This window comes from Coffea arabica, chromosome 11c, assembly GCF_036785885.1.
Source record: "Coffea arabica cultivar ET-39 chromosome 11c, Coffea Arabica ET-39 HiFi, whole genome shotgun sequence".
In the NCBI taxonomy this organism is placed as follows: domain Eukaryota; kingdom Viridiplantae; phylum Streptophyta; class Magnoliopsida; order Gentianales; family Rubiaceae; genus Coffea; species Coffea arabica.
In genome coordinates this window covers 37,999,254-38,069,452 of record NC_092330.1, presented here as the reverse complement: position 1 = coordinate 38,069,452, position 70,199 = coordinate 37,999,254, and the positions used below count along the sequence as shown (strand labels likewise).

The 70,199-nt window shown below is 34.5% G+C and overlaps 7 protein-coding genes and 1 long non-coding RNA gene across 12 annotated transcripts; 5 read left to right on the top strand and 3 right to left on the bottom strand.

The window, feature by feature from the left end:
- Positions 1–1,405: 1,405 nt before the first annotated feature.
- On the bottom strand, positions 1,406–3,740 carry LOC113717156 (uncharacterized). 2 transcript variants are annotated; one of them, XM_027241829.2, is made up of 4 exons: positions 3,073–3,740; positions 2,686–3,000; positions 2,510–2,589; positions 1,406–2,162 (listed from the first exon to the last, which is right to left on the bottom strand). In XM_027241829.2, exons 1-4 carry the CDS (start codon positions 3,260–3,262, stop codon positions 1,737–1,739), a joined length of 1,011 nt encoding a protein of 336 aa, XP_027097630.1. In that variant the 5' UTR covers positions 3,263–3,740; the 3' UTR covers positions 1,406–1,736. The 2 variants fall into 2 exon arrangements, with proteins under 2 accessions (XP_027097630.1, XP_027097629.1); XM_027241828.2 differs by having other exon boundaries at positions 2,686–3,740.
- A 146-nt stretch (positions 3,741–3,886) lies between these two features.
- Positions 3,887–9,947, bottom strand: LOC113717158 (uncharacterized). Of its 2 annotated transcripts, none has more exons than XM_027241831.2 (7): positions 9,793–9,947; positions 8,593–8,860; positions 8,411–8,466; positions 8,223–8,301; positions 7,897–8,035; positions 6,550–6,663; positions 3,887–4,319 (listed from the first exon to the last, which is right to left on the bottom strand). In XM_027241831.2, the coding sequence occupies exons 2-7, from the start codon at positions 8,757–8,759 to the stop codon at positions 4,260–4,262; spliced, it is 615 nt and encodes a 204-aa protein (XP_027097632.1). In that variant the 5' UTR covers positions 8,760–8,860; positions 9,793–9,947; the 3' UTR covers positions 3,887–4,259. The 2 variants fall into 2 exon arrangements, with proteins under 2 accessions (XP_027097632.1, XP_027097631.1); XM_027241830.2 differs by lacking the exon at positions 3,887–4,319 and adding an exon at positions 5,029–5,480.
- Positions 9,948–26,666: 16,719 nt separating this feature from the next.
- Positions 26,667–31,190, top strand: LOC113717130 (uncharacterized). The gene is made up of 7 exons (XM_027241792.2): positions 26,667–27,317; positions 28,198–28,439; positions 28,548–28,670; positions 28,843–28,959; positions 29,058–29,240; positions 30,431–30,572; positions 30,831–31,190. Exons 1-7 carry the CDS (start codon positions 26,933–26,935, stop codon positions 30,998–31,000), a joined length of 1,362 nt encoding a protein of 453 aa, XP_027097593.1. The 5' UTR covers positions 26,667–26,932; the 3' UTR covers positions 31,001–31,190.
- Positions 31,191–35,299: 4,109 nt separating this feature from the next.
- Positions 35,300–40,521, top strand: LOC113717411 (uncharacterized). 3 transcript variants are annotated; one of them, XM_027242251.2, is made up of 8 exons: positions 35,300–35,973; positions 37,005–37,246; positions 37,356–37,478; positions 37,651–37,767; positions 37,866–38,048; positions 39,259–39,400; positions 40,077–40,182; positions 40,286–40,521. In XM_027242251.2, the coding sequence occupies exons 1-8, from the start codon at positions 35,589–35,591 to the stop codon at positions 40,374–40,376; spliced, it is 1,389 nt and encodes a 462-aa protein (XP_027098052.1). In that variant the 5' UTR covers positions 35,300–35,588; the 3' UTR covers positions 40,377–40,521. The 3 variants fall into 3 exon arrangements, with proteins under 3 accessions (XP_027098052.1, XP_071927030.1, XP_071927029.1); XM_072070929.1 differs by having other exon boundaries at positions 35,301–35,973; positions 40,458–40,521; XM_072070928.1 differs by having other exon boundaries at positions 35,301–35,973; positions 40,077–40,521.
- LOC140016863 (uncharacterized) lies at positions 38,280–40,077 on the bottom strand. The gene is made up of 2 exons (XR_011823107.1): positions 39,938–40,077; positions 38,280–39,856 (listed from the first exon to the last, which is right to left on the bottom strand). It is a non-coding gene; the product is annotated as an uncharacterized lncRNA (long non-coding RNA).
- Positions 40,522–42,365: 1,844 nt separating the features above from the next.
- Positions 42,366–44,154, top strand: LOC113716420 (MLP-like protein 423). The gene is made up of 2 exons (XM_027240748.2): positions 42,366–42,797; positions 43,722–44,154. Exons 1-2 carry the CDS (start codon positions 42,611–42,613, stop codon positions 43,994–43,996), a joined length of 462 nt encoding a protein of 153 aa, XP_027096549.1. The 5' UTR covers positions 42,366–42,610; the 3' UTR covers positions 43,997–44,154.
- A 9,047-nt stretch (positions 44,155–53,201) lies between these two features.
- LOC113715773 (MLP-like protein 34) lies at positions 53,202–54,234 on the top strand. The gene is made up of 2 exons (XM_027240070.2): positions 53,202–53,464; positions 53,809–54,234. Exons 1-2 carry the CDS (start codon positions 53,275–53,277, stop codon positions 54,078–54,080), a joined length of 462 nt encoding a protein of 153 aa, XP_027095871.1. The 5' UTR covers positions 53,202–53,274; the 3' UTR covers positions 54,081–54,234.
- A 3,577-nt stretch (positions 54,235–57,811) lies between these two features.
- LOC113715407 (MLP-like protein 31) lies at positions 57,812–58,860 on the top strand. Its single transcript, XM_027239591.2, has 2 exons — positions 57,812–58,043; positions 58,352–58,860. Exons 1-2 carry the CDS (start codon positions 57,851–57,853, stop codon positions 58,615–58,617), a joined length of 459 nt encoding a protein of 152 aa, XP_027095392.1. The 5' UTR covers positions 57,812–57,850; the 3' UTR covers positions 58,618–58,860.
- The last annotated feature ends 11,339 nt before the right edge of the window (positions 58,861–70,199 follow it).

Below are 70,199 nucleotides of genomic sequence, written 5' to 3'. Positions count from 1 at the left end.
CTGATCAACTGTTAAAGGGCCCCTTGATCTCTGAGTCTAGTGTGTAACGTGCATGTCCACAGTCAGTTGCTCATAGTTTGTACAATTGCACAAGCCAGCACACATCATTGTGAATATCATTTGGAGGTTTTGAAATGCAATTTTTTTTTCTTTTTCTTTTTTTTTTTTTTGGTGGGCTTTGTGTTTGTGGACAACTTTAGTTCTCATCGCAGTTGTACTAATATTTTGCGTGCCCTATATACAACGGGAATGACGCTAACACAGAACCTAAGGCCAATGATGCAGCAACAGAACCAGTGGGATTGGTTATGCATTTATTTTGGTAAACATATTTTCTGACTAACTAGCTGTAGAGGGATTGGCCTAATTTCCCTGGAATACAGAAGCAAATGAGAGTTAGCAATACAAAATGTATATTAATGTCTTTTTTATACTCTAATATCTTGGGCATTCTTCCAACCCTTTTTAACTAGTTTTTATGTTATGGTCAGGGTTGAAAGATGAATCAAACTATTCAATACTCAAATTGAATCCGATTTGATAACAGTTGGTTCAAGCTTGATTTGCTAACTAATCGATCCAAACTCGATCAGCATTTTATGTTTGATAGTTTTTAAATTCGATTAAATTCTGCATAGCCAAAGGGTTGACAAGAGTTTTATGTTCACGTTTTAAGGTCTCATATCTTTGAAGTATGAACCACTTACTTTGCAAATACTTGAGTTTTCAATTTTTTTTTTATTGTTTCCTCGATAATGGCTTTGGAGTAAAGTTCATATGGGATGTATACTTGTTAAAGTATTCGAAATTTAGAGTATGTCCACCACCTATATTTACTAGTATTCAAGGAACACAACAATGCGTATGCAATTAATAGAACAATATTTATAAGATTTTTTAAATATATTTGTTGAAATCATTTTCAAGAGAACTGATTTTATATTTGACTATAGATATGTAGAAAATCTATCAAAATAAAATGTATAAACAAATAATTATTTGGTGGTAAGGCATAATTATAGCTAGTAGTTGCTAAAAAACAATATTTATTAAATAAGTTAAGAAATGGAATAATAAGAAATATATGTTACTTGATAGAAGAACATGTTGACAGTGGGTAGTTATTAAGGATAATTTAGAAAGAACACTAGGAGACATAATCTGTATGTAATATAGATATATTTTTTAACACGTTATCCTATTATAGCCAAAATCTCTTAAACTTTAACATTAACTAGATTGGCAAATTAGCTTAACCCATTTTTAGTTACTTCAAAATGTGCATTATGACTTGACCTGTCATAATTGTTTAGCCAGTTAGAACAAAGTCTATATAGGTATTAGAGAAATAAAACACTGTACAACTCAATATCTTAGTCATCTTCTTCTCAGTTTTATATGGATCTGACTGTAAAACGTAAATGCCATATATAAATAGTGAAATTTCCAAAATAATACGCATGGAAAATGTAACATTCTCCCATCCTTGGTACCAGATTACATCACATCAAAGGTATTTCACATCAGTCCAGAGTTTCTGTCGTTTTCCTCTCATATCAATTACTACTCCACAGTCTCCATTGGCTGCTACTGACTAGCTAGCTCTCCATTTTGGATAGCTTGTTAGATTCAATTTTTGGCAAACGCTAAACTATTCAGTGCTGCAATCTTACTAGTAAGAATGCTGAACTTATTCATTCTAAGTAGCACATAAGATAAGCATCCTTATGCTGCTCCTAGAGGAACTCATAGAACTGTTTTGGAGGAAGTTTGGAACTTATCGTTGTCCTAAGCTCTTTAAACTCTGTCTCTGATGCTTTAATGGAGCAATGATCGTCGCTTCGCAGTGGAAATAGCTGAAGTGTGTGATGGTTTCTTCTTCCATCTTCATAGTTGATCATATCTTCACCGCAGGATGGGGAAACTACGCTGGAATTTAATGCAGTTATCTGCTGATTTTCCCCTGAAGATTCAAGTGTGGAAGGTGCAGTTATGGTGTTTAATAGGTCAGAGTTGGGAGCCATACAAGACATATCCATCAGGGAAGTTGCACCCTTTGCTATTTTCCTTTGGCTCCTCTTCTGCAGTTCTCTCTCATCCAAATGAGTCCATCCATCTGTTCCACTTTCTGTTACCATTGATCTTTGCATTGATGCAGACTCCTGAAATGAACAAGTATTTAAGGCACTGTCAATTTGCACTATCCCCAATAATACTAACACCCTTTCAGGAATTAGACCAACAGGCCTAACTACCAGAAAGTATAGAATGCAGCTTTTCCAATTTCAACTCTTATTGTTTTTCCCATCATATAAAAGCTTTCCTCCCTCTTGCATTTGTCACTTTTGCCCTTTTGAAAAATTAATTGACCTACTTTTGTAAAAAGAAAAGAGAGAAGGAAGAAAATGTTCCCTTCATTACCTCATAAAATATCTTCTCTTGTTTTTGTTTTAAGACGAGAAGAAGAAAAAGACACAAAGGCCTATCACTCAAAGGAATGGATACAGACCTTTGAAGTTGAACTGTATGCTGGAATTGTAGTAACCAACTTCTTATTGTGTTCACCTTCCAAAGCTTTGCAGCTAAATCCTGTAAAGAAAATAGTTAAAAGAAGAAAACCCTATTTCATGTCAAGAAAAACTGTTTATTGCATTAGCATCATGGTGCGATACAAACCCTACTTACCTGTCTCTTTTGCATCTAGGGTTTCAACGTCAGTGGCATTTTTGCTAGAATTTGAGTCCGGTTGGCGACGTCTTTTCTGTCGTTCTCTTGCTTTGTGGTTTTGAAACCAATAGAACACATTCTTCCCTTCAATCTTACCAAACTGGCGAAGCTTTGCAGCAATGAGCTTGATCTCTTCAGCTGAGGGAGTTCTTACTCCGCGTCGATACATTTCCTCTAAGGCCATTAGCTGCTCCGGTGTTGGATTCCACCTTGAACTCACTATGGGTTCCATGTGGTTCTCATCTTTAATTTCTTCATCATGATTAACGCAAGCTACAAGACATTCATAACTCATCACACAAATAAGTAAAACAGAAGAAAAACTAACAAAAAATTGTGACATACTTTGATGGTAGTTCATGGGAAATCCAATCCCGTTGCCAATGTGACTGGAGTAATTAGATGGTATCAAGCAACATGGAGCACAATTGCTCATTGAAGCATTAGATTTTGGGAAGATATGGCGAATTCGCTGATTGTATAATGCATCATATCTAGATTCCTTGACACCATCCTCACAATTTTTCAACCACATAATAGGTTGTTCACTAGGTGTCCGAAGAAGGGATTGGAAGGTGAAAGATGGGAGAGATTTATGGAGCAAGTACTAGTTGACAATATGGTCCAGTAGCATGCTGCTGAAATGAAAAGGCAAGCAAGGAGGAAGGGCCAGGGTTGGGGATGGGTGGTCTTATGCAAAAATGCTAACATATGTCATGAATTTAATGCATGTGTTTACATGTACAGATGCAAGATTAGTGCAATTATTGAATGCTCTTTTCTGTGTTTGCTTTTCTTGCTTCTCTCTCTCGTGGGTCGGTTATAAAAGCTTAGGTGAAAAAGGAATTCTGCAGCCCCAAGGTTAATACTGTACTGGAAGGGACATTGAAATTCTTGAGTTTCAGTGATAGAGATGGAACGAGGGGGAAAAAAGGGATGGGGGGCAGTGAAGTAAAGGAGAATGGTTTTTGTTTATAGAAGAAACAACAAGAGATAAGAGTACTTCATCAATAGGTAGACCATGCTATGCAGCTGTGCAGTGTGGTCAGAGAAAAAAGAGAAGGACAAAGCAAACTAGGGAGGATTGAAAAGAAAGCGTGAAATTCTGGGAGATATTGGGGGAAGAGATGTAAAAGCGACATGTCAATGATGAGAGAAGTTTCAAAACTCAATAAGACTTGATTTTTGCATTCCACATTCTACTACTTCAAACCATGCCATCTGCCTCAGCCCCTCATCACACTTCATTTTCTTTTTCCTTCTCGTTTTACTACCTATTCATGCTCCAGTGCCTTTCACACTTCTTATTTCTAAACTGTCTCCCCTTTGTATGTCTTTGATTTTAAAACAGCCTCAATGAGTTCAGTTTATCACTTTCATAAGTGATATACTTATTAGTTAGCAGCAAAGTGATTCACAAGTGATGTACACGTTCATAAGACTTCTTTGCAGCCTTCGTTGGACCAATTATTGCTTCATGTTCAAAATAGAGCACCGAAGACTTTTGAGCAGAGAGCGGTGTGGTTCAATAGTCAACTGCTTGAAATAGTTTTCTGCAGTTCCACAATCGGTGATCCACAACCTGAATAGTGCTGAAATCAAATTGCAAGTCAGATACTCATTCATTGGATTGAAGAAGCTAAATAAAAGAAACAAAACTTTTAGCTTAGTGCATGTCCAATGCAGTACAATCAACAAGATATATTAGTTGATTTACTACTGTCTTTGCTAGCTAGGACCCGAATACTAAATGATGCCTGAAGATCGAGAAACACGTTCATTTGGTTGCTTTTTTCGGCTTGCCACAAATCTTATGTCTAGACTCTAGAATTCCTAGCAAACTAGCTTTCTGTTTTGGCATTGAGGACAGTCCTTCCAACAGTGTTGCATTTGGACATGTTTATCCTTTACCCTCAATTAGGTTTCGTACCCTTATCATGTGAGAGTGAAACAAGGAAAAAAATATACGCAAGAGCAAAGTTTATGCTACTTTTCTTTAATTCTTTAAAGCAACTAATGTGAAAGAGATAAAAGCAATACGGGAAGCTGGTGAAGAACTCTGATTTCAAATCTTCATTTCCTTATTTCTACTTGAATAGCCAAAGAACATAGCCACAGACGCCCAGAAATACCAATTTATTTATATTTTCCTGATTAGTCTCCAAAGGATGGTTCTACATTGAAGACCAAATAGCTGATTTGCCCAAAAGAGTTGGACAATCTTTTCTCAAGCGAAACGTACAGTTAATTGCAGAACATGAGAAATCTTACATGCTTCACCAAAATACAAACAGAAGGGCAAGTACAAATAATTCGTTTCTTCGATGAATCCACTGATTTTGTAAAGTACAAGGCAACGAAGATTGCCACCGTTTTAGACTATAAAGGCATACTACAGAACCCACTGCTGACGGTACCCCTAACCTAATAAATATATTATTACATTTTAATCTGAAGATTATGGGGATATTGAACAAGTTTCAGCTTTCTGATCAATGATAAACTACGCTCTATATCAGGAATTGAAGTATTTTCGACAAATTAATTTATTAATTCTGAAGTTGCTCTAAAAGCTTGTTACAAGTGCCAACTCCAACAGCAGCAGCTAGATGCCAACCAGCATGAAGGAAGGGAGTTTCAGGGAAGACATCATCAGCAATGAAAAGTGCACCACCCAAAAGTGATGACATCTTATGTACATTGTGTGCCATCCTCAGTTCTGGATCTTGAAATGCTCTTTTTGCAAAAGCAACCTGGACAGATGCATGGGGAATAAAAAAGGTAACGTTACCAATTTGTCTCGGCTACTTGAGTATTTGAGATTGGACTGTTTGGATAAAAATGGAAGGGTGGCTAGGCATCTTTAGTTACAGCAAGTTTCGAAACTAAGGTAGGATAAATGAGACCTCTCAAAAATGGATGAAGAAGTTCAAGTGTTGTGTATTACATATAGTAAACCAGTGCATGCTTTTCTCAATGTTCTCTTTGGTGTGTTTTAACTCGCATGTTGCAAGCTATGGAATCTCAATGGATCCAGGACAGCGTGTGCAGCAACTGAGAAGGCCCAAGGAAGGTCAATTGTGGACAATATTTTATACTTCTCAGGTATTATGATGGTAGGACTAGGAAACACATTTGACAGATCACTTGGGCAGCTAACTTGGCTTCATCTTTTTGGGTTCTAAAAAGGATGCGGAGGTCATTGATGATGTAAAGACAAATTCATGAATCAATAATCAGTAGCATATGGATCTATTGTCTACTAATCAATTACAATCCGACCAAATGCTAAAATAACCTACTTTGGACAATATTAGATTTCAAACAAGTGAGAGACACTTTAGGTCAAGCCAAGGCATGAGCAACATTCCCTTTGCCTCCTCTCTCCTCCTATCACCAGAAGAACAACAAATCTTCAATGTGTCTCATGCTAGATGAGGACATGAGCATAAACAACCAAGAAAATTAAAGCACTACAAGCTATGTAGTAAACTGTGTTTCAGCTTCCACTAATTCCAGCTCTATAATTATGTTAACCAGAATGATTCCCTACTCCAAGGAACTACAACTTCAATCTTGCATACCTAACTGGCAATAGTAAGCTACATATGTATATTATGCCAGTCAAGTAATAAGTATAAAGATAAGACTTGGAACACAGAATGCACGCCACAACGGAGAGGATTGGGTCTGAACTCTTTTAGCTCGTTCCTGAGGCCTCCCAGACCTCAGTTACACTTAAGAGAGTCAAAAGACAAGACTTAGAACAGACTGCATTCTGGCTTATGAATCAACTCATAGATATGCATGTACGTCTATTACCTCCATCATCCCAGTATGTACTGCAGAAACCATCAAAGGCTGGATTGGCAGGAATACAGCAGAGGCTGCCATGAGCAACTTTGGGTTCTCAGTGCGCAGTGCGCTTGACAAACACTACAAAGGAATCAGTAATAAATGTCAATTAGAAAACTAAAAGAGTAAAATGTAATCCAGATCTAGGTTATTCAATGAAGGTTTACTGGTTAGCTAGCATCTAGAAAATGCTTGGGATAAATACTATTGAGAAATTCTTACAGGTATTGAATCAACCTAACTGAACTTGTAGCAGAAAAAATACAAACTGCAATCGAACGCTACTTTTTATACAACAGGAATATCCTAATCTTTCCATTTCCTCTGTTCCTCATGCTAGAGATAAAGTGAAAAGCAACAAATCAAACAATGCATGGTGAGCTGCATTAAACCAATATGCTGTATGAGTGGACATATCTAAGCACAAGAGTTCTCTTTTCCTTTGAGTAACTTGTCAGCAAAAAGGCAAAGGTCCATAAAATCAATGATTAGATTTTTTTTAGTTTTTAATATCTTTCCCTTTCCCTTTGTGAAGCAAGTTGCTCACCCTATTTAGCTGCTAGACGAGTGCAGAATACCTGAGTCAAAAGCTTCTTTTCCAAATAGACACACAAGAAAGTCATTGTTACATATAACGTAATCTGATAATTTCTGTTATCAGCCTTACTTAGTCAAGTCATCATTGCAGGATACAAGCTTGTCATTATATGTTAAGACATTCAGCAAGGTATTATAGTACAAAAATAAGAGATGAAAATCCAGGATAAATTAGAGCATACATGTTCTGAATTCACAGACATCCAGTGATGCATATTTAGAAAGTAAACTTTTTTAAACTGGAGACACAGACAGGCTGAGCAGATACACTCAATCAAAAGGACAAATTACAATAAGTAGAAGAAATGGTCATGTTGATGCTGTTGCAAGCCACTAATTCTTAAAATTAAAGAAAAAAGACAGAACAATTTAAAGGCATGTAACTTAAGGGGGGGAATAACAGAGGGATGCTGTGAATGTCAAAAAATTAGTCTGTCAGAATTTTTGATGCCCCTGACAAAGGCAATGGCACATAGAAAATATCCAAGGACACTCCAAAGGTTTCAAAACATCCACTTATTACTTTCTGATGGATTAGAAAACCAATCTGCCACAATTTGCATGTACTTGTCCACTATGTTTCTATGCCAAGAAAATTTTCTTAGATGGAAGTATTGATACTGAAGGCTGAACAAATTTATTCTACTCGATTCAACTTACGGAACTCTAGCAAATATAATGCATACATCCAAAGACAACTATATAGTCATGGCATACCACTGTTGTTGTGGCTATCATTGTGTAGTCAGCCCATCTCAGATATTTCCTTAGTTTTCCTCTCGAAGCATGGTACAAGCTGGAGGCAAGCCCTACTCCAATTAAGGAATTGGCATAAAGTTTACAGTTTAGATTCTTCCTGCATCATCAGCAAAAAGCATTTAGGTCTCAACCATTATCTTCAACCTCCCAGACCCCTCACTGTTTCTGTTCTGTTCATTTGGGGGATGGATTTTGTTGTAACATCCCAAAAGCCGAATTACTCACATAATATAGTATACACATTTATCCACCAAACACATGCAGGATTAAGGGAAAGCCTCTACCTTGGTGCCTGAAGCCCAAGAGCAATAAAAGGAAGTGATGTAAGCACATTAGCTATCCTCTCTACAATAGTCTTATCACCTAAAATACAGAAATAAAAGTTTTAGAAAAGAAAAAAAAAATCAAAGTTCAAGGAAGCATGCACCGCAATACCATTGATTAAAAAATACACATGAAGTTCTAAAATTACCAGATGCGCAAGAGTGAATAGGCCTAAGACAAGGAGGCCTTTGCTGCCATGCTCTCCTGATAAATAGATTGCTGTTGTCAGCTATATAATGCTTGTCAAAAACAATTATCAGCTCAGCATTTTAAGTTGAATTGAAAACAGAAGCATATATTGATAGAGAACACGAATTCTTCTCGACTTACTGCAATATTAGCTGTTGGCTAGTCCCAACAGTCAAACTTTCGCAGGTTGACTGCTGTAAATCCTCATGTTTTATCACTTCAAATGTAAATGGTGAATTAGGAACCAGTTGTACTCCGTGTATACCCTCCAAGGCTTTGATAGGCATTAATGCACTTTGGTCACTCATGTGCTCTGTTGGCAATCAGTCAACTGACTGACTGCCAGCAGGACATGAATGCCCTGGTAAAGAAAGAGCTCAGGATGCAGCAGAAAACCTATTCCCAATCCCTGTAACAAATGTAATATCCATTATGTTCAAGAATGTCTAAATGTAAAGAATAAAGATCCAACAGAAACAACTTAGAAAACAGAATTAAAAAATCCTAAAGTCATTAGAAATTATGTCACTAAATCATCACAATAAGAGTTCAAAACACCAGTGCTGATCTTATACATATGTAAAGCATACAAAAGGCTTCAGGACCAGCAGCACTGCATGTAAGCTTTCACCAATTCATTTCCATCTCAAGAAAAAGGAGAAAATAAAAAGAAACTCATATCCTTAAGTATTACCTTGTATTTTATTTCTTTATTAATTCCATTTTTCAGTTACTGCTACAAATTCTTTTTTTTTTTTTTTAAGGTTACTGCTACAAGATTTTAATCTAATTAGCGAGAACGAACAATAAAAAGCAGTCTCTAAATCCAGCCAAAAATTACCAAACTAAAACTAGACTAAATTTTACCACCTGATCAGATATATCTATGCAAAATCAACTATTGCATAAAATATCCCGTAGAAAAAACTTAAATCCTAGATATCCTTCTGCACATTGCATTAAAGATTTTCTGAGCTACTTCCTGCATGGTACTAAAAACTCTTAAATAAAACTGATTCTTTCGTTTGATGATAATAAATATAAAAAGGTAAACTTCATATCCATCAAGAACTTCAGGCAAGCAATGAAATCCCTTCAACAAACCAGTCTTGCAATCGATTAAAGTCTTCAACTTTTTAAAAAATGCGCCCATGATCAACACACAGAAAGGAATGAAAAGATGCAAAATCCCATCAGGGTTCTCAATTGAAAACAAAACCAAGCAACACAAAATGAAGAAATCACCAGAAAACATTAACGGAACAACAATCAAGAAAATCAGCTACTTAAATGAAAAAAGGAGATTGCTTAAAAAGCTACAAATAGGTAAAATTAAAGAACCTGGAGAAAAGGGATTGCAGCAATCTATCTGAAGTCAGCTGGGATTTTTCTTTTTTTCTTCTTTTTGCTGTTTTTCTTTGAAGCTGCAGATTATGGTTTGAAAAAATACAAGGCGAAAAGGTAAGGGTATTTATGGAAAAAGGATATGCGAATGAGGGGGGGAATCTTCCTCAAAAAAACAGGCACTTACTTACAAAAAGTATCAGCATATTCGGGGTGTTTTTTCCAAGCATACGCAAGTCTACTTTCCTACAAAATCCGTTGATTGTGTTTTGTTTCTGATTTTGGCTTTTGACGGCTTAGGTGTTTTGTTGCCTTTTGTCTTTTCGTGTAATTTTAGAAGGGTAATGTGTTATTTTTTGAACTCTCCTGTGTTATTTGCATTTTTACTATCCTATTTATTTTGACAAGATACTCTAATTTTTACTCTTGTCCTATATTGCGTTCACATTATCTATATGCTGTTCACATATTACCCTTACTCTAATTTGTGCTCTATCACTTATAGACAACTTTGGAGCAGCAAACATCAACTTCACTTTCTTTTCTTTTAAAAGAAATTTTAAACTCCACTTTTTTTCTCTTTCATAAAAAATTTTAGGGCTTTCAAACTATGGAAAACAATTCTCCAGAAGAGATTGATGAAATATACCAGAAAACTTCACTTCCTTTATTGTGGTCATATGAGATATTCTTAACAGATTTTTTGAAATATTAGTATCCTATTTATGAGACATTATAGTTGTACTCAATTTTTTGTCATCTTTGAAGTTTGGGATTTATTTATTTATTTATTTTGGTCTTGAAGTTTGGAATCTGTTCATATTATATTGTTAGATTGATCTTTGGCATCATATAATTTCGTGAAATTTTGTAGAAAAATACATAATACATATTAGCGACAATTTTAAATTAGCCATTTTAATGTGTAATGGAATAATTAATTGGTTTTAGAATGTAAGAGAAAATTTGGTAAAATTAGCTCATGGACAAGGAAAAGAGATTAGGACAGCAATAATATGATTTCATCAAAATGAAAATAGAGTAATGAGAATGCAAATAACATTTTATCCTTTTAGAATTTCAAGTTGGACTCTTTTGTCTGACAATTTCAGCTTGTGGAACCAACTAGAGAATTTTAAATTTAGTCCTATTTTGGCTAATTATGAGATGATGATATATTTCTCTTGAACCCTGAAGGGGCCAAAATCCATATTTATTAACGTTTAGGCAATCTAAAACATTCGTGGTAGAGTGAATACAGGAGTTTTCATATTTAGATTAATTTTTTGTTGAATTTAGAAACATGCCTACCATTTTTTTTTTACTATTCTTTATAGATTTGTATGTTGTTAATGATTTCTTTTTTTTTTGTTTTTTGCACTACCAATAAAATGTTGAAAACAAAATCTCAAATTTCAATGAAGTTTATGTATCATGCATCCAAACTCATTAACGTAAAAAAAATTTTATACCAGAAATGTAGTAACAATTAATCAATAGTTTATTACGAACTTTTCATAGTAAAGTATTTTAGATTAATCGTTCTTACATTGTTAGTATAAATTTTTTTAAAAAAAAACTAGCACATGGAATGCATGAGACATAACTTCTATTTAGTTTTGAAAATTTTCTTTGCACGTATTTCATGTATTTATATTTATTAGTGTAAAAAAATTCCTAGACTAATTGTGTTAAAAAAGCTTAATCCGAGTGTTTTATAAGTTTAAACTCAATAATATGTAGAGTGAAGTTTCTTTTATCTCATTTTGATTTTGTATTTGAATGGTATTCTTGAATATGGACTTTCCTGGGCCCAAAAGGCATCCGCTCTATATACGGTTTCTTCCAAGCCCAAAGTAGAAGATTAAGACCAAGCCCACTACAATGGATTGTCATGAAGTACGGTTTTTATTAGACCTTTTTTTTATAATAATTATTAGACCTTATTTTTTTTGTATTAATTTTTTATACACTAACTAACAAAATACATACTAATAGATATGAATGCATGGCACATTTGCAAGAATTAAAATTCAAATTAGATAGTATGAACCTATATCCACTAGTGTATATATAGATTGTCAGCGTATACAAAATTTACCTCTATTTTTCATCCTATTAAATTCATCTTAGGCATGCTTCAAATTCTCACTTTGGTTTTTATGCTAACAAATTAATGTTGATTGTTCAAAACTTATTTTGAGAGCAAAAGATGGGAACAGTGCAAATATCCCATTACCCGTATCATATAGAATTTGGTAATCAAATAAGTACCAAAGCGAAAAGCTCAAACAATTCAACTTTGCGTGAAATAGTTCCGAAGAGTTTTTCATTTCCAATAACACCACAGTGCAAAGCTCGTCTCAGACCATTTCGTTTTTGAAAATAAGTGAATTGCAGTTGTAATTGCACGTACACACAACAATGCAGCTTCACTTATTGCCAAAAGATTCATAGCTGATTAATTGAATACAATGATCTGGTCGATGGCAGTTCGAATAGCTAGCTCTCCTTAGCCATGTCCATTGCCAAGCAAGCAATTATAAAGTCCCCGTATTTACTTATTTAAAAATTTTTCAAGGCCTAGATAAGAGAATACTAGCTAGGGAATGACACAAAAAAGGAAAAAAAAATAATCAAAGGAGGACCCTTTTGTAAATTCCTGTAGTGTACCAAATGAGCAAGGTGATGGAGTAAAAAAAAAAAAACATGCATGATGGAGTAATATATATTTGACTGCATTAATTCATCGACGAAATTTTAGCTGTCATTCTCAATTCATTCGTCTGAACAACACTGTTCTAACAGTGATCTCAAGAATATGATGTCGGTACTTTGTAATTTTGCATAGGGACAAATATTGCTGTTATGGAAATGCATGACAGTCGGAGGAAGACTTTATGATGTTTTAACGTAGACAAGTTCTGAGTTTTGGCATGGTCGAATCAATGATTTCTCAGTACTTTTCTACTAAGGGCTAGCTAGGGTGGTGTTCACAAGCTGGTTCACGAAACCATTTTTAGTTACCATTGCCTGTTCTTTCTAGGGCTAATTTTAGTTAGTATGGCCAATTCTGAAGCAAAAACTTGTTCCTTTTTTCAACTTGGGATCCACTGAGTAGTCAGAATCAGATCAGGGAAAGTTGGTTTTATATTAGACAAACTGGAAAATTATCCTATAAAGAAGTCGAAGTAAAACTGGCAAAAATTTGTGCAAGCATAAGCCAGATAGCCGTCTAGGTATATGTTCTGGACTTGGTAAAGGCTGCTTCATATTTGCACCATCAGACTCTGACCAACCAAGTTTTCCATGAGAAGTAAATATAGGTTTGGGCGTATTCTTTTTGTTCTGGATGAAGCCAAGCATTAATAGATCTCTAGAAAAATCTCCTCAGCGAATGGCAAAGATGTTGCTATTTAGTTCAATAATTCGATGGATTAATTCATGGAAGTAATTGTTGATTAGGCGATTACATGATAGTTCAAGGGCGTGAAGTGTATTTTTCCCTGAGAAAAGAGTGTTAAACTAGGCATGAGTGACAAAAGTTGAGAGATTGGTCAACTTCAAAGCTTTCGATCCTAGCTACACACTCCAATAAACCCATTCAGGACGCTAGTATCATTGTGTTATGGAATAATTGCAAGGTTTGGACTTGAATTTTATATTAGAAGTATGAGATTCTAGTTTGTGATGAATATGATTTTGGTTTCTCCCACTTCAATGTTTAGCTTTTGAAGTAGGTTTGATTCAATGTTCATACAGGTATAGATTAGTGTTAGAACCATCCATCCCTCTCAGTTGCAATTGGTCGCCCTTTTTTGGATTACCATTTTTCCCGTCAACATTTTTATGTTTTCCGTGAGCATATTTTTATTTCGTAGACATCAAATTGCTTTAATATATTTTTTTCTGTAAAAACTCCAGAAAATAGTAATTCAAACGGAATTGTGGTGAGAAGTTCTAATTTAACGACTAGCTTTTGAGGTGGATTTTCTTAATAGTCATGTCCCGTTTCGAGCAAGAGGATAAGAAAAGAAAAAAATTGGATGTAGAAGGTGAATAAATTGAACAAGGAAAGATGATGTGCAAAGTTTACCTCTCCTTTGGCAAAATCTACCACGGACTTCCATTTTTGAAGTCTTAATTACCTGCACTTTCCTTTCTCTTCTTTTCTGGTTCTCGTCGCATCTATTTAGCTCCAATGTAAAAATTTCTGTGAACCACGTAAGATAATATATGGGGATCGACTATGAAATATGGTAAAACTTTTCCTTTCCTCTTTTCCTAGGCTAGCTTTTTTGTGAATATCAAAAATTGCATTGTGAGGAATTTACTCCATGTTTGCTAATGACAAAGACTATACATTTGTATATCAATATCTCTTACTATATCTCCTTTATAGCAGGTTCTCAAGTCAAGTCAAAAGTCAGAACTAAATTATTGTGAAATTATGCATTTTCATTAGCAGTGCCAGTACAAATCAGTGGAGCAATTAACTGACTATTACAGAAGAGCACATGATAATCTGTGACTGCATTAATTTGTCAACGCATCTCAAGCTGCCATTCTTCAATTCATTGGTCATCCTAAGTAACTCTACTATTCCATATCTGTTCTTCTGCTAGGAAGCTCTATTTTGCTAGTAGTATTTTGTTTGTATCTAAATGTCGTTCACTCATAAAAGTGGGACAGTTCTGGCAAAACCTCTGTCTGTAATTCATGACGAGGCAACTCCAGCTAACAGAACAAGCCCTTAATTAGAGGAGGAGAGAAATAATATCGATAATAAGGCTTCCAAACTTTCACTCTTCTCAACTTTCAAATATCCTGTATATAGTCTATATGATGAGGTAAATGGGAAACAAATACAATAGGAACTTGCCTAAAAGGCTAAAACAATAAGAAAATTGACCCCAAAAAAAAATGCTAAATAATCATATAGGAAACTTCTAAAAGCATTACGGCTGACTTAATATGCCAATAAAATATCTCCATTACTCCACCGATTTTGAACTATAATTGTTGGAGGGAAGTTCAATTCTGATTTTAAATTTCCGCAACCATATTAGTTGATTGTTTTTAATCCAGGAACATCTTTCATTTAATTCCACATTGTACTAGGTACTATGTAATCCATGTAATCTTTTATCTCTTCATGAGATTGTACCTTGTGCAACAGTTATTGCACAGACAGGCTTTAAATGTGAGCTACACATGAATTTTTACCGGTTATATATATCACATATGTGATTCGTACGCAATGAATAAGTTCTGATATACTTTTTTTTTTTTCGATACGATAGCTTTCTATACTATGGGGAGGGGGAGGACCTGAAGAGATTTTGGGGTAATCCGAAGGGGACTGAATCACCACCGGATCAGACGAGTGCACTACGCATCCGTCTAAATTTTTAAACCAAGACCACATTTAATTAAACCCTTGCCTCCCACTCCCACCACGTCTTAATGCACTGGTGATAGCCACCAGCTCAAAGGCTGGTGGTTGAATAAGTTCTGATATACACATTCTAACTCCATGGATGTGCTTTTGCATTTATAAGTGTTCAAAGCTTTTGCACCATATGCAAAGCTTGAGGCTGAAACCTAGCTAGACAACATATCCCAGAAATCCACATTTTTGTTGATTAACTCCAACTAATTGTGTAAACTGCAGTGCACATGAACTCTTATCTAAATTGAAAACAAAAGGAAAAAAAAAAAAGAATTTAGAGTCTATTTTATTTTGTTTTTATCCCCCCTATATAGAGTCCTAGACCTGGTTTAATTACTCTTCTACTATGTTTTAAGTCATTGGACCAGAGAACTTTTAGATGGTTACTATAAATCACCTAATAGAATAGGTATCTAAGAATTGCCAGCTTCAAACCTCCTACTACTAGTTGTATCTAAGAAGTAAGTAATCTATACTATGAATGAAGATAAATTAAACTCGAAACTACACGTAGGTCACTTCTTGAATTAGTCAAACCAGAGTTTTGTGGATTGACAGATTAAGTTATGATAGTTTTAGATGCAAATTAGCTCACTAGTGACTATATGTTAGGCTCACTGAAAACAAAAATTAATTTAGCAAGACCAGAAGCCAACACAATTCCACACTCACATATGCGCAGAAAGCATAGATTACCTTAATTAATTATGAGATAACGTTATACTAAACTAAAGATGAAAGACCAAGATGTCTATAACATTAACTTAAGAACAACAATCAAACATCTAAATCTCTGTTTGACATAGGCAGCCCACCCTTTTCATAGATTTAAAAGTTGCAATAGTCCGCAGACAACGGCTATTAATACTGGACAGTCCCATCACCCTCCACAACTTCCAAGCACAAACATATGCATTTCCATCAAGAAATCACCACATAAGCACCAAAACCCTTTGCACTTTAGTGTTTAACTAAGAGGGTTCAGAGTTCGAAGATTCAGAATTCAGAAGAGAAAATATAAGAAGGTTCCAGGAATCAAGGGTCAAGATCATGTGACTAAACGCACAAGATAAGGAAGCATAGAACTCTCTCACCTTGTCTTTTTCCTCTCTTTTTCTTCTCCCCCAAACACGCACACCACGCACTAAAAAGGGTCAAAAGTTTCTAAATTCTTCCATAATACTACCAAATTTCAGTCAGAGATCTCTCAAGTCTCAACAACTTTCAAATGGTCATATTCACCTAGAAAAACATCCAAATTCCCAGGTGAAAAATCCCACTGCAGGCTATCCAATGAAACTTCCAAACATTGAAGCAGAAACAGCAAGAACAACAAGAAGAAGACAGAGATATGATTCGTCTAAAGCAGCAGCTTTCTTTCTTGGATTACTCCTAATTTTTCCTCAGTTTTGTTTATCTTCTTCAGCTGAGAATAATGATGACATTGCTCCGTCGCATTGGTCACCAGCAAGAAAGGCACGTTTTTTCCATAAGGTATCTTCATCATTCCATGCAGCTTCAAGAACAAATAATGTAAATCTTGGAAGATATCATCAGAACACCAGCTCTGATATCATATACGGAGATGATGAGAGAATAGTGCATACTGGTCCGAACCCTCTTCACAATTAGTGACCAAAAAAAAAAAAAGCGAGAGCTTTGCTACAATTGATTCTAAGGGTTAGTTTTTCATTAATATTCAGTCAAGAAATAATTGTAAAAGTTTCAGTCTATTATTGTCATTATTTAGTTTCCTGAATTAGAATTAATGGTAGCAAAGCTTTTAGCTTTTTCAGTCATGTGTTAAGGGGGTAGTGGGGAAAGTCCGGCAAGTTTTGAGAAAAAAGAGCTGATAAGCAAGAGGGCTAGGCTGGCAATGGTATCAATGCTCTTGTTTACTTCTCGGTATTTCTCCTTCTGTACCTTCTGCTGAAACTTCTGTCCGTTGTATTAATTGTTGTAGTTACTTTTGTTCATCTACTTCATATTCTTTTGGATCTTTTCAATTTCTTTTGCCAGCAATATTCATGGTTCATGATCAGTCAGTCATCATGAAACATGCTAGTGACCAGTGACTAATTGAGAAAACCCTCAGCAAGCCAACGGCAGTACTGCAAACCTTCGAATGCTAATAAGACCTTAAGTACTAAAGAACTGATGAACACAGTTATATTTTTGTGGAGCATGGAATGAGGGATCATTCTGATTCTTCTCCATTTATAGTCACGATGTTTGATATTAGTTAAACTTCAGGACTAAACGGCCCAGGTATCTGAATAATTTCAGCTCTGAACAGTTTCACTGCTACCCCTTTTATTAGGTTCAGTCATCAGTTCTCAGAACCAGAAAGGGTAGACAGGGATGATGAAACAAAACATGGAAAAAGTTCAGGCAGGCACATGCATGGATATTCATTTGACATCATGTTTTTTCAATAGGTTCACTTCCCAAAAAGGAAAAGGAAACCAAAGCTACATCTGTTGTAATTTGGGCAAAGTATGTTTCTTGGGAATTAGGGGTATACTTAACTAATAACAATGTACTCATGCCGCACCACTATTATTGTATTGAGGTAGTTTCGTTGCGCCTACACTGGGAGTGAAACCTAAAGATCCCAAGTCAGTTTATCATGTTATAGCTCCATCATAATACTACTCGATGATTTTCTTGAATGACGATTGACATAAATTTCATAACGAATTGAGGAAAGTGATTTTGACCATAGCATCACCTAGCATGTTCTCGAGTCAACCACAAGAATTAGAGATGTCCTAAGGGCTAAGAGAGAGTAAGTGTGTAGTAAGTGCCTAGTTTGGATCTGTGTCCAGAGCCTTTATTATGAGCTGGGGTGGGGGCTCCTGATTGATTATTCCTAGAAGTCCCTATCTGTTTTATTTCACTTAAATGCTCCGTTTTTATCAATGGGGATGCCTGTCCTTGCTGGGCCAACACGCATTCTCAAGCCTTAGAACGCTGTACCACAACGTCTATTAATTGCTTCCAGCTTCATTATTATTTTATAATGATTCTTGCTTACTCAAATATTAGTACTACAATGTTATTTGATTAATAATCACGTATGAATATTTTGATTCAACTATAGGCAACAAATCTCTCAATAATGTGGCTTATGTGATTCAAATCTTAAGAATGTGGTACATATAATCCATGTCAAATTCAATATTTAACCCAAATTTCGTATTGAATGGAGGAGCTTGGCAGTCGAAACTTTGGTCATATGTTCTGTTAGAAATTCACTATCATTTGGGATCATCGATAATTTGCCAGGCATTCTAGAGTTGATTCAAGAAAATGCAGACTCCAGTATTCCCCGGATTTACAGCAACCTTTCAATTTCTTTTTTAAACTATTTTTTCACTCAGAGCAGTTGGTGTACTTATTTCTCAAAAACGTTGCATTAAAATACTAAATCTACGTCTTCATCTGTGTATGTGAACATTGATATGCATGCTGTCTCCAAAAAGCGAAACAGGTAAAATACTTAGTTTTGTTCTTCCAATGTTACAACTTTTTATATTTTTCAACAATTTCCATGTTCTCAAGGTGGGATCTAAAATGCAGACAGGAAACTTCTTTGGAATGAGTTTTTTTCAGCCAAAATCATCTAAAAATCCCCAGAAACAGTTAGAGAAGTGAAAGTTTTTTTCTCGATACAAAAAGTTTTACATAGTTCAAAAGATTCTAGGAGCGAGAGAATTCATAGATGCTGTGTAGGGCATCTCTTGTTTTGTGCCAGGGCCAAGAAAATGGTTTCTCCCACGAAATGAATGTTTGCTTGAAGACGATGGCAAGGCAGAGTGTACAAATGCGAGTAAATTAGACTGTGATATTGGCCCAACAGCCTCATCCTTCCATTTGCCAGCTTACATGAAACAAATCTTTATTGCAGCCACCCACCCAAGTCATTGCCATCTTTGCTGGCTAGCTGGCTCACAATTTATTGGCATGACATTCAAATCCAGCAACATCTTCATTGTATATTCATTGACGTTCATATCACCAATTGAGAAAGCCATAATGGCCACGAAAAGGTCCAGTCCATACAAATTCATCCTACTTCGCCATAAGTTCACTTAAATTTTTATCAACTACACAAGATAACGTGGTGTCAATGTAATATCTTGAATAAATGACAAAAAAAAAGGTGATGCAATTATTTAAAATTGTACTGTTCAATCGCCAAACGTTTTTTTAGCTGAAAAATTCACTGAACTCATAAATGTATATGTTTTTTGATTACTCCATCGAATTTCAGTGTTAAGACGGCTAGAAATGTAATCACAGCTGGAGCAGTATGCTTAGGTTTTCAATGATAAAAATATCTCACAAATTATAGCGTGCATTAAAAAACGATAAAGGGCCTTCTCAATTTTTAAATTTTACTAATTTTCTCTAGATTATGATTGTAATAGTTAACAATGCTTAGGAATTTTGGTCAATATCTAGAGAAAATTAGTAAAGTTTGAAAACTCAAGAGGTCCTTAATCTTTTTTAATACGTGCCAAATTGTGAGACATTTTTATTCTTGAAAATTTTGAAGGTACTGCTCTCATGGATATATTTCCAACCATCTTAGCACTAGAATCCAATAAAATGACCAAAAAAATGTACGTACACTTCTAAGAATTTGGTGACCTTTTTGACAAAAAAAAAAAAGGTGACCAAAATATGTAATTTTAAATAGTTGAGTGATGGTTTTGCCATTTACTCTAATGTCTTTAATTAGATACCTCCCTCTTTCTATTAAAACAAGCCATGCATTAATTGAGAAGATATTTAGAAGGCTAACTTTATCACGCCAAGGACAACTAGCTAAAGAGAAGAGGCTTCCATGGATTTGTCTTAATGAATGTGGTCACGGTTGCCCTCATTGTTTTGGTTCAACTATGCTTAAAGCTGGCAATGCCATACCGGGAGAATGTTTCATGGTCCTCTGGGGAAGTTAATTGACGGATGATATTAGGACTCCCCTAGGATCCGTCTGGCTAACTTGACCTTATCCCTACGCTTTTTCCTAGTTCTGATATTGGCCCTTTGTTATTTTATTATTTTGCTGAATATAATTTGCTCCGTAACAAAAAGAAAATAATTGATTCCATTGGCGAACTAAATTAAGTGTGCAAAATAATGATGCCAATGACGAACTGATTTGAATTTACGATTCCAATAGAGAAATAATCTTACGTGAAAGATGAAAATTAACCTTGATTTTTAAGTTTAGCAAGCAGGAGTAAATGTGTTTGGTTATCCTGAGATTCATATTCATGGAACTAGACTTCTTATGTGAATGTGCAATACCATAGATGTGGTTAATTTTTTTTTTTTTTTTGATAAAACATCATAATTTCATTAAAATTTGCATTAATTAGTGGCAGAAGTTGCATCATCATTCGTATACAATCATTTATAGATGTCAAAAAAAAAAAAAGATATGATAATACATGGATATCAAAGAATAGATTTGAAAAGAATGGATATTACAAATTTGAAGAACAAATAAAAATTAAGATAAAATAATAGTAGCCCCATCAACAATTGTCCATGTTTTTAATCGTCAAATCTACTGATTAGTTATTTCAAATTCAGATATTATGGTGAGATCTATCAAATAGACCTAAGAAATTTTAGATTTGACAATCAAAATCTAAAAAAAGAAAAAAAAAAGTACATAACTTATAAGAGAATAAACTTCTTACTGAAAAAGTTTAGGAGAGTAAAAACTCTCACTCACTAACCCTAAGAGAGAATAAACTCTCAGTAGAAAATCTTAGGAGAGACTTTATTGACACAAACAAAAACAAACTAGAGAGAGATTCCTCTCAAGGGGAAATATCAGAAGAAAGATCGGATTTCTCTCCCATAAAAGGGTTGGAAGACGTTTTGGCTAGATTTTTCTTCATGGAGAGCTGGAGAACATTTTGGCTAGAGAGGTTTTTCAAGAGAGAAGGAAGAGAGTCTTTGCAACTCCTGTTGTTAAGTAGAATAAATGTTGTTACATTACTCAGTTTTGTAGGATGAGAATGTAAACAACGGGCAAACCAGAAAATAAATAACGAATTTTCGTTGTCCACCCAACGATCATTTCAGCAACCACGGATTTAAGGGGGGGCTGGTGGGGGCTTAAGCCCCCCCCAAGCCGCCGGAAAACCCCCTATATATAGGGACTTCCACTGATTTTTATGTCTTATCAAAGTAGAAGTATAAGAATAGTAAAGCTCTGTGGTAATATGTATACTTATTATCAAAATCTTTTATACGTCTTGATTTCTCTTTTAGTTTGTCCAAAAAAATATTATTCATGGTTTAGAAATGGAAATTGATTAGTTAATGTAATAACTAATAAATGGGTTATTTGATAAATATTTTAACTTGTGAAATGGTGATTTTATGGATTTATAATTTATTTTTTATTTTCCTTGATTAGTTTCTTATATTGGAGTTAATGTAATGATGAATAGAGGACCATTTGACATATATTTTAACTTTGAAATTATTCTTGTATGGATCCTTTTGTCTAATACATATGTTGTGATTAATGATTTGATATGGTAATGAATAAATAAGTCATTTAATAAATAACTTTAACTTGTAAAATAGTTCTTGTAATTATTATTACATTAATAATTTTGAGTTTGTCTTTTTATGTTTTTCATGGAATATACATATCATTTGTACTTGTTGGTGAATTTTTTTTTTTTTGCTTAAAAATTAAAAAAAGAGTAGATAAAAAATTTTAGTGTTATTTTTGCCCCCACTAAGATTTTTTTCTGGCTCTGCCACTGCATATCATTTGTACTTGTTGGTGAATTTTATTTTTTTTTGCTTAAAAATTAAAAAAAGAGTAGATAAAAAATTTTAGTGTTATTTTTGCCCCCACTAAGATTTTTTTCTGGCTCCGCCACTGCATTTCAGTATCCTTGCTTCTCCTCGTCCATGAAATCATTGTACCTCAAATGCATGAATTGGACTTCGAGTGCAATTATTCGCATGCTAAGCCTGAAGTCTGTCGCCTCTACAAACCTTAAGTCGAATTATTCTCATGCTTTGACTGACGTGAACAGGTTAGAAAAGGCTAATTAGTGTAAAGAAGTGAGAGCATATAAGACTCAAAATTATGATTCCTAAATTACTCCACAATTGTTGCATGGACTTCTTTACAGCGGATTTAATCTAGCGAGCGAACTGGTTTTCATAACAGCTATGACTTATGAGACACGACCAGAAGAAGCTAGATTGAGGGGGAAAAAAAACAAAGATGAAGTTAGATTGATGATCTTAGCAATCGAATTGTGATAGATATTATTAAAACTAGTGGGTGAGGCACACCCTACAGCTGTGCATATTATTGGGGAAAACAAATAATGGAAAAAAAAATATATTATGAAAATTTTTTTATTTAAGTTGGTAGGAAGACATTGAGATAAATATAGTAATAGTAGATAGGTATAGGAGTAGTGGTTATGTAAACGCAGTAGTAGATAAGAATCGTAGTAGAGCGGTAATGCGGTATAGCAGTTATATAAACATGAACTTGAAATATGAAGTTGTCGTTCGTATATTATTCTATCATGTAAGGGTAAAATTAGAATAACAAATAACGATAGATTTTTTTTAACACTAAATCCATTACTCATGCATTATATAGGAAGATGTGAAGTTCGAAGAAATTTTTTCTTTTTTCTTTTATTTTTGGAAGGAATTGTCAAAAATGATTTAACCCATTTATTAATAGGGGAAGCATTTGTTGATAAAGAAAATTAGGGGAAACTTATTGATGAGGGAAGTAAATGAGATGGTTCAAAATTTGTGATAAATGGGCCCAAAAACAACACTTAGATGTCAATTGGGCAATAATGGACAACATTATAAACTCAAGAAAACAGGTAAGAAGAGACTTGAGCCCAGTGTTTACTGACTTACAACTTCCACATACCTTACCATATCAGGGTGTTTGGCCCGACCCAAGTTCAAATTGGACATCATACAAACCAAAATCATCTCTCTCTCTCTCCCTTTTTTTTTGTTTTTTCTTTTTTTTGGGGGGCGGGAAGGGGGGTTGTTGTAAAAAACCAATCTCATGTTGAATCCCTTTAAAGCATTTTTTCTTGCAGTAGAGGAATTGTAAATTTAAATCCTTCAGTATTAATAAATCTGGTTTAATTAAAAAAAAGAAAAAAGAAATTAATCAATCCAAGAAAAAAAAACACTTCTTCTATGGTGAGAATGTAAAATTTTTCTTACATGAGTAGTTTAAAATGTAATATTAGCTCTATTGAAATACAATAGAGCAAATTGCGCGAAATATCACTAAAGTATTGCAAGGTGACGATTTTGGTTATTAAATTATTTTATTAGCAAAAAATATCACTGAACTAGTAAATCTATACCGTTTTGGTCACTCCATGTACTTATGCCTTTAGGAGAGACAGAAAGTAACTTTTTGAGGGACAATTTCATCTACACAACCTTTTCCTTGAAGCTCTCCAACATAAATTCTCTCAAATGTATCTGACAACTCACAAGTTCAATATGAGGTGTAAGTTCAATATGAGGTGTTGTAGTCTGTTGTGTAAAAATTTCACCATCATCCGAGATCTTCTATATTACAACTGAACTCTTTCTCTGTGAGGACTCTTCCAGTTGTTTATTCTTCTGCAAGTTATATATTTCCTCAACCGTTATATGATGACAGTATACTTCCATCAACTTGTACTCATAAATCCAACTACAAAATTGTCTAATATTTCCATCCGTTTGAAGTTCTACCAGTCCATGGTTCAAATCCCCTCTAGGGTCAATGTAATAATAAAGAAACCTTGCAAGCAGTCACCATTTTCGGCTTCTTTACGCACGACGTTGAGAATGGCATTGATCAAGTCAGCACCCTCAGTGTAATGTCCCTTAGTCCAGTTGTTATCGGCACCAGACTGACCAAAGACGAAGTTGTTGGGGCCGAAGATCTGGCCATAAGGGCCAAATCTGATGCTGTTCATGGTGCCGGCTCGAGATCCATGAGGACAGCCCAAGGAGCATAACGGCCACCGGAAGCCTCATTGAAATAGACATTGATGCGTTCCAGTTGAAGAACATTGGAGCCATATCCCCTGTAATGGCCGATTGGATCAACCTCGTGCTCGTCGCAGATTACTTCCCAGAATTTGGAACCAATTTGATTCTCACATTGACCTCCTTGAATGTGCAAGATTTCCCTCATTTTTTGTTTTTTTTTTTTTTAACTTTTGGATGGGAGTAAATTGAAAATGTAGTAGGAGGAGGGAGAAGTTTTTTCCCCCCTTTTCTCCGGGGACGAGAAGGGGGAAGATGAGGGGGGAAGATTTTCGTAGCAGCAATAGTAGTAGAATAGAAATTTATATAATAGTATAATGTTGGGATGGGGGAAAAGGGAGATGGAGCCAGGAGGTGAGAGACCGACAGAATTGGAGGGAGAGGATTTAAGTTAGAGAGGTTCAAGGAAAAGGTTGTGCAGACGAAATTGCCTCTCAACAAAAAGTTACTTTCCATCTCTTCCAACGGCATTAGTACGTAGAGTGATCAAAACGACACATATTTATTAGTTCAGTGACATTTTTGACTAATAAAAAAGTTTAGTGGCCAAAATCGACACCTCGCAATAATTTAGCAGCATTTCCCGCAATTTGCTCAGTACAATATGTACCTAGCATCACAAATATATAGAGAAGTTGAATATGGGCGTGCAAAATGTAGTTGATGATTACCACTTGGGAAATTTGCCAAATTGGTCCCTAACATTTACCAAAAACACTTTTTTAGTCCTTTACATATAAAATCAGCCAAAATGGTCCTTCACATTTAAATTGTGAGCCAATGTGGTCCTATTGCTCGTTTTTGCTCATTTCTCCGGCTAAAAATAGCACGCCTCTCTCACGTGGTCATATTTTTAGGGGCAAAACCGGAAACACATTTCATTACCTGTTAAAAGTAAAAGGTGTGGACAACCACCAAAATACACATTTCACCTTTGGCCCTCAAAGTTTCAAGAAACCCTAAATTGCATCCCACCGCCACGCCCTCAACTGACTCAGCCACCTCCTCCCTCGCTATCCCTTCTCCTCTCTCCATTGTCCGTCCTCCCCCTCCCCCTCCTCATCGCCAACATTTCTCCAACCTCCGGCGAGCTCTCTCCTTCGACGATGATATTGATGCGAGGGACTCGCAAGACGAGGGAGAGGATGAGGAAGAGCACCAGGAAGATGAGGAGGAGCTTCTCGAGCTGGAGCCCCGAATCGGATCTTGCCGGGTCCGGGAAGCTGCCGATGAGTTGTCTGTGGGAGGTGTTGAGGAGGCTCCCGCCTCCAACACTGTTGTCGGCGGCCAGGGTTTGCAAAGGATGGAGGGACACAAGTAAGCGGCTTTGGCGGGCGGCGGAGGAGCTGAGGCTTAGGGTTCCAGCTAAGGCCCAAATTGGATTCGTGGGATCGATGTTGCACAAATGTCCTGGACTTGTTAGACTCTCACTTAGAATGGAAAGGTTAGGACTTTCGGATATAAATAAACAAGAACCAGATCTATGGATTCATCAAGCACATCACTTATACAGGAGAATTACAAAATAATTTTCGCCACCATTCGGGGATGCAATTTAGGGTTTCTTGAAACTTTGAGGGCCAAAGGTGAAATGTGTATTTTGGTGGTTGTCTACACCTTTTACTTTTAACAGGTAATGAAATGTGTTTCCGGTTTTGCCCCTAAAAATATGATCACGTGAGAGAGGCGTGCTATTTTTAGCCGGAAAAATGAGCAAAAACGAGCAATAGGACCACATTGGCTCACAATTTAAATGTGAAGGACCATTTTGGCTGATTTTATATGTAAATGACTAAAAAAGTGTTTTTGGTAAATGTTAGGGACCAATTTGACAAATTTCCCTTACCACTTTATATCGAAATTTCATATATTATCACAATTTTTACTTCAATTCCCTTTACCCTAGTTTATCTCAAAAGAATACAGTCATATACTAAACTTGTTTTACTTCGAGATTAATTTGAGAGCTCCGACAGCATTTGTTATTAAACACAATTTGATATTTTTAATTATACAATATACGCGCTCACGTTTATTAACTTATTTAGTTTGATGCGATTTCTTATGATTATTTCGCATTTCCAAATATCACACAAACAATAATATATAAGCAGTTAAGAGGCCGTTTTGATTGTTATTTTCTGAAGCCTTTTTATTTTGATAAAAAAATATAATATAATGATATACGAAGAAAAGATAATAAGAAAGAAATGTGCTTATGGAAGTTCAAACAAAGATATCCTAATCTTGAGGTTCAACGTCCTGTACGTGGACAGCGTTGTGATACTAACTACTAAGGAGAACGAAGCCACTCAATCTTTTAGATTGACGCAGGCTTCTTTGATCTCTGTCCAACCATTTTCTTCTTCTTCTGTACCTACGCCGGAGCACAGAACCAGCCAATCAACAACCGACACGTAATGCAGACGGCTCTATTTTCATTCCACCCTCCCCATCCCAGTCCAAAAATCGTACACGCGTCAGTAAACCACTTGTCCAATTTCCTCCCCAGTTCCCCAAATTTAAATATACAAAAAAATTAGACAAGGAGAAATCTGTCTGTGTTCGGCTGCGGCTGCGGCTGCACCCCATTGTACCATGGCTGCACCTTCATCTCCGTTTCGCTGCAGCTCTGCCGCAGCAATCACGCTCGCTCACTACTATTTCCCCAACCGGCGTCGTTTTCACCTCTCTTCTTCTTTCACTTGCCACCATAGTAGTTCCGGTCCGACGAATAACAAACTTGCTTCGACGTCGCATGGAACAAACATTAAGCAGAAACAATCACGCGAGCCGAAATTCTTAGTTAAATTTCGAGATAGCGATTCCTCAAATAGTGAAAAGGCGCCCGACTTATCTGAAAAAAGCGTTGGTTTACCGGAAAGTCGAAGCTTTGAACGGAAAGCGCTATGGAGAAAGATTTTATTCGCATCGAAGAAAGTGAGGGGCATTCTCTTGCTCAATGTCGTCACAATAATTTACGGTCAGTTTGTTATTGAAAACTTTTCTGAAAATCTTTTCTAGTTTTAACGATTAATTTTTAAGGTAATGAATTAACTACTATGATGCAAAAATGTGATATCGTGCTTATTAGTCAGGAGAAATTGGTAGGTTGTGTCGGTTCAAGGAAAAATACTAGTAAAAGAAAAAAGGAAAAATGTAATCTTGATTATCTATGAGGTGGATGTTGTCGGAGAAAGGATGACTGATCTCCATACACAGAGTGATAGGCCAAGATTCCTAGTCGTTATTATGCTTTTCTTGAAGTAATTCTAGATTCTTATTTGAACTTGTTAAAGGAAGAATGTATAAAACGTAGGATGGAAATCTTTGAGTGGAGCTCATTTTTTAGCTCATGATGACATTTGAGAGCATCAAGAGGAGTCACATCGAGATATTTCAGAAAATCACGGGACATGTTGAATCAAACTTTGGTTGAGAAAGAATGTTTTTCTAGTTGAGCTTTCATTTTGGCTGTTTACCATGTCACTTTGAGATCTTCAATTGTATCATTTGGCGTAACAGAAAGCTAATTACATAAACATATCTTCATTTATGTAATCTTTCCCGAATTTTGTGTCACTTGTATATGGTAAATACACTGTAGAGATTCTCTTCAATCCTATGTGATGGGAAAGAGCTCTAACTGGTCTAGAAACTTTTCTTAATGGCTTGCGAATGGCTGGGATCATAGTATGCATATGCATTCTCTAATTCTTTGCAAGCCTTATGAATCTATGATGCTTGCTTTTTCATAGTTTTTCTGAGGCTGACATATGAGGCCAAAATTTGTTGTGTAGCAACATAGTTCTTTTGTGGCCTTCGGTATTGTGCTTAACTAATATCATCATTTCTTTTTGCAGCTAGCAATATTCCTATAGTGAAAGAAGTGGAAGCATTTATTGATCCTGAAGCATTCACTATTGTCAGATTTGTTTTGTCTGCAATCGCATTTTCGCCATTTGTTTTGAAAGCAAGAGATGATGTTCAAACTCGGAATGCTGGGATAGAATTGGGATTTTGGGTCAGCCTCGCCTACCTTATGCAAGCACTTGGATTGCAGACGTCCGATGCAGGACGGGCATCTTTTCTCACAATGTTCACTGTAAGAAAATATGCAAGGATCTCGTTCAATTCACAAATTTTTTGCCATTTTATTTTACACTGATACACATATAAGCCAGCATTCCAAAATTTTGGTACAATTCTTCAGGTGATTGTGGTTCCTTTGCTTGCTGGTATCCTAGGATCGAAGATCCCTGCACGTACTTGGTTTGGAGCCCTCATGTCTATAGTAGGAGTTGGAATGCTAGAATCCAGTGGCTCACCTCCTTGTGTAAGTGTCTTCTACATTTCCTGGTTTATTTGCTTCCTCAAAATTATTACATGCGAGTGTGAAGAGGTTAACTTTGACTTCTCAAGTGAATATGTTTACTGGAAACCATTGTTTGTCATTCAACAGAAGACAGACATGCAAGAGTACTCACTAGTTTAGTGTGACCTTTCAGGTTGGGGACTTGTTGAATTTCTTAAGTGCCGTATTTTTTGGGGTTCACATGCTAAGAACAGAACATATTTCTAGAGCTACTACCAAAGAGAACCTCTTACCTCTCCTCGGATATGAGGTTAGTTTAGAAGGAATTGAATTACTCTCAGTGCCACCTCAATCTGTTGGCTTTGTATTTTCAGTTTACATGAATTATTGGGACATTTTTTCCTTTAGGTATGTGTGGTTGCTTTTTTATCAACACTCTGGTATGTCCTTGGAGTTTGTTCTGGTGGCACTCAAGCATTAAATCCATCATCCTGGACATGGGCAAAATTTGCGGATTGGATGGTAGAATTCCCATGGGTACCTGCAATTTATACTGGTGTGGTCTCCACAGGATTATGTCTATGGGTAGAGGTATGGCCACCTTAAAGTATTGGTTTTCTACCTTGAGTGTTTACTTGTGAAAGTTCTTCTTTTGAATGCCTTTGTGCTCATATCTTGAGCAACTTTCCATATGGTTCCATCTATGCAATCCTGTTCTGTTGATTGAATTGAATTGCGCGTACTCATCTATTTGTTGTAGTCTAAAGTTTGTCTGTTAAACTGAAATATAAATTCTCTCCTTAAGTATTTAAAGGAAGGCTAGATGGAAATAAAGGTTTACTGCTAATCTGATAAGAATAGAAGAGGCAATGGTATTTTTCCTTGTATTCATAAAAGAACCAAAAGTATTTTAGTATATGCATTATGTTAAAACTTTTTTTAATCAGATAAAATTACTTGTTATGTTGCAGTTAGAAATATTTTTAGCTCCTGCACTTTATTATGTTACTCTGGTCACATAAATATACAAGGGAGTTTCCTGCAAATTTTCAAAATTTAGGAACTAGATGTTTACCTCAGATGATGATTTTGTGAGAAGGGGAAGTTAACTGCTGAAATGACTGACAAGAAAACTAAGACCAAAACCAAGGTTTACCTATATAAAAGCTGAATTGGAGAGTGCAGAATCAGAGGCTTGGGCTATTCCAGGGCATGCCAAGTTACTGGTCGTTCTTGAGCATCTTGCCCTGGAATGTTAAAAAAGGTTGGTAACTTGTTCGGTTTGTTATGTCTTGTCTTTTCAGTCTGTGATGGGGATGGCATCCTATTCCTTCTCTTTCTTACTTCATCAATCATATCTGTTGTCTCGCCAATGAAAACAAGTGCTCTCTGTTTCAGTCCAAGAGTAGATGATTCAAACTACCTGGCTAATAAGATGTTACTTCCCATGATGAGAAACTAGTGATTCTCTTCTAGCACTTCCATTCCACAATTCGTGTTACAATTCTAATTGTTAGACATCAGAATAATTCGCTACATGATTTCTGCTGCAATATTAGATAATACTAATAGGTACGGAATTTAGTTTGACTGTCTGAAGTGTTTGAGATGCATTTCATTTTAAAGAATAGACCTTGATCATGACCTACAGTTGGAAAATTTAGCTTTTTATTCATTTCAATAAATAAGTACTTGAAACCAAGACTTAACCAATATATGCTTATTCTCTAAGCAGGTTTTGCTAGCAAGTCTTGATCTAATCACCTAGTATTATAATACAGATAGCGGCCATGCGAGATGTTTCAGCCACAGAAACCGCAATAATCTATGGGTTGCAGCCGGTCTGGGGTGCTGCATTTGCATGGTTTTTTCTTGGAGAGAGATGGGGTGTCAATGGATGGATTGGAGCTGCTCTTGTTCTAGGTATGAGACATCTTCAATCTGTTATATGATTTCTAAAATCCAACCGTGCATGGTAGAAACATGTAGTCAATTGACTTAATTAATTGACTTCTAGCCAAATAACTACTTGATGAAAGGAGGACAAGTTTTTAACAATGTTTCAACCTGCATATTACATTATAACTTAGGCTGTCTAGCCATCAAGGTATCTGTGCTGCTATAGTGCTCCAAAACATTTGCTGCGAAGATGCTTACCATATCTATACCGTTCAATTTTAGGTGGAAGCTTAACAGTACAGATACAAGGAGCATCGTCTTCCACTACATCGCAAAAAGATGAAAGAAGCATCGAGAAAAGCGGCGATGCACCAGATAAGGAAAACAAGTTGTCTACCCGTCCAGTTCTTGTCAATTCTAGAAATGATTCCCGTACCTTATTAAAGAAGTGAGGCTTGTGGCTTGAGCTTGTATTATCACACCTGACCCAGGATGCACAACAGTTTTGTTGCTGCATGCGCAAGAGAATGTTTTAGTATAGCCGCACTAGATGGAGATATGACCATTCAACTAACTATGTAACACAAATAGACAAATACAGGCATCAACAAATTGGAATATATGTACTTTCGATCTGATCAACTGATGTTCCGCTCTGCGTAGATGATGGCCATGCTATGAAATGGCATACTTGCCATTGAATTGAACAGTTGCGCTCTACGTAGGATCCGTCTAGCTAACTTAACCTTATCCCTACGCTTTTTCCTAGTTCTGATGTCGGCCCTTTATAATATTATTTTGCTGAATATAATTTGCTTCATAACAAAAGGAAAATAAGTGATTCCATTGGCGAACTAAATTAATTGTGCAAAATAATGATGCCAATGACGAACAGATTTGAATGTACAATTCTAATAGTGAAATAATTTTACGTGAAAGATAAAAATTAACCTTGATTTTTAAGTTTAGCAAGCAGGAGTAAATGTGTTTGGTTATCCTGAGATTCATATTCATGGAACCAGACTTTCTCATTTGAATGTGCAATTCCATAGATGTGTTTAATTTTTTTTTTTTTTTTGATAAAACATTATAATTTCATTAAAATTTGGATTAATTAGTGGCAGAAGTTGCATCATCAATCGTATACAATCATATATAGATGTCAAAAAAACAGATATGATAATACATGGATATCAAAGAATAGATTTGAAAAGAATGGATATTACAAATATGAAAAACAAATAAAAATTAAGATAAAATAATTGTGGCCCCATGAACAAGTGTGTATGTTTTTAATCGTCAAATCTACTGATTAGCTATTTCAAATTCAAATATTATGGTGAGATTTGCCGAATAGACCTAAGAAATTTTAGATTTGACAATCAAAATCTAAAAAAAAAAAACGTCAAATCTAACAATAGAAAAAAAAAAATGAAAAACTACCTAACTTAAAAGAGAATAAAATTCTTACTAAAAAAGTTTAGGAGAGAAGAGAACTCTCACTCGCTAACCCTAAGGCTTAGTTTGGGAGTTTAGGATAGAAAAGAAAAGAAGGGAAAACTAAGTTATGAGAGAAGAGAAGAAAAGAGATTGTTATGTTGTTTAGGAGTTTTGAGAATTAGTAGAAAGATTTTGGATATGAAAGTCATTAAAAATTTGTTGAAGACCTTTTTAAGGACAAAATAGGCATTTTAAAAAAATTGACAAGGATCATCAAACTTTCTTCCCATTTATTTTCCAATTTGGGAGGAAAAATTTTGGCTACCATTCATTCTTTTAAATCCTTCCATTTTCTTTCTTTTCTTTCCTACTAAAAACCAACAAATGAACGAAAACTTAACTTTCTCTTTTTTCCCTTTCTTTTTTGTCCAAATCCTCCACTCCCAAACGAAGTCCAAGAGAGAAGAAACTCTTGGTAAAAAATCTTAGGAGAGACTTTATTGACACAAACAAAAATAAAACTAGAGAGAGGCTCCTTTCATGGGGAAATATCAGAAGAAAGATCTAATCTCTCTCCCATGAAAGGGTTGGAAGACGTTTTGGCTAGATTTTTCTTCATGGGAAAGCTGGAGAATATTTTGGCTAGAGAGTTTTTTTAAGAGAGAAGGAAGAGAGTTTTTGCAACTCAAAGTAGTATAAATGTTGTTACATTAAACAGTTTTGCGGGATGAGAAAGTAAATAATGGGCAAACCAGAAAATGAATAACGAATTTCGATGTCCACCCAACGATCATTTCAGTATCCTTGTTTCTCCTCGTCCATAAAATCATTGTACCTCAAATGCATGAATTGGACATTGAGTGCAAATAGTCCCATGCTAAGCCTGATGTCTATCGTCTGTACGAACCTTAAATGGAATTATTCTCATGCTTTGATTGACGTGAACAGGTTAGAAAAGGCTAATTAGCGTAAAGAAGTGAGAGCATAAGACTCGAAATTATGACTCCTAAATTGCTCCACAATTTTCGTATGGACTTCCTTGCAGCGGATTTAATCTTAGCCAGCGACTTGGTTTTCATAACAGCTACGACTAATGAGACACGACTAAGAAGAAGAAGTTAGATTGATGATCTTAGCAATTGAATTGTGATAAGATAACCACGGAGCTTAGCTCAGTGGCCACCAGGAAGGGATTTAAGTCCTCTTTGGTCTGTATGTGGGGGGTTCACTACAACAAAAAAAATTCATGGATGGTCTTATAGCACTCCTTTGGTATAGTTAGCTTTGCATATCTATTAGTCTCTAATACACAAGTCTCCTTACACTTCCCCTCCCTATAGATTAGGATAGAATAGATTATCCAGTTGTTATCGTTGCCGAAAAAAAAAATTGTGATAAGATATTATTAATCCTAGTGGGCGAGGCATACCTACGGCTGTGCATGATACAAGGGAAAACAAATAATGGAAAAAATATATTATGAGATTTTTTCTACTTTTTTTTTTCAATGAAGTTGGGAGGAAGACTTTGGGATAAATATGTAAACATGAATTTGAAACATGAGGTGGTCGTATATTATTCTATTATGTAAGGGTAAAATTGGAATAACAAATAATGACAGATTTTTTTAACACCAATTTCATTGCTCATGCATTATATAGAGAGATGTGAAGTTCCAAGAAAAATTTTCTTGGAACTTTTATTTTTGGAAGGAATTGTCAAAGGTAATTTAACCCATTTATTAATAGGGGAAGCATTTATTGATAAGGGAAGTAAATGAAATGGTTCAAAATATGCGATAAATGGGCCCAAAAACAACACTTAGATGTCAATTGGGCACCAATGGACAACGTTACAAACTCAAGAGAACGGGTAAGAAGAGACTTAAGCCCAGATTGAATGCCATATGGTTAGGGCTGTCAACGGGTCGGGTCCGGGTCGAAATTCATTATTCCGAACCCGGACCTGAATTACTCTGCCGGACCCGATCCGATCCGTTTACCCGACGGGTCTTTTATTCTACGTTTCGGATCTGGATCCGGCGGTCCCGAATCCGGATCCGGGTCTACCCGAACAAATTTACCAAATTTTTAAATTTCTAATAAAAATGAGAAAAAAATATACTAGTAAACTAATTTCTAACTAATGCAAAGAAAAAATCAAATAAGAAAAGAAATCAAATTAACTTTATTAAAATACATCACCCTAATCAAATTATATTGATAAATATATATTTTTTAAATTATTAATTCATTTATATCCGGATCCGGGTCTAATACGGGCCGGAATACTATATTCCGTATCCGACCCGTTTTTTTATTTGACAAAACGGACCCGAATTCGGATTCGAGAAACGGAATTAAATCTCTACCCATACCCGCAATAATTTCACGGATCCGGTTCGGATCCGGGTCTAGACCCGACCCGTTGACAGGCCTGATATGGTTTAATGAGTTACAACTTCCATAAGCGTTGCTATATCAGGGTGTGTCGCCCGAACCACGTTCAAGTTGGACATTCCACAAACCAAACTCATGCCTCTCTCTCTCTCCCTTTTTTGGTTTTTTTTTTGTTTTTTTTTTTTGGGAGGTAACAAACCAATCTCATGTTGAATCCCTTTAAAGCATTTTTTCTTGCAATAGAGGAATTGTGAACTTAGTATTAATCAATCCGGTTTAATTAAAAAAAGAAAAAAGAAATTACTCACTCCAAAAAAAACTTCTTATACGGTGAGAATGTAAAATTTTTGTTACACGAGTAGTTTAAAATGTAATATCAACTCTATCGAAATACAATATGTACCTAGCGTGACAGATACATAGAGAGCAATAGAATATGGGTGTGCAAAATGTGGCTTATGATTACCACTTTACATCGAAATTTCATACATAATTGCAATTTTTACTTCATTTCCCCTCACCCTAATTTATCTCAAAAGAATAAAGTCATATGCTAAATTTTTTTTTTTCCACTTCGAGATTATTTTGAGAGCTCCGATAGCATTTGTTAATAACACACAATTTGATATTTTTAATTATACAATATACACGCTCACGTTTATTTACTTATTTAGTTTGATGCTATTCCTTATGATTAGTTTGCATTTCTAAATATCACACAGACAATATATAAGAAATTAAGAGTCCGCTTGAATTGGTATTTTCATAAGCTTTTTTTTCTAAAAAAAAAAATATAATATAACGATTTGATATATAAAAAAAATTAAGGAAAAAATGTGTTTACGGAAAATTAATCTTGAAGTACAAACAAAGATATCCTGATCTTGAAGTTCAACGTCATGCGCTTGGACAACGTTGAGACACTAAGGAGAACGAAACCTCTCAATCTTTAGATTGACACAGGCTTCTTTGACGTCTATCCTACCATTTCCGTCTTCTTCTGTACCTACTGCCGACCCTACAACAAGCCAATCAACACTCGCCACGTAAAGTTCCACACTCTGCATCCCAAAACAAATGTACACGCGTCAGTACATCACTGGTCCAATTTCCCCTCAAGTTCTCCAAATTTAAGTATACAAAAAAAATAAGACATGGAGAAATCTGTCTGTGTTCACCTGCGGCTGCACCCCATTCTACCATGGCTGCACCTTCATGTCCGTTTCACTGCACCTCTGCTGCAGCAATCAAGCTCGGTCACTACTATTCCCCGATCCGACGTCGTTTTCACCTCTTTTCTTCTTTCACTTGCCACCGTAGTAGTTCCGGTCCGACGGATAACAAACTTACTACGACGTCGCATGGAACAAGCGTTAAACAGAAACAATCACGCGAGCCGAAATTCTTAGTTAAATTACGAGATGGCGATTTCTCAAATAGTGAAAAGGAGCCCGACTTATCTAAAAAAGGCGTTAGTTTGCCGGAAAGTCGAAGCTTTGAACGGAAAGCGCTATGGAGAAAGATTTTATTCGCATCGGAGAAAGTGAGGAGCATTCTCTTGCTCAATGCCATCACAATAATTTACGGTCAGTTTTTTCTTCAAAACTTTTCTGAAAATCTTTTCTAGTTTTAACGGTTAATTTTTAGAATTAATCTTTAGTATATACATTATCAGCATTATTATTAGATGAATTTAAATTTAAAATTTAATTTTTAGCCACATGTCATGAATGCAAAGATGATAGTATATACACTATCCATAGGAAAGGTTTACTCTAATTTTTAAGGTAATGAATTAACTACTATGATGCAAAAATATGATATTGTGCTTATGAGTCAGGAGAAATTGGTAGGTTGTGTCGGTTCAAGGAAAAATACTAGTAAAAGAAAAAAGGAAAAATGTAATCTTGATTTGAGTTTGATGATCTATGAGGTGGATGTAGTCGTAGAAAGGATGACTGATCTCCATACACAGAGTGATAGGCCAAGATTCCTAGTCGTTATTATGCTTTTCTTGAAGTAATTCTAGATTCTTATTTGAACTTGTTAAAGGGAGAATGTATATAACGTAGGATGGAAATCTTTAAGTGGAGCTCATTTTTGAGCTAATGATGACATTTGAGAGCATCAAGAGGAGTCACATCGAGATATTTCAGAAAATCACGGGACATGTTGAATCAAACTTTGGTTGAGAAAGAATTTTTTTTCTAGTTGAGTTTTCATTTCGACTGTTTACCATGTTACTTTGAGATCTTCAATTGTATCATTTCGCGTTACAGAAAGCTAATTACATAAACATGTCTTCATTTATGTAAACTTTCCTGAATTTCGCGTCACTTGTATATGATAAATACACTGTAGAGATTCTCTTCAATCCTATGTGATGAGAAAGAGCTCTGACTGTTCTAGAAACATTTCTTAATGGCTTGCGAATGGCTGGGATCATAGTATGCAAATGCATTCTCTAATTCTTTGCAAGCCTTATGAATCTATGATGCTTGCTTTTTCATAGTTTTTCTGAGGCTGACAAATGAGGCCAAAATTTGTTGTGTAGCAAATAGTTCTTTTGTGGCCTTTGGTATTGTGCTTAACTAATATCATCATTTCTTTTGTGCAGCTAGCAATATTCCTATAGTGAAAGAAGTGGAAGCATTTATTGATCCTGGCACATTCACTATTGTCAGATTTGTTTTGTCTGCAATTGCATTTTCGCCATTTGTTTTGAAAGCAAGAGATGATGTTCAAACCCGGAATGCTGGGATAGAATTGGGATTTTGGGTCAGCCTTGGCTACCTTATGCAAGCCCTTGGATTGCAGACATCGGGTGCAGGACGGGCATCTTTCCTCACAATGTTCACTGTAAGAAAATATGCAAGGATCTCATTCAATTCACAAATTTTTTGCCATTTTATTTTGACACTGATAGATATATAAGCCAGCATTCCAAAATTTTGGTACAATTCTTCAGGTGATTGTGGTTCCTTTGCTTGATGGTATCCTAGGATCGAAGATCCCTGCACGTACTTGGTTTGGAGCCCTCATGTCTATAGTAGGAGTTGGAATGCTAGAATCCAGTGGCTCACCTCCTTGTGTAAGTGTCTTCTACATTTCCTGGTTTATTTGCTTCCTCAAAATTTTTACATGCAAGTGTGAAGAGGTTAACTTTGACTTCTCAAGTGAATATGTTTACTGGAAACCATTATTTGTCATTCGACAGAAGACAGACATGCAAGAGTACTCACCAGTTTGGTGTGACCTTTCAGGTTGGGGACTTGTTGAATTTCTTAAGTGCCGTATTTTTTGGGGTTCACATGCTAAGAACAGAACATATTTCTAGAGCTACTACCAAAGAGAACCTCTTACCTCTCCTCGGATATGAGGTTAGTTTAGAAGGAATTGAATTACTCTCAGTGCCACCTCAATCCGTTGGCTTTGTATTTTCAGTTTACATGAATTATTGGGACATTTTTTCCTTTAGGTATGTGTGGTTGCTTTTTTATCAACACTCTGGTATGTCCTTGGAGTTTGTTCTGGTGGCACTCAAGCATTAAACCCATCATCCTGGACATGGGCAAAATTTGCGGATTGGATGGTAGCATTCCCATGGGTACCTGCAATTTATACTGGTGTTGTCTCCACAGGATTATGTCTATGGGTAGAGGTATGGCCACCTTAAAGTATTGGTTTTCTACGTTGAGTGTTTACTTGTGAAAGTTCTTCTTTTGCATGCCTTTGTGCTCATATCTTGAGCAACTTTCCATATGGTTCCATCTATGCAATCCTGTTCTGTTGATTGAATTGAATTGCGCGTACTCATCTATTTGTTGTAGTCTAAAGTTTGTCTGTTAAACTGAAATATAAATTCTCTCCTTAAGTATTTAAAGGAAGGCTAGATGGAAATAAAGGTTTACTGCTAATCTGATAAGAATAGAAGAGGCAATGGTATTTTTCCTTGTATTCATAAAAGAACCAAAAGTATTTTAGTATATGCATTATGTTAAACCTTTTTTTAATCAGAAAAAATTACTTGTTATTTTGCAGTTAGAAATATTTTTAGCTCCTGCATTTTATTATGTTACTCTGGTCACATAAATATACAAAGGAGTTTCCTACATATTTTCAAAATTTAGGAACTAGATGTTTACCTCAGATGATAACTTTGTGAGAAGGGAAAGTTAACTGCTGAAATGACTGACAAGAAAACTAAGACCAAAACCAAGGTTTACCTAAATAAAAGCTGAATTGGAGAATGCAGAATCAGAGGCTTGGGCTATTCCAGGGCGTGCCAGGTACTGGTTGTTCTTGAGCATCTTGCCTTGGAATGTTTTGGTTTGTTATGTCTTGTCTTTTCAGTCTGTGATGGTAATGGTATCCAATTCCTTCTCTTTCTTACTGCATCAATCATATCTGTTGTCTCGTCTATCAAAACAAGTGCTCTCTATCTCAGTCCAAGAGTAGATGATTCAAACTACCTGTCTAATAAGATGTTACTTCCCATGATGAGAAACTATTGATTTTCTTCTACCACTTCCATACCACAATTCTTGTTACAATTTCTAATTGGTAGAAATCAGAATAATTCACTACATGATTTCTGCTGCAATATTAGATAATACTAATAGGTATGGAATTTGGTTTGACTGTCTGAAGTGTTTTAGATGAATTTTATTTTAAAGAAAAGACCTTGATTGTGAACTATAGTTGCAAAATTTAGCTTTTTATTTTTTTCAATAAATAAATCGTTGAAACCAAGACAACCAATATATGCTTATTCGGTATTGGTGATTCTTAAACAAAGATCATTGTTCTTCTCTACTTTAAGCAGGTTTTGCTAGCTAGTCTTGATCTAATCACCTAGCATTATAATACAGATTGCGGCCATGCGAGATGTTTCAGCCACAGAAACTGCAATAATCTATGGGTTGGAGCCGCTCTGGGGTGCTGCATTTGCATGGTTTCTTCTTGGAGAGAGATGGGGTGTCAATGGATGGATTGGAGCTGCTCTTGTTCTAGGTATAAGACATCTTCCATCTGCTATATGATTTCTAAAATCCAACCGTGCATGGTAGAAACATGTAGTCAATTGACTCAATTAATTGACTTCTAGCAAAATAACTACTTGATGAAAGAAGGACAAGTTTTTAACAATGTTACAACTCAGGCTGTCTTGCCATCAAGGTATCTGTGATGCTATAGTGCTTCAGGGACATTTTGTTGACCCCTTGGAGTTTTCCAAGTGAATCGCTTTTTGTTTTGCTAATCTTCACAATTATTATTTCTGACGTGGCCTATATTGTAGTGTGATTGTCCATTTGTAGCAATACATGCCAGAATAAATTACTGGTGACTGATTATTTCGCAATGGTAACTTTAAAACTGATGCTTTTGGCAAGTTGATCCTCTTCAGATTTGCTTTCCGTACCTGGTGTGTCTATTCCTCATCTCCTTTCTGGCTATTGTCTGTGCCATCTATTTCATTTTAACTACTTAAATGGACAGGTTAATTGACTAAGAAAATCAACTGGTTCTTAAAATGACTATAGCACTTACAGTTTGTGAGCATCAGAGTAACATCTTTTTTGCCCCGCAGAAACTTGAGTTTGCCTGTGCTTTTGCTCTCCCCTAACCCCACATGCTCCAAAACACTTGTTGCGAAGATGCTTACCATATCTATACCGTTCAATTTTAGGTGGAAGCTTAACAGTACAGATACAAGGAGCATCGTCTTCCACTACATCGCAAAAAGATGAAAGAAGCATCGAGAAAGGCGGCGATCCACCAGATAAGGAAAACATGTTGTCTACCCCTTCAGTTCTTGTCAATTCTAGAAATGATTCACGTACCTTATTAAAGAAGTGAGACTTGTAGCTTGAGCTTGTATTTTCACACCTGACCCAGGATACACAACAGTTTTGTTGCCGCATGCGCAAGAGAGAGTTTTAGTATGGCCGCACTAGATGGAGATATGACCATTCAACTAATTATGTGACATAAATAGACAAATACAGGCATCAACAAATTGGAATATTTATATTTTAGATCTGATCAACTGATGTTCCTCTTTATGTAGATGATGGCCATGCAATGAAATGGCATACTTGCCATTGAATTGAACAGTTTGGTTTTGAGCTTCATGTCATCTGTAGTTCGCCACTGCGCTGATGTTTTGTTGAACCTAAACGCCGCCAAACCACAACCCCAATTTGTGCTAACCTTCACCCAGTCTCCTTACCTTTACAGTGGGTCCACACTATTTTTGTTAAATTGGTATTTACTCTTATTTTGTTGATAACTGGAGGCATCCAATGTGGGAGGGAATGGGTTGTGCTTCTTTTTTCAGTACTGTACAAAACACAACCTGTATTTCATTTTAAGTTTGGTCCTTCAAAGTTGTAAAGCATGTATTTAAAGTTCAAAATGAAGTAGAGTTCAAGTGTTTTGATACGTCTCCAAAAAGCGTTGAAGTGATCAGCCGGTTTATGAAGAGACGCCACCACAATTTTCCACTTGCCTGGAGGATCAGTTCTGAAAATGATTCTTGCAATTGAAGTTATTTTATCAAGCAGACCAAGAAATGAATAGTGAGTATGCATAACTAAGTCTAACCTAGCTTAGTTCTACTCCTATTGGGGGAGCTTATTCTAAAGGAGTGATTCAACTAAGTCGAGGGAACCTGACAGGGAATAAATTACTATAAGATCATATGGGTTTGAATCCTTGATCTCCCGCCACACAATTAATGTGGTGGTCAACTCCTTCCAGAGGGAGTTGGTTAACCCCCAATTGTTCAAACTTACTAAAGTTACACAATTATGGAATAGCTTTTGCAGTATAAAAAGAAAACTTTATGGAACTTGTTTGTTGATTGAAACCCTCAAATATTCCCATGTGCCAGGTTATATTCATTGCAGCTCCTTTAAACTTGATTCCATCAATTTTTTTTTTTTTTACCTGTAGGAAAATGCGTTTTGTCGTTTTCATCATCCGGAAAGATATCTAGAATTGTGCTCCATTAATGGCCAACTAGCTTCTAATCCAATTCCCTTCTGGCCATACTGTTGGGAGAAAACATTAGGTACCTTGACGTATTGGTTATGTTTTCAGTTACCATAATTTTCGTTGTCCATTGGTACTAAATGACGGAGTAGAAGGGCAGAAAAGAATGAGCAGAAAAGATCCTCAATTTTGTTCTGTGGAAAGATAGTTGTAGGGATGGCAACGGAGGCATCGCTCTGCTGGAAGCAGCTGGGTAGGGAAGGGGGCGAGGTCGGGAGAATTTTCTCCCCCTACTTTAATTACAGGTTGCGAGAGGATACTCCTGCTTTAGCCCCCACTTATGATTTGATAATTGTGTAATATATTTATATATGTATAATATGAAATAAATACTATGATATTATCATATATAATATATAATATGATATATGATGGACATGATATTTTTTTTTTGTGATAAAATGATGCAATTTTTATTATCAATTTATTGTCGTAAAATGATCATTTTATTATCTTAGTTTATTTTTCTTTTTTTTTTCCACATATTGCAGGTTTATTAAAAGAAATAGTAGCAATTAGTTTAAATTCTATATTGTATCAAATATGAAGAAATAAATTAAAAAGATCAAAGTGATATTTAAACTTTACTTTACCTTCAATTTTTTTGGCTAAAATTTCAAAAAAGAAATTATTAGTAAAATTATTATTAGTGTTATATATATTGAAAAATAAGTTCAAATAAAAAATAAAAATAATAGCGGGGATGAGGAGAATATATATATTTTTTTGGTAGAACAGGGTCTCTCCTACCCCAGATCCGACTACTTACCATCTCTAGATATTTCAGAATCAAGAACAGGTTAACCATTTGATTGGTGACTGGTAAATATGAAAATATAAATGAGTTTAGTGTTGCTAATGTCATTCGATTACTAGGGATTCTGTTGTACCAAATGCGGTACCATTATGATAAGCCATGGTGCGTTTTTTAAAATCAGAAATTAGTCTGTACCTTGTGGCTTCTTCCGGAACCCAAAAGCAGCAAGGAATGATTCATCTAAATCATTGCCTGAGCCAAAGCTATGCAAATGCACGAGAATCTGATAAAACACACACTCTTCTTTTGACGTTATAAATAGGCCACGTTCTAGACGTCTTGATATCAAGTTAGCAAAATTATTTCCCTTTTCCGTAGCCCAAAAAAGTCAAGAAAATAGTAGTAGAACTATGGCTCAACTTTGTAAGCTTGAGCTCCAAACAGAGATGAAATCATCTCCTGATAGGGTATTTGATGTTTACAAGAACAAAACCAGCCTCATGCCCAAGATTAGTCCTGACAAACTGCAAAGCATTCAAGTGCTCGAGGGGGATGGCAAGAGTGTTGGCTCTATCAGACTTTGGACCTATTTCATGGGTAAGTACTATATTACAATAGTATTGCCTTTTTTTTTTTTGGTTAAAAAAAAAACCAATATATGATTGATCAGCTCCTCATATTGTCCAAGTGCTTGGATTTTTTGATGTACAAATTTCTGGATAAAATTAATCAAAAACTTGTCCTGGGCAGTGTGCTTTAATATACCACAGGTTTTGATAGATGCAATACAACAACCACCGCGATTAAGAACAATTTAATGTCTTGTCTGTTTAGACAAGCGGTAGGATTTCAACCAGACAATTGTTTGGAGGTGTTTTGTACATTGGCAGAAGTTAAAACATCGTGTGTATTCATATGGCCAGAAAATGACAACTGGTATTGTACAACAACTGTGGTATTTCTTCCAATACTGGCAAGCAAATAGTTCTACTGTCTTGGGTGAAGAAAGTAATTACTCAGTAGTAGAAAAAGCAGACAAATGTATGACAGCATTTATGAAGACTCTGTTTTTGTTTTGAGAAAAATTTGTAGGCAAACAATTTTACAGCAAAGGAAACTTTGATGACTTAAAAGTTACTATCATTATATTGTCTCTTCAGAAATGACTCCAGTCAATGGCATTTTAAGAAAAGAGAAAAAACAAAAAATCATTTCATCAGTTTTCGTGGTAACGAAACGATACCCATAAAACTAATTAAGTAATGACGGTTTACTGAGAAATATATCGAGTTATGCTGGACTATCTTGGACTCCAAATGATTAATGGCCAGACTCTAGGATGAACATAGTTTTATAGCCTTGTAAATTACTATTTGCCCTTAACAAATTAACCGGTTTATTCATTTTTTTTATAAAAATTTTGTGGTCGAATTCCGGCTTATGGTTGCTTGTTTTAATTCCACCATTTTGATATTTACTTTTATTTTCAATTAAAGTTAGACCTATGTTTTGGTAAAACAGAGACACCTGTGGTTGCAAAAGATAAGATTGATGCTATTGACATGGAAAACAAAACCATCACATTTGAGCTTATAGGAGGTGAAGTTACAAGCTATTTCAAGAGCTTCAAAGCCACTCTCCAGGCAATTGCCCAAGGCGATGTAAACATGGTGAAATGGACTCTAGAGTACGAGAAAGCAAGAGAAGATATCCCAACCCCACATTCCCATCTTGATTTTCTGATAAGTTGCTCTAGAGACGTGGATGCTTACCTTCTCAAAGCACAGAAAAATTAATTGAGATCATCGGCAGTGATTTTGATTTTGTGTATATTTCGATAACTGCTTAACAGCATGCCTCTTCGTCCATGTGTTTCATTCTTGCTTGCAGTGTTGTTGTGAAGTATGGTTTTGTTGGTTTGGGCTTGTAATTATGAAAGTCTTTATTTTTCTTTGGTTTGGTTTCGTCTGTGCAAATTGGTGGAGGTACTTGATATACGATAAAAAAAATTAACAAAGATGGGGTAAGTTTGAAAAACTAATAGGGAAAATCCGACTTTAAGCCATTAAATGACTTATACGACAGAAACAAAATAAATGATGATCCACCTCTTTGATTTTGGGAATTTACATATTTATATATCTATCGCGTGGGCATGTCATAATTTTTTTAATCGCTTTTTGTTGGTAAACTCAACTAATAAATCCCCGGGATTCAAATGCTTTTAAGCTCAAATCATGAGTGATGCATTGCTTAATTAATTGATATCATTTTACACATTTCAGTAGAAAATTTGTTGCTTAAACTTTTCAGTCCTTCTTATGTTAGACTGAACATATTTTGGTTCACTCCAAGGGTTTGGAATGACAAAGTTGTTCATGGGATAAAAATGAAGGAGTTTTTTCTTCATTTTTCAATAAAATTTCATTGTATAAATTTTCTACTATACGAATAACTCCTTTGGGTTTCCCGCAAGCGTAATTTATGATACTTCAGTTGTTTGTATGGGCAAACTAAGCGATGTAGCTCGCCAATTTGGTTCAAGTAAACATATGTTTTTTTTTTTTTAATTTTATAGAAATAGTACTCGAAAAAGTAACGTTCTATTATCAAGAGGATTAGATACTAATTATATCCTTAGTAACAACAGACAAAGCACTTCCTACTGCTTTTTTTTTTTCCTTTCTCCATTTTTAACATCAAAAAAGGACCGAGAAATTTGTACTTACTTAGAACGTCTAGTAAACAACTAGTGAGAAATAGCAGCACATAGTGCCAATCTTGTAGAACTAACTTTGTTTTCAGATTCATGAAAAAATTTATTCCCATTCTTTAAACAAGGAAACGATATTATTATTTCCATTCAAAACATTTTATAGGACCGAATTGATAAAAATATCTAAGCACGTAAACCAGTTAACCTTTATAAATGTTGCCATGATTTAACTTCTTGTCTATTTATCAGAAAAAGGGATACTTCATAGATTAAAAAAACAAAGAACTCAATTTGGGAGTTACAGATGCTTTTTGGTGCTGGAGAAAAACATTGTAGCCAAGAAATTTTGGTAAACCTTTTAATTGGCAATATTGCGAAGAATTGGACAAATATTTATTTTCAGATGGTGGATGGATTGGCCTTGATGAAGAAGAAGGTGTGATGTGGTTATTTTCAGAGGCTGATTGATGTTACTCCAGCAATTTTCTTGACCAAAACTTTACATCAAGGATGAGATGAACTGGGCACCTACTGCTTTCTTTTGTGGATAAAATTATTGTATTCGATGAACTTCAAGCAGATGGCCATGAGGTTGTGTGGCATAATCAGTTTGGAATTGGAAAATCGTACCAAGGTTTGCTCCTATGTCATGGTTGGTCTGAAAAAGGAGACTTGTGACTGAAAGATTGATTGATGAAATGGGATCTAATTGCTGAAAATAGGTGACATCAAATCATTAATACTTTCATTTTGCAAATAAATGGAGACAGGTGGAAGGATAGAATCTCTGGTCTATTAAAAAGTATATGGTACAATGAGTTTTCTTCGATTGCTGTGACACTTTATCTGCCCCTTAATTTGAATCTGTGACTAGTTGTCTCCTATATTTACATCAAAGATAATTGACCACATCTCATTAAAAGCTGGTACTTTTTTTTTTTTTTTCAGATTTTTGAAATTGATTAGTTAAATTTAATCTCAAATTTAATCTCAAAAGACGACAACTCTTGAGATAAATTTGAGAATTTAACTACCCAGCTCCTAACCTCATAGATTAGTTAACTACCCAACTCTTGAAATTAGTTAAAAGCTGGTACTTATGACACACAATTTTCTCTTGACTAAAGCAAAGGATAGCAAGACGAATTCAAGCGCAATAAACCTAATCAAATTTAAGTCTAATCAATGTTGAAAATTTGGGGTATGATGGTACAGCTGCATAAATTTAAAACATAATTGACAAAGATTGAAGATATTAGTCCAACTATCACAAATGCACAGAAAATTGGAACTGATCCTATATGAATGTCGGTCGATGGTTAAGGTCCATATACATGTTAATACTAGGGGAAAAAAAAGATATGTAATACAATATATGATAATCACTAAAGGTATTCCATTGTCTGGGCTTAGTGAAGCCTCTAAAAATAAGCTCTCCTGCCAGTGCATCGTTGTAATTTATATCAATTCTACGTGTAATGATAAAATCTAAAATGAATGTTTTGTGTGGCTTTATATCTATTAGTGTTTTTTTGGCTTGATGAAGATATAAATGCTCACTGCACTGGTTCGCCATATTGAACCTTCAAAGTTCAGGGATGTCATTAGTTTTCTCTATTTAAACGCCTCGTGCTTTTTAGGATCTGTAAATTGTATGAGCAATCTTTTGATAACAAACACGTTAATTGATCATGTACAGAAAGGAACATGAGCAAAACTTTAGTTAGCTCACAATTTCGTCAAGTAATATGATAAAAATTTGCTTTATCTCCTGAGATTTATCGTAGAAATTTGGTGAGGAAAAAAAAAAAAAATTTGGTGAGATGGACTTTGGTAGGGGCCATGGCAAATTATGATTGTGTCCCTGCTCAGTTGTCATACCTTCTTGGTCGGCGGACTAATGGCCCCGATGGTTGTTAATAACAATCGTTCTGAATGAAATAATATTTTTGAATAAGGCGTAATTCTACATGAACTAGTTATAAAATTTAACACCAAACACACAATTATTACATATGAGACTCACATAAATAGTAACAAAATATCACACCTCTATTGTAAGGATGTATAAGAAGTTTATATAGAATTATAAAACGTTCAAAAAATATTACACTGTTCAGATCAATTGTCCCTGCTCTACTCTGCTCGAGTTATCCTGTCTTGACTTCCTGCTAAATGTCGCCAGAGAGGCGAACTAAGCGAGGAGAAAGACAATACTGGGGTGAATTATCTCCACAACGTTAGTTATATTGTAGTTTACAACTAGGGCTGCAAACGAATCAAAATGAATTAAGATTTGATCAAATCGAATCGAGCATTGACTTAGTTTTATCGAACTCTAACTCGAGTTCGAGATCGATAAGTTGATAATTTTGAAACTTGAGCTCGGCTTGAATAGCTCGAAAAATAAAAAATAAAAAATATTACTATACGAGCTCAATATTTTAAAATATATATATATATATATATATATATATATATATAATAGCTCGAAAAATATATATCTACTCAATCTCGAGAACTAACGAGCTCAATATTTTAAACTTGAGTTCGAGTTCGAATTCGACTCGACCAGCTTGAATTCGACTCGAGCCGCTCGCGAGCGGTTCGATTTATCTACAACACATATATATGGGAAAAATAAATATGCTCACTTGCATGACAAATATACACAGTTTACCAACTTGTCAAAATCATCACAATATCTTATACTGTAGAGAGATTCTAAATGGGAGGTATAAATAAGAAACTTTGAATTTAAGACCTCTCACTTAAGAAAGAAAAAAGGCAGCCGACATGTTGGTACCCGTGTCGTTGTATCAAGGATTTTTATAGATCTGCCTTAATTTCTTGGTAATTAACAAATAAAACTAACAAGAGATGAGTCAATTGCTAAGCAGGTTTTTCAAAACGAGATAAAAGTCAAATGGTGCTCCCACTCAACATTTTGGTAACCAAAAAATAAGGTTTGAAGAATTCTTTCTTATTGTTTGTTTACGCAAAAATTAAATTTTGATTAGGACAGAAGATAATATTTTCAAAATGGTGGAACTGCTTACAATAAAGAGAGAACTTTACCGAACTTGTTTGTTGATTGAACCCTCAATATTCCCAATACAGAAGAGAAAACTTTTACTCTTATCATATAACTTTCATATGGTTTAAAAATCTATATGTAACTCCTTCGTGGATTGAGTTAAAGTATCATCATTAATATTTCTATTAAAACTAATGATCAATAATAAAAAGTCAAAGTCAAAGTCAAATTAATAGATTGATAAAATTACACTTTCATTACTTCTTTTTTCCTCCAAACATAAAAAAGCAGAAACTGAAATAAAAAATAAATAAATAAGAACTAGTAAATACCATTAAGATTTCGTTTAAAAACCTATAATGATATTTGTAGTAAAAAAAGCATTTGATATTTTTTGTTTCTTATTTATTTGTTTTATATTTTCCTTCCATCTTTTTTTGTTTATTTATTTATTTACTTTTTATTTCTCTTCTATCTCTTTTGTATTTGAAGAAAATTAAGATTTTGTAGGCCAAAATATAAGTTTTCAAAATCATCTCGTCTCTTGACGAGAGAGAGAGAGAGAGAGAGAGAGAGAGAGAGAGAGAGAGAGAAGGAAAAAAGAAAAAAGAAAAAAAAAGTGACGAAATGGTGAATTTGTCAATTTATTAGTTTAATGATGGCACTTTAACGTATATCATGAGAGAGTTATATATAGATTTCTAAATCATAAAAGAGCTACGTGATAAAACACCAAATCATATCGAGATAAAAGGTAATTTATCAAAATAAAATTAATAGTGGGATAGGGCAGGGCGTGCGGGGGATGGGGCAGAGAGCGAGGAGAATTTTTGTAAAAAGGGTCATCTCCCACCCCAAACCTGATCTTTTGCCATCTCTAGATATTTCTACATCAAGAACCAGGTTAACCATTTGATTATTGACCGGTAAATATGAAAATATAAATGAGTTTAGTGTTATTAATGTCATTCGATTATTAGGGATTCTGTTGTACCGCATGCGGTACCATTATTATAAGCTAAGGTGCGTTTTTTGAATCTGAAATTATTTTGTACTTTATAGCTTCTTTTGGAACCCAAAACCAGTATGGAATGATTCATCTAATAAAGCAGGCAATCTTCTTTTGACATTACTAATAGGCCACATTCTAGACGTCTTGATATCAAGTTAGCAAAGTTATTCCTTTTTACATAGCCCAAAAAAGTCAAGAAAATAGTAGTACAACAATGGCTCAACTTCGTAAGCTTGAGCTCCAGACAGAAATAAAATCTTCTCCCGAGAGGGTATTTGATGTTTGCCAGAACAAAACCAGCCGCGTGCCCAAGATTAGTCCTGACAAACTGCAAAGCATTCAAGTGCTCGAAGGACCGAAGGTGATGGAAACAGTGTTGGCTCTATCAGATTTTGGAGTTGTGTCATGGGTAAGTACTATTATTATTAACTAAATCACCTTGCCTTGCCATAGTATTGCCTTTTTTTTTTTAATTTTATTTTTCGCTCAGTTGATCTAGACTGGTTGTATGAAATATGTGTTTATTGCGATATTCAAATATTTTTTTTATAGGATAATCACTCTTTCTAAATATCTTTTTTTTTTAAAAAAATTCGAGTGGCCACTCTAATTTTGTAAGAAGAAGGAAACTTTCTGGGGGGTAAAAAACCTTCCTCCAATTACAATTGCATTTCATAAATTTAGAAACAAAAACTGAGAACATTAACAAAGAGGCTAAAAATGACATAAAGCGATTGATCAGTTCCTCATATTCTCCAAGTGCTTGGATTTTTTGATATACAAATTTCTGGATACAATTTCTCCAAGTGTGCTTTAATATACCACAGTTTTTGATAGATGCAATACAACAACCACCGCAATTAAGAACAATTTAATGTCTTGTCTGTTTAGACAAGCGTTAGGATTTCAACCATACAATTGTTAGTTCAGCTATTGAAGGTGTTCTGTACATTGGCAGAAGTTAAAACATCATGTGTATTCATATGGCCAGAAAATGACTACTGGTATTATACAACAACTGTGGTATTTCTTCCAATACTGGCAACTGCCAAGCAAACACTTCTAATGTCTTGGGTGAAGAAAGTAATTACTGAGTAACTTATCTTTAGGGAAAAAACTGAAAAAAAAAAAAAGGATACATGTGATAGCATTTGGGAATACTGTGTTCAAATTTGAGAAAAGTTTTGGGAGCAACTATTTGTACCTGAAATTAATGTCCTGGACTTTTACTTATTAAGTAACTCACTAAATTCTTAGTTAGACAATGAAAATTCCAAGTCATTTCAGAAGAGACAATGAAAAACATTATCTCTTCTCGTGAAATGACTCAAGCCCTTGACTTAAAAAAAAAAAAAAATGGGGGTCTTTTCATCTATTTTCGTCGTAAGAGGAGATGCCCCTAAAAATTTGATGATAACAGTTCACTGAAAAATATGAGGATGAATAATTGACTCTAGGATGAACACAGTTTTATTATCTTGTAATAATTTCCCTTAACAAATTAAACTCTTTATTCACTTATTTTTATTTTGTGGACTGATTCAAGCTTATGTATGTTTGTTTTAATTCCACCATTTTGATATCTACATTTTTTTCCAATTAAAATTAGACCTATCTTTTGCTAAAACAGGCGGTCCTGTGATTGCAAAAGACAAGATTGATGCTACTGACATGGAAAACAAAACGATCATAATCGAGCTTATAGAGGTGAAGTCACAATCAATTCAAGAGTTTCAAAGCAACACTTGACGCAAATCCCCAAGATGATAGAAACATTGTGAAATGGACTCTAGAGCGCGAGAAAGCAGATGATGATGTCCCAACCCCCGCATTCTCATCTTGATTTTTTGATAAGTTTCTCTAGAGACGTGGATGCATACCTTCCCAGATCACACAAAAAGGACTAAGATCAACAGCACTGATTTTAAGGATTAACTTTTATGTTCTAATAGTGTATTGATTTTTTTATAGTAACAGTTTCGAATGAATACCACATGTGTATAATTTAAATTTCAAATTTGAATTCATGTTATGTGGCAATAATTTAAACTTGTTACTGTAAAAAAAATTATACGCTGATTGTATATTAAAAAGTTATCCGTGATTTTAATTGTGTGTTATTTTAGCAAGGGTCCTTTTTTTTTTTGAGGAAAGAAAACTTTCATTGATGCATGTCACTTTTAGTAGTTTTTACAATGGTGGTGGAAAATTATCCCACCGTACAACTCTCATTTTTTTTTTTAAATTTTAGAGAAATAGAAGATTGCAAGAGTAGTCTGTTGTTGATAAACTTAACCTACGTTGGACGTTCATATATACTGGAAAAAGTTAAATTTTACTATCAAGAAGATTAGATAATAACTGGAATTTTACGTACATTAATAGTGCATACACTATCATAATTTGATGTATAATACATATACAAATTTGAATCTTAAATTCAAATTTAAATTATGTGTAACATATTTAATGATGAAAGTGAATATATTATATATAAAAGATATATCCTTAATCTTACATATATAACAAAAAGGACTTTGATTTCACCCTTGGGAAGTTTTCCGTCCGTTTCCTAAAGGGCCTTTTTTGTACTTTGGCATGCCATGTAAATCATTCATGGAGCTTGGGTACAACACCTAAAGCGGGGTTTGTTACTTTAGGTTACTGATTTATCATTTTCCAACTCATTGCATCTATTCAGTCCTATGGACTTTGGTTTTGGACTATTTCCGATCAAATTTGTGTGGGTGTTTGGTTGCACTTCCTACTCTTTTTTTTTTTTTTCCCATAACATAAAAAGGTTCGAGAAATTCGTACTTACTTAGAATGTCGGCTAACAACTACAGAGAAATAGTAGTACATGGTACCAATCCTGCAGAACAAAATTTGTTTTCTGAATCATGCAAAATTTATTCCCATTCTTTAATCATGGAAACGATATTATTATTGTTTCCATTCAAAACATTTTATAGAACCGAATTGATAAAATGATCTAAGTATGTAAACCAGTTAATTAACCTTTATAAATGCCGACTTAAGTTAAGAAGTTTAAACACTTGTTGTTAACCTTTACAGTTGCTTTTTGGCGCAGGAGGTACCTAAGAAATTTTGCTAAACCTTTTAATTAGCAAAATTGCGAAGAACTGGACAAATAGATATTCCTAGAATTGGGAGCTCATGATTATCAGCAGATTAAGGCCTCATTCAGATGGTGGATGGTTTGGCATTGATGAAGAAGGAGGTCCGATGAGGTAAACAGCTTGATTGATGTTACTCCAGCTTTTTTCTTGACCAAAGCTTTATGATGGATGAGGTGAAGTGGCCAGCGGGTACCTACTGCTTCCTTTGTTGTTAAAACTGTGATTGATGAACTTTTGGAGCAAAGGGTCATGAGGTTGTGTGGCATAATTAGTATGGAGTGAGAAAATTGTACCAAGGTTTGATTTTATCTCATGGTTGGTCTTTAAAAGGAGACTTGTGAGCTGTGACTAAAGATTGATTAATGGAATGGGGCCTATTTGCTGAAAAAAAAAATTGGTGTGATCAAATAATTAAGCCAATAGATCACATTTTCTTTTCTCTTTTTTTTTTTTTTTGTTTTTTGAGTGCTTTCATTCTGCAAATATGTGAAGACAGGTGCAAAGATAGAATTTGGTCTATAAAGAAGTGTACGGTGCAATGAATTTTCTTCAATTACTATATGACACTTTACCTCCTATTATTTTTTATTTTTATTTTTTTTTTGTAACCCAGAACATACCCGACTCGAACCCTTAGGATTCGAGCCGGCACATCAAACCAGAGGAGTGCGCCACCACCCCACGCAGCGATCCCGGGCGAGTCACAGGGGTTTAAGTCCAGGGTAAGATTAGAATCCAGGAGCTCAAGAATCCTTAAAAGCCCGCTTACCGCTGGACCACCCCTATGAGGGCTACCTCCTATTATTATTATATCAAAGATAATTAATCTAATCTTATTTAAAGTTGTTACCGATGACATAAAATTTTCTCTTGACCATCAAAAAGAAGAATATAGCAAGACAAATTTAAGCGCGGTAAGCGCATTCAAATTTAAGCATCTAAAATTGAAAATACGGGGTATGATGGTATAACTACATAAATTTTAAACATAATTGACAGGGATTGAAGGTATTAATTAGCCCAGCTATCACAAATGTATGGGAACTGATCCTATATGAATGTTGGTCCACTGGTTAAGGTCCATATACATTAGCATTTCCATTCTACTAGATCAAGGTCCTATATATAAATGTCGGTGGTTTTGAGACTACCTAGGGCTGGAAACAACTATGGCTGACACAGCAGAAAAGTTGGAGGCTGAGATAAATATCAAGTCTGATCCTGATGAATTCTTCCATAGCTTTGGTGGTAAAGCACACCAGCTTCCAAATCTTTGCTCTGAGAAATTGCATGCTATTGATCTTCATGAAGGTGATTGGAAGACTGAGGGCTCTGTCAAGCATTGGACTTATGTAATTGGTAAGCAACAAAGGCCAACCCTGTACTCGATCTTGAAGTTTCAATTGTTATGATTTTGTAACACACACACACACACATATATGTATGTATGTATGTATGTATGTATATGTATATATAATATTATTGCTCGATTTTAGGGTGTCATCCTTGCGAAGGGACATTTTTTTTAATTTGTATAAATCATTTTCTAGGAAAATCATTAATGCATATGCATCGTTCGGGCGTATTACTTTGTTTGTCTTTAGTGATCGACAAATAATTTTAGTACCGGAGAAGATCCAAAAAGTGCTTTTGACTTTGCTGGATTATTTGTTTAATTTCTACTTTGGTGAAAATTCACACAGATGGGAAAGTTGAAACTGCGAAAGAGAGATTTAAAGTGGACGAGGAGAACAGGATAGTAACTCTGGAAGCAATTGAAGGAGACATTAAGGAACAATACAAGAGCTATAAGGTTGAGTTGCAGGTTATTTCAAAAGGTGTCTCAAACTTTGCCCACTGGAGCATTGAGTATGAGACCGTCAAGGAGAATGATCCTGCTCCAACTAAGTACCTTCACTGGCTAATTCATGCTGCAAAAGATGTGGATGCTTCACTTCTCAAAGCACGAAAATAAATATATCTATAGATACCATATGATTGCCATCTTGGCTCGGGTTACCGGGGAAAAAAAGAAAAGAAAAAGAAACAAAGAATGTTATACAATATAAGTTAATGTAAGAGAATCTCTAAATATACCCCATTGTCTGGGGTTAGTGAAGCCTCTAAAATGTCCTTCAAAAAAAAAAAAAAGCCTCTAAAATGGAGCTATCCTGTCAAGGCTTGGTTGTACTTCATATGAGTGTTAACCGTTGTACGTTTGCTGATAAAAAAAATAAATAAAACGAAGGTTTCGTGTGGCTTTTTATCTGTCTTAGTTTTTTTTTTTTTTTGGGCTCACTGGTTGACCCCTAATGAACCTTCAAATTTCAAGGATCTCTCTAAGTTTTCTCTCTTTAAACACCTCTTTTTTTTGTTTTTTGTTTTTTGTTTCTTAGGATCTCTAAATTGTATAAGCAATCTTTTGATACCAAACACGTCAATTGGTTACGTACACAAAGGAACATGAGCAATTGCTCTATTTAGCTCACAATTTCATCATGTAATTTAATAAAAATTTTGCTTTAATTATCTCCTGCGATTTATTGTGGAAATTTGGGGGCTATGGCAAATTATGATTTTGTCCCTACTTCAGTTATTATAACTAAACCATCAGAAAGACACTACTCCATAGGTGAAGTATCTCCACACCGTTAGTTATAACTGTACTCTATAATGCATATATGGGAGCAATAAATGTACAAACGTACGTAACAAGTGTACACAATTTAAATAACAAGTGTAAAGCAACAACAATTTCTTAACTATATATTTTTTGAGTTGCATATCAAAAGTTAAACTCACTTCTTCTTAATGATACTCAGTTTGTATATCTGCCCATTATGGGTTTTGATCATAGCATAGATTTACCAGAAGGTTACCACCACAAAAAAAAAAAAAAAACATTACCTATGCAAAGTCAAAACTGTCCTCTAAGTTACGCTAGTGTTTTGTGCCATTCCCTCTTAATTTGAATCGTTAAGGATCTGGGCAATCAAAAGTTCCATTTCATTTCATTTCGGGGGTAAAAGGATCATTTCAATTTTATTACATTATATTTTAATTTAGTTGCATCATATCTAAATTTTTGTTGTACCATCTTTCAACTCAATTAAACTAAGGCAAATCCCGCATCATTATGTCACATTGCAATTCTCTTTTGGAGATAGGAGTGCATCATTTGCCGATCTAACTACTAATCAAGTGTGACATGCATATTGGCTAAACCCTGCAGCTAGCATATCATTTGCCTGAAAAGATATTGCAACATGTGGATTTATGTCATTGATCAGCCAAGACAATGGAGAACCGCACATTTCTAAATTGTGGGCGCTATTACGAATTCGTGAAGCACCTACGAATCAGGTGGTAAAGAAATTGAATTGCATAATGCATTGGATTATTGGTCAAGGTTCTTGCTGATCAGTAGCATAATTTGTGAGCATGAGACCTAGAAACAACTATGGCTAACACAGCAGAAAAGTTGGAAGCTGAGATAAAGATAAAGTATGTTCCTGATGAGTTCTTTCGTAGCTTTGGTGGTAAAGCACACCAGCTTCCAAATTTGTGCTCTGAGAAAGTGCACGGCATTAATTGATGTTCTGGAAGAGTGATGGCTCTGTCAAGCTATGGACTTATGCAGTAGGTAAATAACAAATTAAGGCAACTCTTTACTTAATTTTTTGAAGGTTCAATTACTATGATTTTGCAATAGATACTCTTTTAAGTCCATATTATTATTTTCCAATTTTGTCGTATCATCCATGAGAATTAAGGGACATTTTTTCTTTTAATTTGTATTAATTTTTCCAATTTTGTCGTATCATCCATATTATTATATTCAAAGATGTACGTGGATGGTTCACTTCTCAAAGCACGAAAATAAGTTTATATATGAAAATTCTTTTTATATATGAAATATTTATCTCTATATATAGCTATCTTGACTTGGATACCATATACGTTTGAAAAAAACAATGAATGTAATAGAATAGAAGTGAGCTTAGCGAAGCTTTTAAGAATAAGCTCTCGATCGAGTTAATGCTTGGTCGTAATTTTTATGTGTGTTAGTAATTCTACGTATCAAAATGATCAAAAATAAAATGACACAAATCCATATCTACGTATCAAGTAAGCAAACTTTTCTAACCAACAAGCTCCAGGTGTTAGTCAAAGGGCAAAACATAAGATGCAGTGGTAAAAAAAGAGATGTGAACTTAATTTGTCCTTCTAGCCCTTATTGGATAGGTTGGATCTTCTCCTTGAACAGATTAGTGTAAAGATAGGGTAGATGTTGCCAACTGACCCAAAAAAAAAAAAAAAAAATCTTCTAAACATATAGTTGAAATAGAAGTCGTATTGGTGAAGCATTTATTCAAGTCTTGAATGAGAATTGGAAAACAATTACGGTAATTTCTTCCAAAAATAGGTACCAATTTCTCTCCAATTATTATGAGTGTTAAGTCAAACACAAAAAAGTAATTAGTAACATACAGAATCTTGGGCATGCATTTTTATTGCCTCTCTAGCCATAATTTGTGGCAGCAAATGCAGGCCCCGGTACTTACAAATGAAGGGGGAAAAAACATGATAGTTTTCTTGACACCAACTTTGTAATTGAAAGTGCAATTCTATCACAATAAACAACTATGTAAATTTGAAAAGCAACCTATTAATAACAAACACGCTGATTGATTATGTAACAAAAGAACACGAAAAACACTTAATTTAGATCACAATTTCACAAGAAAAAACTTAGTTTAGATCAAAATTTCGCCATGCAGTTTAGTAAAATGTTGCTTTTTCGTCCTGAGATGTATGATAGAGATATGGTGAGATGGACTTTAATATCGACCATAGCAAATTAAGATGATGTCCCTAGACTCTCCCTAATCAGTTATCATATCTTGACTTCCTGCCAATTAATTGTCCCCAAAGAGGTGAACAAAACAAGCAGGAATCTCCACAACTATTGTTCGTCAAAATGTACTCTAAAACTTGCGCATTGGAATAACAAATGTGTACAGGTACGTAAAAAGTAGATGAATATAAATAACTGGTGTAAAGCAATATTGGCTTCTTAGCTACATTATTTGGAGTTGCATACCAAAAGTTAATTTCCTGTCCTTTCAACGATGCTCCATTTGTATATTTTCCCATTTTATATCTGGATTAAACCATAGAGTTACCAAAAGATTACAAAAATATTTGTGGTAAAACATAATGTAGTTTAACGACGGTAATTTTACTTTTTAAGAGAAAAATATATGTAATTTCCAATATGATAAAGTATTTAAATTAAAATTTTCAAGTGCAGACTGAAAATCTATTAAAACATTGTGGACGCAAAGTGGAAATTATTCTCTCTATGGTTGAATTTAATTGGCATGATGCCCTAGATGCACAGCTTAGCAAAATAAAGAAAACTTGCCCGAGGAATTATCAATTGGAATGTACAGCAACTTTGATTTCTGCTTTCAATGGATAAGGGATCAGACAGCAAAGTAAATCCCATATGATCAATAGTATTTCACAGTGCAATTCGCAGTTAGAAATGTGTGGTTGCCTGAAAACACATCGCAACGTGTGTTTTGCAGCAAAGAAAGAGAGAACCGCACATTTCTAACTTGTGGGAGCCAACCAATTCATGAAGCATCTATAAATCAGGTGTGACTGAGTTGCATAATACATAGTATTATCAAGGTTATTAGTAGTTTTTTTTTTAATCAATTCTTGAAACTTTCTCCTATGGCTAATAATTTAGTAGGTAAGTTGGAGGCTGAATTCGAGCTGAAGTCTGATGCTGATGAGTTCTTCCATAGCTTTGGCGCTAAAGCACACCAACTCCCAGATCTTGTGAATGAGAAAGTTAACAGGATTGAAGTGCACGAAGGTGACTGGAAAACTGACGGCTCTATCAAGCTGTGGACTTATGTCATAGGTGAAGCCACCATTCCACTCGTGTCTTGATGTCCATTTACCCCTTTCATTTTTATGAGTTTTTTGTGCCCTTGCTTGTGAAGTAGTTAGCATACCTGACCAATTGTTTAATTTTTACATAAGAAAATTAGAAAGACATCAAGGATAAGGAGTGTATATTGTAACTTAGTTTGGTGTTGTGAAGCATGGAACTTTTCCTAATTCATTTTTTTTTCCCACTGGAATTTTCATTTTGCATTGAATTTTTACCAAAATGTGGCAAATAGAGCCTGATAGCTACTGATGAATCTCCTTGTGATGAAAATATAGATGGCAAAGTTGAGGTCTTCAAAGACAGGCTCAAAATTGACGAGGAGAACAAGACAATTACTTCTGAGGCAATAGATGGAGATTGCATGAAGCACTACAAGAACTATATAATAACGTTACAAGTTATCTCCAGAGGTGTCTCCAGCTTTGCCAAATATACCATTGACTATGAAAAACTGAACGAGAATATGCCTAGTCCGACTAAATATCTGGACTGGCTACTTCATATGGGGAAGGATGTGGACGCTTCACTTATCAAGGCCTAATATATATGCTTGTAATTAATGGAGCATATAGATTTCTGCAGCAGTAAAAGGAATTAGTACAATAAAATTGCACGGAAAAGCAAAACAAAAAATAAAGAATGTAATCGAATTAGATGCATATCTTTGTGCTACATGGATCAATTCATCAGTAAGATCTTTATCCCTGTGTATGCCAATTGATCCTAGGTCTTCAATATTTGTTGCATATGTATGATGACAATTATTAGCAGCTGCCATTTTGAAGTTGTTTCTTTGTACTATAGCATTAGTTCTCACTTGTATTTTGAACTTTCATGATAGTCACTTTATGCCACCTTAAAGTTGTCAAGCATCGACTTTGCAACAATTGAGGTTTCCATTCTGAAATTTTCAACATGGAAATGGCCGAAGAGTTGCTTTCATGGTGTTGTTCAGCAAAACCATCGTGTTGTTGAGTATCCAACAAAGTAAGGAGAAGAAGTAAAAAGTAAAAAAAAATAGACGACTTTCTATTGCGCTTCACCATTCATGAAGTGGATGAATGTACAGTTTCTTGGTTTGAAGGGCCAATTTTTTTTTTTTTTTTATTTCCATTCTTGCAACAATACGAGTGACTACCTTAAAAAAAAAAGTTGTCAACATACTCTGAATTCCTTTTCCAATCATCCAAAAAACATTGTAGAACTTGGGAAAAAAAAATTTGTCTACTACCAAGTGAACCGATGCTACGACATTTTTTACCCCTCTAATAAAATTATCAAGCTAATTACGCAAGTAGTAAATACTATCATCTGAAAGTTTTCTCCAATTGAGATCTTAAGCACAAAATGTGGACTTCATCTACGTAATAATCTTAATGCTACTGCAACATGAAAATTGATCCTATAAACGTTGGTTGAGCCAGTTGAGTTGATACAACATTTACTAGCAAAAAATGCATAGTTGTTTTTCAGTATTACTTCAACCAATTATGGATAGTCCAAATCTGGCTGGAAAATTTAGAAGCTGAGATAAAGGTCAAGCCTGATCCTGATGAATTCTTCCATAGCTTTGGTGGTAAAGCACACCAACCTCCAAATCTTTGCTCCGACAAAGTACATGGTGTTAATCTTCACGAAGGCGATCGAAAAACTGAGGGCTCCGTCAAGCATTGGACTTATGCAATAGGTAACAAAAACTAACTCAATACTAAAATTCTAAGATTGATTAATTGCTATTTTGATTACATAAATTCTCCTTTTTATTTACTCCAGACCAGTGTTGCATATTAAGGTGCGTAAGATGACATATGCATCACAACTTATTCTTTCTGTCACCAATTTTGTAAAATACCATATACTAATGCAGTAATTGAAGTGTAATTTTTCTTTTTGTACCAAAAAAGAAGTATAATTTTCTTTGTTTCATGTGCCTAGGATTTGGAGTAACATTTGCTGAACTAAACAGCAACGACAAATTGAGTAACACAGACAATGATCCTGACAAATTAAGATAAAACAGATTATGATCCTGACAAATTGAGTAGCTAGGAATATTGACTTGTACACTAGCACGTCCGCAAATATGTTACTTCAAGTTTGTTTAGAAACATTGATCAAACAAAATATCAAACGCACAAATTTGTTCCATCAAGTTACGTATACCAAACATGTTGCATCACGTTTCAACAAATAATCAAATGTAGCTAAAACTGTGAGTTTGTATAGAATGTGAATGTAAGGAAATCTCGTTTAGTTAAAATTGTTTTTTTATTTTTTTATGAAAGTGACTTTCAGAGAATCAAATTTAGTTAAAATTAAGAGTTTGTAGCGAATGTCACATTTATAAAATCACATTTAGTTAAAATTAACATCTTGTACTAAATATGATTTACAATCAAATTTAGTTAAATTTGAGATTTTGTATTAATTGTGGCTTTGAAAAATCAAATTTAGTTAAACATAGAAGTTTGTATTGAATGTCAATTTTAAAATATCAAATTCAATTACAATTAGGAGTACACACTAAGATCCTATTTGATAAAATTGAATCTGAATTCTGAAACTGAATATTGAAACAATTAATTTGCTAAATTTTAAGTGCTGAAAAGAAATATATAAATATCTGAATCTTAATACTGAATCTATCTATAATGTTTGATAAACATCTAAAACTGAATGTTTAATAAGCTAAACTATACGATGTTGTCTTACTATCTTTTTTTTTAAAAAAAGCCGTAATTTAATTAACTTGAAATTGTTAGGTATGAAAAAGACAATAATTATTTTTGAATGAAATTGTTAGGTATGACAAAGACAATGATTATTTTTAATTAGCTTAATTTGTTCCCAACATTCCTTTTTTTTTAAACTACTTCCACTATAATTATTAGGACATGCTTTAATAAGTATAATTCTATGAATTGCCTGAATATTTTTGGATATTTCTAATTAACCCTACTAGAATTCTCTGGTTTCATACCTACATTTGAGAAATTTAGCGAAGCTGTAGTTGTAAGTTGGCAAACATCTGTCTGTAATTACTGCAATTTGGAAGTTTAAGAGATTAATTCATCGTGTTACTTAATATTAGAAAAAGGAGATCAATGTAGAAACTGCAGTAAAAGAAAATTTGTGTATATTGATTGTCTATACGAGTTGATGGTCTGTACGAGTTGAAGGGTAAAACTAATTCCCATTTTCATCAAGCTGCAGTAGGAAAAAGATTGTAGTACATAACACATTCATGTAGGCTACTCATTTGATGGTATTCGGGCAGATTTGGGCCGGGGATGGTTTCACTTTCTTTTCGGTCGCATTAAATGGTAGAATGAGCTGATAAGATCAAAGTTGGGAGACCAATTTTGATGAACACTTCATGTAAAGTTCGATGATTATGACATGAAGCATGCGTAGAAAAAAGATTTATTGTTATTGTGTCAAATAAATAGTGACTGGGGTATCGGTGGTTGCGTTTTATAGCAAAGTTGCTTTCCAGAAGTAATTGATACTGCATTAAAAGAGGTCATTTTTTTTATATTTTCAAGTTTGTTCAAATGGGCAAGAAATAAATTTACAAATATTTCTGGTGTCAGAACAGTCAGGTTAGAGAGCAAAGCAAAAAAAAAAAAAAAAGAAGAAGAAGATTAGATGGCAAGGCAAAACACGATGTGCACGTTTTGGACGAGATTTTCTTGCAATTAACTCTAAGATAACTGAGTTGGCGAGCAGGGCCATAAGGTCCCATCTCTTCTGGTTCCCCCCACCCACCCTGATCGAGTTCTTTGTTGTCCAAATTAGATCGTCGTGCTTCTTGCAGGGATGAAGTTCAAATTGGGTAATAGGTCAATGCCGATAAAAGAGCTATTATTGGTGGCACGTAAAAGACTTGATATGGGTTGACAAAATTAGTGGCTAACAAATACTATATGATTGATTTGCTGGCAAATGAATCAAGACTACAAGTTTTTGTCTAATCATTTAGTAGTTTTATTTAGAATCAGGTTTTTAGTAGTTATGTAATTTAGGAATTTATACTTTATTTAGCAATTTTTTGCGTAAGTGATTTCTTACACAATAAGTCTAGTAGGTTATATATAAAACATTAGTTAATAAATCTTGTTAAGAGTATCTATAAGAGTCAAGAGAATTTATAAGATCTTAACTGCAGGTGTTGCCACTAATAGAAATCTTTAAAAATTTGAGTTCTACATATATATATATATATATATGGTAATAGAGCCCTTTACATTAGACAATGTTCATTATGCTAGGCAAAAGTTACAAGTACATGGTTGTATAATTCAGTGAATATAAGAAATAAAATAATATATAATTTTATTAAATTTGTGCATTGGAGATTGAAAGAAGAGACAAATGAATGTAAATTTGTATTTGTCACTGAATATTGATAGAACACAAATACACTTAAAAAAAATGTGATTCCACGACGAATAATATTATTTTCATTTATGCGGATAAAGTGAATTGGAAAAAGAAAACTAATTAGTGAGGACATTTTATTGGACAATAGAGAAAACGGATCACATACTTGATACAATTTTTAAAATTAATGCCTAACTCTAGCAATGGTGACCATGAGTAATTGGAAAAGGACTAAAATATGAAGTGGAGTAATTGCTAACTACGATGGTTTTGTTTTGCACGTTATTACATGTAAAATATGATTACAATGATAAATGTTAGTAGATGTGAAAGAGGAAAAAGCAAATAAACAAGTTGTTTAAACACAATACAATTACTTTAGTAATGCTGAAATTTTTTGGGGATAATTTCAGAAACCTCCCCTGAGGTTTCAAACAATTTCAGAGAGCTCCCCTTAAATTTTAAAAATTACACCACCACCCCTGCTTTCACTATTTATGCTTCAAAATAGACCCAAGAGCCTACATTTTCCTTCATATATCCTAAACTACCCTTCTTGCCAAAAAAAAAAAAAAAAGAAAAGGAAAAAGATTTTTGCTAATCGTCTTCACTAATTGCCCTCTTTTGTTGATTGTCTTCTTCCAAGCAAGACTATCAAAAGCCAAGAAATCCTCTCTACCAAAAATTTTTTAAAAATAAAATAAAAAGAATTTTGATGATTGCTTTTTCTTGGCAACACCATCGGAAAAGCCAAGCAAACATCCCAAGCTGAATCAAAAGCAATTCCAACAATTGTAGGCACGCAAAACATCGCAATCCAATTTACTTTCGGCAGCCTAGGCTAATTCTTACTCTCTATCCAGCCCCAACACTTTCTCTACAAGGTAAATACACCCGCCTCTTATTATTAAACTGATAAAATTAAATCGATACTCCATCAAATTTTACCAGAAATAAAAAAAAACCTCAAATTTGATCTAAAACCAACACTCCATCAGCAACCAATCCCACATGTCAAACCCCCTTACTCTTCCTCCCTTTGCAGCCTTTTGTTTTCTTTCAACAACCCATTTTATGAAACCAAAGATCCATTTCTCAAACTCTTGGACTGAGCCCTTTGGATTAGCTGTTGTTGGAAATGCTTTTAAAAAATTTGACTGCAGCGAAGTTTTTAGAGTACATTTTGAAATATTTTTAGAATATATTTTGAAATATTTAAGAATAGTAGAGTTTTTAGAATATATTTTGGGATATTTTTTAAACATTAAAAAAAATTTAAGACTACTTTTTAGAGTACCTTTTAGAGTACTTTTTAAAATTTTTATAGTATTTGAAAAACTAATTTTTGAAAAACTCAATGATTGATCTTTGGCATCACAAAGTTTTATCACCCATAATCAACTAAAATTGGATAAAGAACATAGATACAAAAAAAAAAAAAAAATCAAACCCACCACACCCTGAATAGGAAAAAAAAGGAGGAAGGGATGAGTCTAATCAAATCAAGTTTGCAAAGAGAAGGGAATTGATGTAGAAAAAGTAAAAAAAAAAAAAAAAGGATAAGTCAAGTAGGAAAAAGAGGGGGACAAGCACGGGCAAGAGTTGATGGGCAATAGTTAGGTCCTAAAGTAGAACAGGAAAGTTGGGTAGACGAGAATTGGAGACGGGCGATGGGAAGTTGGGCAAAGGAGGATGTGGGAAAAAAAGCAAGGTAAGGGGCATCCAAGAGAGAGAATCAATTGTTGCTGTTTTTGTTTTTGGTTTGGATATTCAAAAATTTTCCAACAAAAAATGTCTTTAAGTATTCTATGAGGGGTAGTAGAGTACTTTTGCACTGATAGGGGAGGTATGTGTAATTTTAATTTATTGAGGGGGGCTTCCTAAAATTGTCAAAAATCTCAAGGGAAGTTTCTGAGATTATCCCTTTTTTATATATAGAAAAGATCATTTAATTCAAACAAATCTGCACTAATAGCAGAAAATATATCAAACAATCATGACACAGATTTATATATAGAAAAGATCATTTCATTCAAATAAATCTGCACTAATAGCAGAAAATATATCAAACAATCATGACACAGATAGATATATATCTGAAATCAATAGATATAATAGATCTAAGAAAATAATATAAGTAAAGATAACATTGTACTTCTATATATCTTCCATCCAGATGGATTGCTGTATTCCAATATATTAGTGCACACTTGTTGACAATCAGATTTGATTAAAATTGATTCAAGTTCAAAGAGAAATTTGGATCTGAAAATAATAGAGAAATTACGGATATGAGAAACTAGATTCTAGATCTATAAAATCTCAAATTTAGTAAAGATAAAAACCTGAAAAACTCTCACAAGGAAAAACCCAGAAGAGAATAAAACTCCCACTAAAATAATTTAAGAGAGAAGAAACTCTTGCTAGAAAATCTTAAGAGAGAAGAATCTCTCATTATGAAATCTTAGGAGATAATTTATTCAAATGAGAGAAACTAGAAATTATAAAGAGTACTTCCTCCCATGGAAAAGGATCAGATTTGATTTCTTTCTGATGGGAGAGATGAAGGAGATTTTGATTAAAAGAGTTTTTAGTCAGAAGGGAGAGAAAAGAGTTTTAAAGAGAAGTGTTTCAAACCGCAACGGATCTTCTGTCTTGCACTCTGTGCCACTCTCTGTCCCACTTTTTATTATATTGCTATTTCTCTTACATAAATATCATGTTTTAATTCTTTTTTGTTTCCTTAACATTCAATAACTATTAATTGAGTAAAAAATAAATACAGCAGCTTCAAAAAAGTAATATATAATAGAAAATTAAAAAATACAGCAGAAATTTCATAAAAACTCTCATTTTTTATGCATTTTGATTTTTTGAGTATGTTAAATTTTGTGTATAACTCAATTAATAGTTGTTGGATCTTAAGAAAACAAAAAAGAACTAAAACATGATATTTATGTAGGAGAAATAGCAATATAATAAAAAGTGGGACAGAGAGTGGCACAGGGTGTGGGACAGAAGATCCGTTGCGGTTTCAAACACATCAAGTATAAACCTGCGGAATCGGTTTTACATTTTTCTAGTAATGCTGAAATTAAGAATTACTGCTCTCAGACAATAGATAAAAGCATGTGGTTTAAATCTAATAATTGTGATTGATAGTTTGTATTCGTTGTGGGTAGTTTGTACCCGACTCTAGACATCATTTGGAAAGTCATTTTTTCCAAAAAAAAAAAATCACATTTTTCCCGTAAATAAATTTTCTACTCATTTTTCTGCATACATTCAATCACTATAATAATACATTTTTATGTAGAAACTCCAAAATCAGCAATCCACCACGACCTAAACGAGAGGTTTGACAGCATGTTACGTTTACCTTTACTCTTCTGACACGTACAAATTGGCCACCGTAGAATGGTCAAAAGGTTGCTGTCCTATCATAGGCGAAGATGAGTCATTGGTGTGAGTAGTTGACAGTTCCCTCTATTGGCGCTGTCTTAGAGTGTCACAAACAAAACAAATGGACACGTGGGTCGCTGTCCCATCTCGTTTAATTAGTGGTGGGGTTGGGAAGGCCCAGGACCAGGCCCATGGATACACATACAACACGTTCTTCTGTAGTGAAAGAGATAGGGCGGCAACGGAAGGCCAATTTTTATGCTCCTGTCCTGTCCTTGTAATTTGTGGTGGGGAAGGTGTGAAGGCCCATGGATGTACTGCACAATGCGCTCTAGTGTAAAGTGGTTGGGGTCCAAAGTCCAAACCGAGTTTTGAAACTCCTGAGTCATCTTTCGGTTCCTATTGGTCCTACCTACCTTAGAAATATCAGTGGAATCTCCCTTAGGTATGTGACACCACGACGGACGGTTCCTATTGTCATGGGCCAAGAAATTTATTACTCAGTAAGTAATCTGTAGGAGAAAAAGCAGACACATATATATATATATATATGATAGCTTTTAACAAGACTGAGAAAAATTTTGGAGCCATACATTTTTACTGCAAAGTAAACTTTGATGGCTTAAAGTCATCATTGTCTATCCTGAAATCACTCAAGTGGTTGCCTTTACCCGCCAAAAAAAAAAAAAATCAGTCATTTCATTAGTTTTCTTGGCAAGGAAAAGATACCCATAAAACTAAGTAATGATATAGAGCGTGTTTGGACAGCCAATTATTTGGCCAAATATATTTGCTGACATCACCATTACAATTTCCAATACACCTTTTTATCTTCCCAATTACCTTTTTATCTCACATACATCACATCACAAAAAGTGCTACAGTAAAAATATTTCACATAACTTACAATCCAAACACACTCATAGTTTACCGAGAAGGTAAAAAACTTGGATAGGCTTGATCTTGTGGTACAATTTTCTACACCATCAATTCTTCAGTTGGTGAGATGATATGACAAAATTTGAATCACAAGATCTACATAGATCTAATCTATCCAAATATAAGAAATTATACTGGCCTGTCATGTACTCCAAATGATTAATGATCAGACTCTATCTGGGATGAACATAGTTTTATGGCCTTGAAAATTACTATGTGAGTTTAACAAATTAATCTCTTTATTCTTTTTTTTTTTTTTTAATTTTGTTGATGGATTCCAGCTTATACATGCTTGTTTTAATTCCACCATTTTGATATTTACTTTTATTTTTCAATTAAATTTAGACCTTTGTTTTGGTAAAAGCCACTCTCCAGGCAACTGCCCAAGGTGATGTGAACATGGTGAAATGGACGCTATACTAGAAAGCAAATGTAGATGTCCCAACCCCACATTCTCATCTTGATTTTCAATATACTGTACTTATTTTGTTAAGTAATAATTGAGTGAAAGTAATTTATTGTCAGCTAACTTCATATTTCAATTTAGAGATAAGTTCAGATGACGCCACAGAAGGTTTAGAGATAAGTTTTGCTAAAGTAGTAGTGTTTTTGTTCTGGTTGGTTACGTGACGAAGTAGCATCGGGTCAGTTCATTTGACTTTGACAAGAAGGATTAGAGTAGTGGTCGGTTTTTGATAAAAAATGTTTGTAGGATCCATTGAATTTGAAAACATGAATTGGTAGAACAAGGGTGGATTGAATTGGTTTGTTTTGACGTGGTGGTGGACCAAGTATAGAAGGACCAGGGAATGGGGAAAACTAGATTCCTCGAAAGGAACATGTCTAGCTATATACGTTCGGTTATCTTGAATATCAACATAGTAATTAATAACTAAAAAGGAGTGTAGCCCAAAAACATAAGGGGTAGAACGAAGGTTCATTTTATTTTTAGGGAAAAATGCACTTTTCGTCCTCATTATTTGAGGTGTTAGGCAATTTCGTCCCCAAAATTTCAGTCAAAACACATTTTATCATTACAATTTTATAATTTTGACCAATTTCATTTTTAACGTTTCATGTAAACACATTTCATTTTCATAAGTTCGTAAATTTGACTAATTAAGAATAATTGATTGATTGCCAAGCAATTTGAATGGAATATCATCACTTGGCCATAGCATGCATGTTAGTAAAATTCAGAAAATATTGGATCAACCAAAAACCTCAAAAATTATTTTTTAATTCACTTTCTTATTTAAACAAAACTAAGAAATTTTCAACCACCATGATTCTCTTCTTAATCACAAATTGAACAAAAAGATTGAGAGGAAACGAAGTCATGGAGAAGAAATAACTCCATTATAGCCAATTGGATAAATCTTTCAAACAATCCCATTGCAATCAATTGAAGAAAAATATTAACGTGAAAGAAAGAACTGTTTCGATTGCCATTTGTTTCTAAAATTTTTGTTTCGTAGCATTATATACATGTTTTTCAAATTGTCTATGTATCATTTAATTTATTTTTTTATTTCACATATATTATATCACAAATTTAAAAGTAATAATATTTTATCCGAACACACTCATTGTTATTTATATAATTTAATCAATAATCGAATTAAGTATTAATACAATTATCAATGGGAAATGCTAGTTATGTAATGATACTTGGTCCAAATTGGTTAACAATTATTCAATTGTCCTCAATTGGTTAATTTTATGAAACTATGAGGATAAAATATGTTTACATGAAACTTTAGGGATGAAATCGATCAAAATTATAGAACTATAAGGATGAAATGTGTTTTGATTAAAACTTTAGGGACAGGCGTCTTTACTGTACGTGACTGACTTGACTTCAGCTTGTGGGAGCGTATCCAATAATAGTGTATCTTCCATTGATAGTCATCAAATAATTAATTTTTATCTAATAGCCAGCATATACTTGATTATCTCTTTGTGTGTGTGTGTGTGTGTGTGATAATTGTGTGAAAGTAATTCATTGTAGCCAACTTCAAATTTCAACTATGTATTGCTTAATGAGTGATGCATTGAAATTTCAACTTCAAATTGAAATCATGAGTGACGCATTGCTTAATTAATTGAGATCATTTTACACTTTTTAGTAACAAAATTGTTGCATAAACTTTTCAGTGATTGCAGAATTTTAGATCCTTCTTATATTAGAGTAAACATATTTTGGTTCACTCCAAGGGTTTGGAATGATAAAGTTGTTTTAGGATAAAAATTAAGAGCTTTTCTTTATATTTCAATAAATTTTTATTTTACAACTTTTCTACGATGAATAACTCCTTAGAGTTCCACGCAAGCGTACTTTATGATACTTCAATTGTTTGTATAGGCAAAATACGCGATATAGCTTGCGCATTTGGTTCAAATAAACATATGTTTTTTTTTTAATTTTAGAGAAATAGAAGAATAAAAGAGTAGTATGTTGATAAACACAACCTGCATTCGATGTTTATATATACTAGAAAGAGTAAAGTTTTTACTAGCAAGAAGATTAGCTAACATTTATATCCTTAATAATAACAGACAAAGCACTTCCTACTGTTTTTTTTTTCTTTTTCATTTTAACATGAAAAGGACCGAGAAATCTGTACTTAGAATATTGGGTGAACAACTACTGAGATAGAAATAAACCAACAGTCATTTGGGATGTTGGTTACTACCATAATCTTTAACATTTGGTGAGGTAGGAGGTCAAGAGTTCAAATTTTATTTTTCACTACTTGCTACTATATGTGGCTTGCCACTTTAAATTGCTTAAATTCATACAGATGTGTAGTGCATCGGTTTGGTCTGATAGTGGGTCAATCAATTGGGCCCTCCAACTTGAGTAAGGAAATTTAAAACCTTGTTGTCTATTTGTCGGAAAAAGAGATACTTCATAGTTAGAAAAAGGAAAAGAAAAAGAACTAAATTTGGGGGCTATAGATGCTTTTTGGTGCTGGAGGACAACATTGTAGCTAAGCAATTTTGCTAAACTATAGTCAAATATTAATTCCCAGAGTGGGGAGCGCATTATGAGCAAAGTAATGTAATGTCTCATTCAGATGGTGGATGGATTGGCATTGATGAAGAAGGAGGTCCGATGAGGTAAACAGCTCGATTGATGTTACTCCAGCGTGAAGGATCAGGCGAAATGGCCAATGGGTACCTACTGCTTTCATTGTTGTCGAAATTGTGCTTGATGAACTTCGAGCGATTGGTCATGAGATTGTACCAAGTCTTGCTTTTTGTCTCATGGTTGATCTGTAAAATAAGACCTGTGACTAAAGTTTGATTGATGAATTGGGGCCTATTTGCCGAAAAGAATAGGTGTGGTCATATAATTAAGCCACTAGATCACTTTTTTTTTTTTTTTTTGAGAGC

What these genes read in the sequence shown, in the direction of transcription:
- LOC113717156 (XM_027241828.2), bottom strand. Translation starts at nt 3,262, where the DNA reads ATGTGGTTGAAAAATTGTGAGGATGGTGTCAAGGAATCTAGATATGAT. An exon ending in CCTAGATGCAAAAGAGACAG is followed by an intron (nt 2,590 to 2,685) that starts GTAAGTAGGGTT and finishes TTTTCTTTACAG; the next exon opens with GATTTAGCTGCAAAGCTTTG. An exon ending in CATACAGTTCAACTTCAAAG is followed by an intron (nt 2,163 to 2,509) that starts GTCTGTATCCAT and finishes TGTTCATTTCAG; the next exon opens with GAGTCTGCATCAATGCAAAG.
- LOC113717158 (XM_027241830.2), bottom strand. Translation starts at nt 8,759, where the DNA reads ATGAGTGACCAAAGTGCATTAATGCCTATCAAAGCCTTGGAGGGTATA. An exon ending in AGCCAACAGCTAATATTGCA is followed by an intron (nt 8,467 to 8,592) that starts GTAAGTCGAGAA and finishes TCTATTTATCAG; the next exon opens with GAGAGCATGGCAGCAAAGGC. An exon ending in TATTCACTCTTGCGCATCTG is followed by an intron (nt 8,302 to 8,410) that starts GTAATTTTAGAA and finishes TCTGTATTTTAG; the next exon opens with GTGATAAGACTATTGTAGAG.
- LOC113717130 (XM_027241792.2), top strand. Translation starts at nt 26,933, where the DNA reads ATGGCTGCACCTTCATCTCCGTTTCGCTGCAGCTCTGCCGCAGCAATC. An exon ending in CCAGTGGCTCACCTCCTTGT is followed by an intron (nt 28,671 to 28,842) that starts GTAAGTGTCTTC and finishes GTGACCTTTCAG; the next exon opens with GTTGGGGACTTGTTGAATTT. An exon ending in TACCTCTCCTCGGATATGAG is followed by an intron (nt 28,960 to 29,057) that starts GTTAGTTTAGAA and finishes TTTTTCCTTTAG; the next exon opens with GTATGTGTGGTTGCTTTTTT.
- LOC113717411 (XM_027242251.2), top strand. Translation starts at nt 35,589, where the DNA reads ATGGCTGCACCTTCATGTCCGTTTCACTGCACCTCTGCTGCAGCAATC. An exon ending in GATTATGTCTATGGGTAGAG is followed by an intron (nt 38,049 to 39,258) that starts GTATGGCCACCT and finishes ATTATAATACAG; the next exon opens with ATTGCGGCCATGCGAGATGT. An exon ending in CCACCAGATAAGGAAAACAT is followed by an intron (nt 40,183 to 40,285) that starts GTTGTCTACCCC and finishes CACCTGACCCAG; the next exon opens with GATACACAACAGTTTTGTTG.
- LOC113716420 (XM_027240748.2), top strand. Translation starts at nt 42,611, where the DNA reads ATGGCTCAACTTTGTAAGCTTGAGCTCCAAACAGAGATGAAATCATCT. An exon ending in ACTTTGGACCTATTTCATGG is followed by an intron (nt 42,798 to 43,721) that starts GTAAGTACTATA and finishes TTGGTAAAACAG; the next exon opens with AGACACCTGTGGTTGCAAAA.
- LOC113715773 (XM_027240070.2), top strand. Translation starts at nt 53,275, where the DNA reads ATGGCTGACACAGCAGAAAAGTTGGAGGCTGAGATAAATATCAAGTCT. An exon ending in GCATTGGACTTATGTAATTG is followed by an intron (nt 53,465 to 53,808) that starts GTAAGCAACAAA and finishes AAATTCACACAG; the next exon opens with ATGGGAAAGTTGAAACTGCG.
- LOC113715407 (XM_027239591.2), top strand. Translation starts at nt 57,851, where the DNA reads ATGGCTAATAATTTAGTAGGTAAGTTGGAGGCTGAATTCGAGCTGAAG. An exon ending in GCTGTGGACTTATGTCATAG is followed by an intron (nt 58,044 to 58,351) that starts GTGAAGCCACCA and finishes ATGAAAATATAG; the next exon opens with ATGGCAAAGTTGAGGTCTTC.